At 37.7% G+C, this 72,089-nt stretch overlaps 2 protein-coding genes and 2 pseudogenes across 2 annotated transcripts; 2 read left to right on the plus strand and 2 right to left on the minus strand.

The window, feature by feature from the left end:
• Positions 1 to 1,611: 1,611 nt before the first annotated feature.
• LOC113294378 lies at positions 1,612 to 3,091 on the minus strand (annotated as a pseudogene).
• A 36,039-nt stretch (positions 3,092 to 39,130) lies between these two features.
• LOC113296729 lies at positions 39,131 to 44,073 on the plus strand. Its single transcript, XM_026545056.1, has 2 exons — positions 39,131 to 39,600; positions 42,492 to 44,073. Exons 1-2 carry the CDS (start codon positions 39,365 to 39,367, stop codon positions 43,900 to 43,902), a joined length of 1,647 nt encoding a protein of 548 aa, XP_026400841.1. The 5' UTR covers positions 39,131 to 39,364; the 3' UTR covers positions 43,903 to 44,073.
• A 1,803-nt stretch (positions 44,074 to 45,876) lies between these two features.
• On the plus strand, positions 45,877 to 49,768 carry LOC113300605 (PLASMODESMATA CALLOSE-BINDING PROTEIN 2-like). The gene is made up of 3 exons (XM_026549808.1): positions 45,877 to 46,332; positions 46,415 to 46,448; positions 49,157 to 49,768. Exons 1-3 carry the CDS (start codon positions 46,005 to 46,007, stop codon positions 49,563 to 49,565), a joined length of 771 nt encoding a protein of 256 aa, XP_026405593.1. The 5' UTR covers positions 45,877 to 46,004; the 3' UTR covers positions 49,566 to 49,768.
• Positions 49,769 to 50,089: 321 nt separating this feature from the next.
• LOC113296730 lies at positions 50,090 to 52,878 on the minus strand (annotated as a pseudogene).
• Positions 52,879 to 72,089: the final 19,211 nt, after the last annotated feature.

Raw genomic sequence — 72,089 nt, forward strand, 5'->3', positions numbered from 1 at the left:
GTCATTGTCTTGATTTAGGACGGAGTATTACAGATTGATCTCTCGAATCTAAAGCACCCCCTTTGCAGCGGTGCATCTGTGTGAGGTTTAACATTTTGCTCGGTTCGAGGAGTCTCCTCCATACGGTCGTCTCCTCAATTCCTTAAAAACCAGCAAATCGTTTTTCCCCATCCACAGTAAGGATTGTTGTGGTTCTTGAACTTGAATTTGGTTAATCTGATGATGACTTGTCTTGAGTGAATTCGATTGTTACAAGAAAGTTGGGGTTTGAGAATGCTCCAGTAAATTCTATCATTGTACTGAAGAGTATCAATCTTTATGAATTGTTTTGCATAGGAGTTAGGAGCAGCTTCTAAAGAGAGAGCATGTTTTATGTTTGTGGTATTAATTGACTCAAGAAAGTATTGGGATAGAATAATATAATTGTTAATCCAGTGCATAGTTTTAGACTAGGTAGTGATAATGTATCCAGAGTGTAGAATAACACAGATTTTGAAGTAGTTGGATAGGTTTGGGGAGTAGATATTTCTGTGTTGATTGTAATGATAGTTTTTCCAACAGAATTTGTAGATTGAACATTGTAATGAGTAGGTAATGATAATGTTCTAGAGATGATAGAGTTGCTATAGACGATTGTGATGCCTGTAGAGCTTGTGATTCTTGTGATGCTTCAGGTGCCTGTAATTTTTGGGTGATTTACGTGAGCCGTGTGATTCATGGAAAGTTTGAGGCAATTACAGGAACAACAATGGATTGATTTCATGATGATAAACAATAGAATAGAAAAGGAGGAGCATTTAGAGGGAGAAACTTAGCAGTAGCAGATTTCCGTCATGAAAATACGGCAAGCTCCGGTAGAAAATAACCGTTAGAGAAGAAGAGGACAAGAGCAACGACTAGAAAAGGTCGTAGAGAAGAAAGAACCGGCTAGAAATCAGGTAGGAAGGAGATATGAGGAGTCGTCCATTAAATTTATGTTATTTAGTTGTCATTTTTCTTTCTTTCTTTTTTCTCGTGAAAAGAAGAGGCCTAAACATACAATACATGAATAATCGACATGTACTCAGTACAATGGCCTAACCATATAGAGTCAATCTAACATACAATACATGAATAATTGACATGTACCCAGTACGATGTCTTCACAAATATAGGATCAAGAAGAAGATAATTCTTATTATGATAATCTTATCTATTCTGGTTACACAACTCATGAATATATAAAGCACAATATTATGATAAAGCAAAGATCCTATATACTCGGAAACAATATATTATCCTTAAATAAGGATATATATTAACACTCCCCCTCAAGTTGGTGCATAGATCACACATGCCCAACTTTTCCAGAAAACTCAAGTATTTTTTGCATGACACTCCATGTGTGAGAATATTTGCAAGTTGTTCTTCAGACCGAACCGGTGGCAGCTCAATAATGTTGTTGTCCAGCTTCTCTTTGATGAAGAACCTGTCAACCTCCACATGTTTAGTATGATCATGTTGAACATGATTATGAGCAATATCACGCGCAGCTTTGTTATCACAATACAGAGTAATAGGATCCTTGAGAGGAACCCCCAAATCCTTAAGGAGGAGCCTCAACCACAAAGTTTAACAAATGCCATCTGCCATACCTCTGAATTCAGCCTCTGCACTTGATCGTGTAACAATATTTTGTTTCTTACTTCTCCAAGTAACTAAGTTACCTCCCACAAAGGTAAAGTAGCCTGCAGTAGAACGTCTGCCATGTATTTGTCCTGCATAGTCAGAATCTGTATACGCCACAACCTTTCTATAATCTTCATTTTTAGAGAATAAAATTCCTTTTCCAGGAGCAGACTTCAAATACCTCAAAATACGTGAAACTGCATCCATGTGTTGTTCACCTGGATTGTGCATGAATTGACTAACAACACTGAGTGCATAAGCAAGATCTGGCCTTGTGTGAGATAGATACATCAATCTCCCCACAAGTCTTTGATATCTCCTTTTATCAGCAGGAACTTGATCAGGTTCAATGCACAGATTTACCTTTTCTTCTAAAGGTGTATGGATTGGCTGACATGCTGACATGCCCACTTCTTTTAGCAGATCAAGAACATATTTCCTTTGTGATAAGAAAATTCTTTCACTGGATCGAGAAACTTCAATCCCAAGGAAGTATTTCAATGAACCAAGATCTTTCATTTGAAATTCCTTGATAAGTATCTTTGCAAAGATCCTCTGGATCATTTCCTGTCACCACCATATCATCTACATATATGATAAGAGCAGTAATTTTATCCTTCCTTTTCTTTATGAACAAAGTATGATCAGAATTACTCTGATAATATCTGAAGTTCCTCATAGATTTGGTGAATCTGCCAAACCAAGCCCTTGGAGATTGTTTTAGTCCATACAATGACTTGTTTATCTTACATACCTTCTTACCATGAGATACTGGAACTGAAATACCAGGTGGGAGCTCCATGTAAACTTCTTCAGTTAATTCACCATGCAAGAAGGCATTCTTTACATCAAACTGTTGCAAAGGCCAATCCAAGTTTACAGCAAGCGATAACAATACTCGTACTATGTTGATTTTCGCTACTGGAGAAAAAGTTTCTGTATAGTCGATACCATAAGTTTGGATGTACCATTTAGCAACTAATCTTGCTTTATAACGTTCAATCTCACCATTTGCCTTGTATTTAATGGTGAAAATCCAAGGACACCCCACAATCTTTCTTCCTTATGGAAAATCAACATAATCCCAAGTATCATTATGAAAAAGGGACCTCATTTCTTCTTCTATAGATGCTCTCCATTTTGGATCAGCTAATGCTTCCTGCACATTGTTAGGAATAAAAAAAGTAGATAGTTGATTCACGAATGCCTTATTAGCTTTAGACAAATGATGGTGAGAGACATAATGACTCATAGGGTACTTAACCTTACTAGAGATTTCAGGTTCATATCTGGGTTTAGGAATACCTCTGTTTACACGTTGTGGAAGTTGTCTCCTAGATTCTTCAAGAACATCCGTAGCAGACGATTGGTTTGGTGTTTCATCTTCTTGAGGTAACGTAGACTCTGGAATATCTTCTATCATAACCTCATCTTGAATCTATATATCACGATCTAATACTGTACTTTCTGTTTGTTCTCGTGAAGAACTTCATCAATAGATTTTGTTTCCATATCATCAGAGTTGACAAGATGGTTATGGAGAATTCTAATGATATTGAAGCCTATCGAAAATCAATTCAGCGCATAAGGGTACATATATTCCTTGATAGATTAGATGAAAGTTTTGAACAGATCCGTGGTGAAATCTTGAGAAAGGATCCTATTCCTGAATTGGAATCATGTTATGCACTCGTTCGTCGTGAACCTGTTAGACGTACAATGATGGCAAAAGAATCATAAGAAGTTGAACCTGCTGCTATGGCAACTCGAAACCGATACAATCAAAAAGGGTCTTTTCAGAGATACTCAAAGACTGAGGTGGACAAGTCACCACTTAAGTGTACACACTGTAATCAATCTGGACATACAATTGACATGTGTTTCGAGTTGGTTGGATATCCAGATTGGTGGGATCAACATCTGGAGAGGAAGAAGGAGACAAAGAAAAATTCTGGTGCTCCAATGGCTTCAACAAAGAAAGGAAAGGATTCCATGGTAATATCTGCATCAGTAGCAAGGAAAGGTAACGATGGTAAGTTTTTAAATGTTTCTTCACTTGTTTCAATTAATTCATGGATAGTTGATTCCGGTGCCACAGACCATATGACATGTGATTCTAAACAAATCAATCCCCTTAAAACATCCTTACAAAAAACAGTCTCTACTGCAAATGGCTCACAAGCTCCAATTACTGGTGAAGGGTCAATATCTCTCACTGAAACTTTAAACTTAGATTCTGTCTTAGTAGTTCCTATATTAGATTGTAATCTCCTATCAGTTTCCCAAATAACTAATACTTTATATTGTGTAGTGATATTTTGGCCTGGCTGTTGTGTTTTTAAGGACATCATAACGAAGAAAACGATTGGTTATGGTGTTAAGCGTGGGAAGCTGTATTATCTGGATTTGGTGTCAAGTAGTTCGGGTAAGCTGCGTCAAACTCTTCTTGCTTATGGTTCTGAGGGGGAGAGACAAAAATCTCAAATTTTGTTATGGCATCGACGATTAGGACATGCGTCATTTGGTTATTTAAAAAAATTATTTCCTAGTTTGTTTGCAAAACTTGATATTTCTAGTTTTCATTGTGAAGTATGTGAACTTGCAAAAAGCCATCGTGCTTCTTTTCCATTATCATTCAATAAGAGTCCAGTTCCTTTTATGATCATACACTCTGATGTTTGGGGGCCATCTAAAACTACTACCCTGGGTGGTTCAAGATGGTTTGTTACTTATATTGATGATTGCACTAGAATGACGTGGGTGTGTCTCATGAAAAACAAAAGTGAAGTTACCGCCTTGTTTCAAAAGTTCCATAAGATGATTAACACTCAGTACAACAAACAAATTCAAGTACTTCGTAGTGATAATGGTGTTGAATATATGGATTCTGACCTTCAACATTATTTTGAGGGACACGGGATTATTCATCAAACTACTTGCTCTAATACGCCTCAGCTGAATGGAGTAGCAGAGAGAAAGAAGCGTCACTTACTGGAAGTGGTCTGTGCTTCATTGATAGAAGCACATATGCCACTGATGTATTGGGGAGAGGCACTTACTTCTGCAGCATATCTTATCAATCGAGTGCCATCCAGTACCATTGTGTTTCAAACACCCCATCAAGCTCTTGCTGAAGCAGTTGTGGCTCCAACTGTTCCTAATCTGCCGCCTCATGTGTTTGGTTGTGTAGATTATGTTCATCTGCACAAGAACCAACGTGATAAGTTGGCTCCTAGAGCTCTGAAGTGTATATTTGTGGGATATGCAACAACTAAAAAGGGATATCGTTGTTATCATCCTCCAACCAAAAGAATGTTTGTTACTTTGGATGTTGTATTTCATGAAGATACTATGTATTTTTCATGTGAGTCTGAACTTCAGGGGGGGTACCATAAGGAAATTCAGACTCTTAACTATGATGAAGATATATCGAAAATTGATGTATCTGTTATTGTCAGCTCTTGAATCATGGGTAGTGATTCATAATTATACCAAAATAAATCAAAACAAAAAGGGCAGATGGAAAACAAATTTGCTCCTATTATCGTTCAATCTGAAGGTGCAGTATTCAAGTCTGGGATTGTTCTTGATGAAACAAACTATGATTTGTGGTCACAAATCATGGAGATGCACAAAAACCTCCTTTATTATGGGAAGGACAAGAAAACCTACCGAGGAAGATCCAAGATATGAGAAGTGGCACACAGATAATCAAAAAGTCAAGAGATGGTTGTTGATGTCTATGTCACCTGAAATCATGAAGAGATATATTCGGTTACCTAATGCTAGAGAGATTTGGGATGCATTATCTAAAGCCTTTTATGATGGAGATGATGAGATGCAGGTATTTACTCTAAATCGACGAGCTTTTTCGGCAAAACAAAATGGCAGAGCACTCTTAATTTATTATGGAGAACTAACCGAATGATACCATCTTCACAGATATAGGATCAAGAAGAAGATAATTCTTATTATGATAATCTTATCTATTCTGGTTACACATCTCATGAATATATATAGAGCACAATATTATGATAAAGCAAAGATCCTATATACTCGGAAAAAATATATTATCCTTAAATAAGGATATATATTAACACGACGGCCTAACCATATAGAGGCAATCTAACGGCAACCATGACATGCATTCAGTACAAATGAGCCCTGCAGCAAGTGCAAAAATTCAAAATATTTTCCATTCACAAATTGTGTTGACCATGTAAGAAAATGAGACGGTCAAATTTTATTTGCGACATTGAAAAAATCAATACTATATAAGTAAAGAGGATTGTTATGGAGAGACCAAATTTTGCTAATCAGGGATCAATTTAATCATGTATATTTGCTCAAATTGATTGCTTAAATTTTTTTTATCTTCTTTCTTATGGAGGCCTAAAGTCCTAATTCCCGCTCACGTTCCATCTCATTTAGGAATCTCTGCGGAAAAATGTACTGGACGGAAAATGGTTGCCCATTTTAAAAGAAAAGTAGAAAATTGATATTCATTAGTTAGTTTTTAGCTTAAAAACCTTGTACCTATATTTAAGTGGGATCTATCCATTACGAGTAAAATAAGGTCTATGCTTAACAACCGTGTAATTTAGAATTGAGTGGGTCTTAAAATAGAAAGCAGATAATTATCATTAGTACAAAACAAAGATAGGATAAGTTAGTCTGTGTTAGTGATTATAATTGAGAGGTTCGAACTCATGACTCATTGTGTCATAAGAGTGGCCTTTAACCAGTGTTCCTCCTTGGTTGGACTTAATAGAAAAAACAAATCAATGGTGGTTTGTTCAACTTAGATATCATAATTGCTTTATTAATTAGTGTTTCACTAATTGCACATAATAAATAATCTATTCATTATAAAGTGTTTTATTAATATGTGTTTCACTAATTGCTCATAATAAATGACTAATCATTTTTTAATTTTAAATATTTTCTTAATTAATTATAATATGTATTTCTATTAATAAGTAATTTTGATAAATAATATCAATAGACATTTTTGGCGACAATGAGTAGTAGAAGAGGTGAAGGCCGAAAGATTGGTGGTGGTTAAGGGCGGCGCCAATCACAATTATATTTATTTTTGTTCTTTTATCACAAAATGGGATACGAAGTCCATTTTTCATATGTATCCAACTTGCCAGGAGTTTTTTCTCCCTCTTTCTTCAAAATCCTGGCTTCGCCCCTGGTTTGTGGTGGAAGAAGTAGTGACGGTGAGTGCTGGTGAGTAGTGATGGACAATATTAATTTTATGTTGTTGTTACAACATCGATAACATCGTAGTGTGGAAGATGTGATTGGTTGGTTTTAACACTTTTGATAAAGGAAGGTACCATATATTTTTGGGATGATATCATACAAGATAATATTTTCATGATCGTAGTTGAATCTCCTAAATGGTACCCCTATTATCTTTGGTACTATATCGTATAAATCATGATTTTTTAATGTTAAAATAAAATTGATTGCAATACAAAAAAGAATATATACACGGAAAAAATAATGAAACCAATCAATTGACGACATTTTGTTCAATCTAAACCTCATACATGGCATTTGTGATTGAAAATTAGAATTGCGTCCAACAACCTACATGGGGTGGGCGGCAGTGATGGTGGCAGTGGTAGAGTCAAAAATTGACATTGAGGAGACCTACTTTAAAAAAAAAACATGTAAACTTTGGTGGACTAAACCATAAATATATATGGACAAAGTACTATTTATAAAATAAACTAAAAAATTCATGTAGTTATTAAAAATTTAAGGGGTTAGAGCCAGGTTAATCAACTTTTGGCTCTGCCACTAGGTGGTGGTGGATAAAAAAAATGGATTCATATGATTTTATGGTGGTGGCGGGTATTGGTGAACAAAAACATATTATGCTAATTTTGTAATGCCACAAAATATGTAACGTTATATTATAAAATATAAAACGTGGTTGATCATTCTAATGTTAAAATAAACTCGATAAAACACATGTCCATTTTAAAAAATTGGTGCAATCAATTGCCATGTTATGTAATAACTAAACGAACGACACGAATCAAGATCAGAACATATGAAATTATTTATTATCGATTTGTCTATGTAAAGAGTGGTCAGGATTTGTCCTTGGCAAAGATAAATTTATCGCTGGAGTTTGTTTAACTCAACCATTTTTAAATACTTTATTAATTAGTGTCTCATTGATTGTTCATAATGATTAATTAAATTTCTATAATAAATGTCCCTTTAATAATCTAACATAAATACATAATTTTGTTAATAAATAATTGTACTAAAAGCTATATTAATTCTAATGGTGGTAGTGGAAGTAGGGTTAGTATAAACGGTGACGGGTGTTTGTGAATGGTGGAGGCGGTAACATTACTATTGGTGGAAGAAATAGTGGCAGTGGATGATTTTGATGGTGGTGGGTGTTGGTAATAGTAGTGGATAATAATAGTTTTTTTAGTAAGTTTTATTGACCGAGTAAAAAAAAATATTCACAAAACATGCAACATTGTATTGTGAAAGATGTAATTGGTTGTTTTTAGCACCATTGATAAGGACAAAAATCAAATATTTCGAGGATGATACCGGAACGTATAAGACAATATGATCATGACTGTTGGATCACTGAAACAGTATCCGTATTATATAAAGGCAATTGGTGTGCCCGCGTAAGAGAACATTATCGCTCTCTCAAGTACTATTACATTTTTTTTCCTGAAAGACCATCAATGTGGAGTTGTTTCGCGACAACTACCTACAAAGACAACAACTGTTTGAAAATATTTGTTTGTTCATCAAAATCATCATAAAAAACTCTAAATCATAAATCTAGATTTCGCCTCCGATGTTTATAGAATATCTTTTATATTTTACATTCTCAAATCATGCGACCTCTTGATTACAAATCAACAATATCAAATTACGGATCAATATGTATGGGTTAGAAGGTAGAGTAGATACATATGGGTAGATCACACAAAGCAGAACATGACTGAGAATACTTCAATAATTTGGTCAAGAAATAAGGTCAAAAATTTAAGATTAACTTTCTATAGGACTAATTAGATCGGCTTCGATAGGAGCCGACTAAAATATGGATTAATAATAATTTCCACGTAAGAGAATTTCAAAACATAGTTTGGCTAACTCTGCCTATGTAAAGAGTGGTCAAGATTTGTCCTTCCTCAATTGCTATGTTATGTGAGAAGAAGATGATATATAAGATTGAGGTACAATTCAAATCCATTAGATTCATACCATTTACAACTGGACGCCTTGAAAAAAATTGACGTGTTTTTATTATTATTACAGGTAAGGGATACATTGACCACGCTTGCGCAAATAACTCACTTCGCAAATGATTGGTGTTGCATGTACTGTCTAGAATGCAACGATGAATTTGAGGAAACAAGGCACCAGAAGCAGTGTCCGGAGCATTTTGGATATAGTAACTTAGACCTGATGAAATACTTATGTTCTTTTTTTTTTAGTTTTTCCACAATCTATTTATTTAATAAAAACGAACATTGCAAATACATAACATCAACAAAAATTAGACAGATTGTGTTTGATAATAATGACTACAGATGGTCCAGAAACGGCAAAAGAAAGGAATTGATATAGAAGAATTGTTGGGATATACGATGGATTACTTGATACGAATGGAAGAGGTATAACTATTTCGATTCTAAAATCACATAAAGTTCACAGTAGAAGATGACATCAAGTTTAAAGTTAGTAACAAACATAATATGGCTAACTAAAATGTTAAAAACAAACAGGATATATAAACTTAGAAAGTCGTGGGACTTGAAGAGACCAATTTTGAAACCTATAATCTTAGAAAGCAACGATCCACAATACCATAATTTTTTTTTTATAAATATTCAATGTAGAAGATGTCAACTTTTGGTAAAGGATCTATTGACAACCTATAAATTTGAAATAGGATCAGGGAGTACAATATGTATTCAAGGTTCTTTATGAGGTAATGTGTCGCCAGATTGTATTCCAAGTGAAGGTAGGAACATATGGAAGTGACAAAATGTCCAAGACTTTTGAAGTTACCAAAGCCTTCGTTAAGACGAACTGTTGGGAATAATACTTTGTTGAAGATTTAATGGCAGAGGTTTGCATATATACAATCCCTTCGAAAAGGTAATTGGTACACATTTTAAACATTGTCATCTGATGGGTGTTGAAAAATTACAGGAAAATCATGTCACATTGGAGAGTTTGTATCATTCGTTCGATGAAAAAAAATATTATTCTCTGCCTATTTGGAGGATCGACAACATGACCATGATAAAATGAGTCAGCTGGAGCGAAATAGGAGCATGGGGAGACTTTTATGGACGATATTGATTAGTTGATTTCACTGAGATGAGCGTTGCTGACGACATATTTTCAAAAAATATTTAAACTTCCATGTTCATGTAGAGCATTATCTCATTATAAGCAATGAACCTAAATAAAAAATTGTCTGGAAGTTAAGATTATATTTCTTTCATTTGAGCAAATCTCCGGTGGTAAAATATTAAAGGGAAAAAACAAGAAAAAAATAAAGGAAAATCCCGACTATTTTTATGACAAACCCATATTAAATCATAAGAAGTTGATAAGTACTCGGGACACAAATATACGATATATCAAAAATGAACCAACATCATGGCTCGTGTCGTTACGACACGGGTTAAGGGCAAGTTAAAATAGAAAACAAATAATCGTTCTTCATTTTTCTTCTTCTTAAAAACCAGATAATGTTTATCAGTCTAGCATAAAAATTAGGAACAACCACTAGACCTAAGCGCTTCCCAAGCTGACGTGAGAAGTGAATTGGGAAAAACTTGGAGAGCTCCATGTTGGAGAATTGATACTAAAACAGGGTGAAGAAAGTCTGTTGTCTCTGGGTTCAAGGCTCTAATAATAGATTCTTTTCGACAATTATTCAAACCTTACCAATTGAATTGGAGAGTACAAATAGGTCAATGAATATTGCCGTCAGGATATTTAAAGCCCTACAACAATGTTGGATTCAAAGCTTGTACAACCTTGACCCAAGCAAGAACACACAGGTTTTGATTGTGATGATGCTTGTTAGAGATAAAACAGAGAGAGTGTTTTTTTTTTTTGATGTGTTTGAATGGAAAACAAGAACGCAATTTATAGAGAGTTTAACATCTGTTGAAGATGACTCTTCATCTCCAACATGCATCTTTTCAGTGCGAATAGACATCTCTTCCAACAATGATGTCTGTTTGGGAAAGCGATGTTTCTGTTCAGTTTTTAACTGTCATTAGAAACCTTAAAACAGAAAAATTCCTACGAGACGCTGTCTCGCACTCTGCTATAGCGCCTACAAAGTAAGGGTTTGTTGAAAATATCCAACACTCCATAACACCCAATTTTAATAAGTTTATACCGATAGTAACAACGAAATAAAACGCCTTCAAAACAACTATAAGAAACTACTTAAGAAAGAAGGCGCGATTTGGGGATACCTCCAAAAATTGGGGGTGTTGATGGTGGTTTTTAGCTTAGGGTTAAAATTGTAAAACCTTGCATCTGATGTGACGTCACCCTGTAAGGAAACGGAGCCATGAGTGTTAACCTCTCCGCTGGCATATTTATTGAACCATTCAATATATTTACTTGAAATTTATCCAGACTGGCGCATGTAGCAACCATCCCATGTTCTGTAAATTTCGGCGCATTGCCTATATTCACTTAATATATGTCTCTTTGAATGCTTTCTATGCTATGTTCCCCGGCTGAACCCTTAATGTTGATATGGCATGAAAATTCGTGTTCACTCGCAGCAGAGTAGCACGAATTTCCAAATATCAAGGATAAGGTCTTTGCATAAGGTATTCAATCAGAAAGCATGCTGCTCTCTGTCTATGAACTTAAAGAACTCTGTGTCAACACATAGAATTCAATCAATTACTTTTGCGCCTTGCACAGTATACCAGACCTTGCTTGTCGAAAGTAGGCATAGGCAAACTAGGTAATTAATCCGACATGGATTAGTAGTTGCAAAAACCTGTCCAGAATCAGAAAAAAGGGAGCCATAGCAGCAAAGGGAGGCGTGGCGATTCCTTAGGCCAGCTGGCGCCACTTGCCATTGGCCACGCCCCATCCTAAACCGGCCCTATTTCCCTCGACCAATCAGGTCGCCTCAAACTCGCCACGCGCACATAAGTCATGGTTGGGCCCTTACTTGCCGGCCCCACTTCCCATTGACCAATCCGGTCACTCTAAAGCCGCCACACTCACACCAGAAGTAGAGCCACACCCATGCTTGGCCGGCCCCTCTCTTACCCACCGACCAATCAGGTCACTTTAAAATGCGCCACGAGCACTGGAGGTGTGGCCGCGCCTTATGTTTGGTCAGCCCCTTTTCTTGACCAATCAAGTCGCTCTAAATTCGTCACCATACATTAAAGGAAAAACGCACCCTGTCGCGCCACTATACTAATTGGAAAGCCAAACGCGCCCTTCCACAACAACATATTAATTGGCTTTCCAAAAAGGCGCACCAACATGCCAAACATGCCACTCCGTGGCAACATTCCATAAATAGTGCCCTACGTGCTAACCTACCTCCTGTTCGGGGCCAACGCCATGATAAGCTCAAATTAGGGTTTTCTAGTCAGAAGCATGACCCTACATTAACCAAAACCCTAATTTTAGCAACACAAATTATGCCACTTCGGCCCCACAACATACTACGAGCCGTGTGGGTCCCAGAAAGCCCTAGGAATGGCGCCACATCATAGCCACCCACGACAATCCTTACTCGTGTGGCCGTTTCCACACTACGGCCTTGCCATAGTTCCTTTGGCATAGCTATGACACCGTTTACACAAAAAAGTGTCGCCATGCCGCGGCCGCATGCCACACACACCAATTAGGATTTTGACATGCCAAACCCTAATTTAGGCAAAGTTGTTACGCCAACCAAGCCAAATAACGTTTCCAAGAGCGTTGGGATTGATGTAGGAACAGGTCCAATGTTGTCACGCCACATGTAGGTCCAACACCGAGGTTCCAAAGTATAGATGCATTGGCTATGCCAGACGCTACTTCGTGCCACTGACATGTGCTAACTATGCCAGTCACGCCGCCATGTCGCAGTTATGCCGCACATGCTAAATAGAGTTGCGATGCGCCAAACCCTAATTTGTCTAAAAGTTGCCATTCCAACTGAGTCTAGTGACTCTCTTAAGGCCTCAAGATTAACTTAGCAACAAGGCCAATGTTGCCAGAAGCCATATTTGGGTATAACATTAATATGCCAAAAACATCTGCCATGGCTATGCCACTGGCATGCCGCTATGCCATGGCTCCGCCAGGAGCCACTATGCCAATGACGCCACTTCGCTATACAACAAGATGCGTCCACAATCAATGACCATCCTTACTTATGAGATGCAATCTCAGCCATCCAAGTTCGCCGCCGAACTGATAGACTTGTGGAAAGTTTCATACGACCAGCTGCCTAAATCTAGTGTCTATGGCTACGCCAGGCGCCACTTGCATCACTGTGCCACTGGCATGCACGAGCCATGCCAGCCACGCCACATTGCCACTTGCGTACACCAAAACACCACCGCGCCATTATCAGGCGCCAACACAAGGTAGCCATAATCAACGGCTACCCTCCTTCATGAGATGCGATCTCAGCCATTGAAGTTCACCACGAACTGACAAACCTATGGCAAGTTTTAGGCGGCCAGCCAAAACGAGCCTAATAGCATTACATGTTATTTTCCTGCGGTAAGTCCCTCGACTTTGACTTGCCGCACGTAGCAAAGTGCTACATGTTTTCGACGAAAACACTCGAAACATCAAACATGTCATAAATTGGGGGATGCTCATCAGGGTATTGGTCTGGCGATTTACAGCGTGCGGCGTGCAATGCAGCTGTTACAAGAAAATGTCATGAAGCAGGACGATTAGTGGTTGTAAAAAGTAACGGTGTAAATGAATTCATTTCCTTCATCATGGAAGCATAATGACTGACGGTTACACGTTACTCTATTCTTCCACCACTCAATCGTTTCCACTTCCTACGAGACCAGGGTACATTTCAATATGACTTTTATAGATAGGCTTCACCTATTTTCACAAAAGAACAAGTTTTGGTCGGCAACAACAAAGTATCTCGAAATCACCTGGTAGCTTTCCATTATGCTAGCCAGTTCTACTTTCAGATACAAGTCATAAACAACCACACCTTCAGAATCAACTATTCTGGTCTCAACGCTCTCTTCGCTTCCCTCCCTAAGACCAACCCTTCTCCTTCACTTTGTGACCAAAGCAAGTCTGGAAATGCCATTTCTTGGTTTAGGCCAGGATTGTATAGATTGATCTCTCGAATCAAAAGTACTCTCGTGTAGTACATTGTTTAGGGTTTAGATTTGTTTCTCATCCACATACCCAAAATTACCAAAATCAGCTGAAACGGTTTTCACTCATAAACAATTGGCGACCACAGTGGGAGATTAATCTCTCGGTTGCAATATCAATTTCTAATTTCCAATTTCATTTTTCAATCCCAATATCGAGATAGTAGAACTCAGGTCCGGATCAGCGACAAACCCAGAAAACACTAGCGTTGAAAATACACTCGATATTAACGTTCCATCCAGTGGCATTAATGCGCCACCTATCAACACCAGCGGCGCGGAAAATGTTCCTTCAGGCGCTACACCTCCAGTCACTAGAGCCAGATCCTCCTCCGCCGCCCCCAACGTTTCTTCAAGTGTGATACCACCAACCGTCACCAGAACCGCTGCTACTCCACCATCAGGACGAGAAACTGAGGGAGCCAGAGGAATCCGATCCCATGTTATCATTGCTGATTTGATGGAAAGACAGGAGGTTCTCGCTAGAGCCCAGATGGACATGGCTTTAACTCAGAAAGAAGTGCTTATTTTCCTCAAGACACTGACGGAGCGCCTACCACAGGCATCACGCCAAGCAGAGCCCACGAGGAACACCTTCAATACTACTGGCGCTGATAACTCAGCAGGGCACACCTTTGTAGATGAAGAGACTTGTTCAGGAGCTCCAGTAGAGAGGAATCAAACATCCAATTTTGTCACACGAGAAGATTTGGAACGACTTCTTCGAAACCGAGACAAAAGTGATTCTGCAGACGTACATCAGCATTGATAGACGCATTTATGTGTCTAATATGTCTCTATTGTATGTATTGTTAGTGCTCAATTTTGTATTTATTGTGTTCTTTTATGTCTTTGTAGGCAACTTTGGAAAATAAACATTTTTGGCGAAATCAGCTCGAAAAGCAGTGTTTTACACCCCGGAGAAAATTACGAAAGGCACCCCAGAAATGCACCGGAAACGTCCCAGAAATGTACCAGAGGATCCCAGAAAAATTACCATTTCCACCCCCAAAATTACTATTTCCACCCAAATTACTATTCGCACCCCAGCACTCTGGATAAGGGGCACCTTCTTCAACAATTTGAATTTGTGTTTTGGCGGGAAATGAAGTTTTCAACTGGCATAATTGTGATCGTCAAAATGAATGGGTTAGAGTGCGATTCAATCGCTCAAACTTGGTAGGAAGTTATGATTTAGCCTAAGGAAGATAGTTTGGGTTTCGAATTTGATCGGAATTGGCTGGAAATATCGATTTGATTCTCGAGCTCAAAACAGAGCTACACGGACTGAACACACCCTGTACTCGCTGTTGTGTGTGTTTTGGCTATGCATGGAAGTGATTAAGGGACGTTCAACGACTTACTAGGCGTGGGAGAGCTGAATTGGAGTGTGCAGAACCAATCTAACGTGTGACAGAGTTAATTTTGGAAATTATCGTTATTATTGGCAGCGGAGAATAATCGGATTAAATGGAGAATATACGCAAGTAATGTTGGGATTTTTGGTCCTAAAACACTATAAATAGGCTCTTTGGGTCTACTAGAGAGGCTGTCGAGAGTTTGGGGAAGCTTTGGAGGCTACAGAGTGAAGAAAAATCGAGTTGCAGAGCCACTATTTCTGCTGCTGCAACTCAAGAACACGAAGAACATTAGACAACCAGAGACAGTCGTTCATACTACAGTAACAACGACTGTCACTTGAGGGTCGTCGTATTCTGTATACTACAACACTTTTCATTATCGTTCTTTGTAACGGTGTTTGCAACAATTATAAACGTTACAAACACCCAATTTTCATTATTATCTCCATTTCATCATTTGTACACCTCTTTTGAGCAATGAAAAATTCCTTTGAGCGTGTTTCCAATATGCGGAGTTAGAACCCATCACTGGGACGACGGAGGAGGCCGAGCTTCATACATGGGTAATTTTGTTAATTCTTTTTAAGACTTTTGCATTAAAAGTTAATTGAAATATGATTTAATTAAATTGGTTGTTATTTTATTAGATGGGTCATGCTTAGCTTAGGTGATTTGATGTTCCATGCTTAACATTTACAATCAATGTTTTGAGAATCTACTTTGGCAAAATAAGAGTCCATATAATTTATGTTTTGAGCGATTATTGTTGAGAATAAATCATTGAGCCCTATGTTATGAAAATTGGCCGAATCATTAGTCCCAGTACCTCTCACCATTGTTAATTATTTTTATTGTATATATTTATCTTTTTTATTAAGTCTAAAAAAAATCATCCTTCACAAGTCTGAGAGTTTGAACCTCACTACTACAACCCCGAAAAATCATTAATCATTTTGGCGCCGCCGACGGGGATTTGTGTTTAGGTACAATTTTTAGGTTTTTATTATTTTTATTATTCCATTTTTTCTTTTTACGTCTCTTTGGTATGTCTTTGTATTACAGGTTTGAAGTTGGATACTAAAGACCTTGGAATCAAAGCTTAAAGCTAAAAGAGAAGGAAAAAGACAAAGCAAAAAAAAAAGAAAAAAAGAAAAAAAAAAGAGAATTATTTTTAATTTTTTCAAGAGACTTTCCATTTTTTTTTGTAATTATTCTTATTATTTTTTTTTTATTTTTTTTCTTTTCTTTGGACTGGACAGTCGGGACATTATTTTTATTTTATTTTTTTTTAAACCCTACGAAAGGGTACCCTTAAATACAAACTGTTTGCAGGGAAGGACGACGATTACTATTTCGTCTCGGCCCCTCGGGTTCGTACACGGCATAGGATTCGTGGCCCGAGTCGACGACAACGGTTCATCGCCCGTCTGGTACGGGAGGTAAGTCCAATCGAAACACCCGCGAATCTCCTGCAAGCGGGTTATTGTCTGCCTTAAGGTGATAATTGTTTGAGGACGAACCAGACTGTTTTTAAATTCCTAGTAAAGGGCAAGGCCTGGACAATACAAGATAAGGTTTCGGATTTCATCACCGCTCCCTTCTTGCCCGCCTTAGGAAAACGAAACCTAACGCGAACCCAAGCTTAAAACTTGACTAGAACGAGACCGATAGGGTAACGCGCTTATTAGGAAAAAAATTCGAAGGATATTGGTTACTTTCTTAAGCACACCTTGAAGTTCATAATGGTTTCTGTGAGTTGAATGCGTGACTACGTCGCCTTGTGATAGCGGTGAGGCCTTGGGTATCAAAGATCCACTGAGCTTCCCTCGCCTCAATTCAACTTACTTTGACTCGGATTGATTCCAGAGGGGTTTGCTTAAATTGTAACGAATTCCCCTTCGAGAGATAGAAGCAAGTCTAGAAACAATCTAAGTGGAGCCATCATGATTTTTGTTTGCTAGAATTTATAGGTTTGATTTGGTCGAGTCAGCCTTGTTTGTGATTGTGTAGAATTCCTTTGTAGTTTCTGTTTCCTCGGTGATGAATCCTTTTCAGGAGACGCCACCTGAGATGACGTTACGAGAATATATGTCTAGAAATTATCGTTATCAAGAGACGTCTTCGGAAATGACTCTTGGTGAATATATGCGTGGGAAGCGATATATGGATACTCCAACTTTTATTGAGGAATCACCTCTAACGATTTATGAGAAATATTATAAACATAGACCATGTAGTTGGGAACAAAGCTTGAGAATTCGTGAATATCAAAAATTATATTGTGATGATGATGAGGAGGAGGATGGTGATGATGATTATAATGATATTTCTAGTTCATATCCAAATAATTTTAATAATTATTTACCTATTCAAAAGGACGAGGATTTGACTAGAAATACCCCCGTTTTAGACGATGATTACGAAACCGATGATGGTTTAGAGGAAAGAGTCTACCCTGAAAATACTGTTTTAGAGTCTAGCGACTTAGAAACAATAGTCTTGGAAGAAGAAGATAGACCCGTAGAGACCTGATAATAACTTAGAAGAATCTCTTGAATATTTTAAGGACTCTGAAGATACGGAAAGTCAAGAAATAATTAGAGGTCTATCTAGAGACACTGAAAACTCTAAGTTTGGGGGTGATTATCACTTCCCTAGTGCCTTACCTTTAACTCTCAGAAAGTCCCCACACTTAGGACTTGATATCTGTGCCTCGACCATTTTATAAGATTACCTTCATACTCGTTTTCCCGAGCCTAATGATGTCCATGAAGGAGTTCAGTCGTTAGAAACCCATCATCTGGTTGATGTGGTTTGCCCAGGCTATGATCCCCAGATTGACTTTGTTTTCCCACCAAATAGTTTTCTTCCAACTGTGGGAACGTTTATATTCCAAATGTGTCGAATATTAAGTTGTGAGACTAAACCTAAATGCTTTAGGAAATTAGAATCGACACATTTGCTTAAGAATGACCACTACTCTCATCTTGGTCAATTATGTAAGTCAAATCTTATTGACTTAGAGGATCCTCAGTTATTTAGGTTATTATTGTGCGCTTCTAAGATCATATTTGAGTTTTTCCAGACTCTAGGACCTAATGATTCGGATCCCACCTATGAAGAAACGCAGCCAATGAAATTTTTCAATTTAGACCCTTTCATAGAACCTGAACCTGAACCACAATTAGATATAAATTTCTTAATCAGGAAACTAAGTAAGGGCATGCTAGTCTTGTTCACTTTCTTGGTTCATTGCAGTTTCCTTTGGTCAGCTCTATTTAGTTTTGAAGACCCACAGTTATTTCGACTGTTATTTTATGGTTCGAGTTGACTAATCCTTTCCTAAGTCTGGCTGAAGACTTTAAACTTAGCACTTCTTGGGAGGTATCCCATGCTCATGCAACAAGGTAATATCTTTCCTTAACTCTTCCGCTTCAAATGGTAACCGTTTCTCCTTGTTCATGATTTTAGTTTCATCTTTAGAACATTGAGGACAATGTTAGATTTAAGTGTGGGGGTATGGGAGAAACTTTTTAGTTGCAATAAATAAACTCCAAAGCCTAGAAATTTATGCGTATTTAGGATGGCACTAACCAATCTAAGTGGATGGAAGCATTTTGGTTGTAGGAGTTGAGGAACCAATCTGAATAGATGGAAACATCTAAAGAGTCTATTCATAAAAGCACAGAGCTCATGTGTTAGAAATAACATGATAGTTTCACCATATCTCGTTGAGTCCTTTTCACTTCTATTTTTATTTTATTTTGTTTTTAAACCATGTTTCTCTAAGTGATAGGTGGGTCCCACGATTCAAGTTGTTACCAATGCTGGGACGAATTAGAGTGATTGAGTTACAAAAAAAAATAAAAAAAAATTGAGACCAGACCATTCGACCAAAAGGAAAATTCAACAAAGTCGACCACTGGTACCCTTGTATATGCCAGTTGTCTTGACCTAGAGTTAGGTTATCGACCACTGGTACCCTTGTATATGCCAGTGTGTTGATATTAGTCAGACTAGTATCTCAATCCATTAGGATAGGTTCATTTTGGCGGAGGCCTTCAGACAGATATGGGAAACGACGTTCACTTAGTAAACATCAAAACCATCTATGTTTTTCTATATCCATCTCTTAATCTTTCCATGTGATTAGTTTGACTCCGAATATGATGTCCATAGTGCAACTATCTGAGTAGAGCTCTGTCACTTATATATGAATTTTAGTATGCTTGAGTGCAAACTCGTGTACATCAATTGGAATTTCGCATCAGGGTACTTCCTCTTGTAGTCAATAAGTATGCCAACCAAGGAGATTCTTTAGTGCCTTCTACGGTTCGTTGTAGATAGCTAGGGTCTGGAGTATTAAGGTTTCGTTGTACACCTTTGGTAAACCCTCCGGAGACAACACTCCGCCACTAGGGCCACCTAGGGGTTCAAATGATTTTCCTTTCTAGAATAAATTTGCTCGAGGACTAGCAAATAATAAGTTTGGGGGTGTTGATAGACGCATTTATGTGTCTAATATGTCTCTATTGTATGTATTTTTAGTGCTCAATTTTGTATTTATTGTGTTCTTTTATGTCTTTGTAGGAAACTTTGGAAAATAAACATTTTTGGCGAAATCAGCTCGAAAAGCAGTGTTTTACACCCCGGAGAAAATTACGAAAGGTACCCCAGAAATGCACCGGAAACGTCCCAGAAATGTACCGGAGGATCCCAGAAAAATTACCATTTCCACCCCAAAATTACTATTTCCACCCAAATTACTATTCGCACCCCAGCACTCTGGATAAGGGGCACCTTCTTCAACAATTTGAATTTGTGTTTTGGCGGGAAATGAAGTTTTCAACTGGCAAAATTGTGATCGTCAAAATGAATGGGTTAGAGTGCGATTTAATCGCTCAAACTTGGTAGGAAGTTATGATTTAGCCTAAGGAGATAGTTTGGGTGTCGAATTTGATCGGAATTGGCTGGAAATATCGATTTGATTCTCGAGCTCAAAACAGAGCTACACGGACTGAACACACCTTGTACACGTTGTTGTGTGTGTTTTGGCTATGCATGGAAGTGATTAAGGGACGCTCGACGACTTACTAGGCGTGGGAGAGATGAATTGGAGTGTGCAGAACCAATTCTAACGTGTGACAGAGTTAATTTTGGAAATTAACGTTATTATTGGCAGCGGAGAATAATCGGATTAAATGGAGAATATACGCAAGTAATGTTGGGATTTTTGGTCCTAAAACACTATAAATAGGCTCTTTGGGTCTACTAGAGAGGCTGTCGAGAGTTTGGGGAAGCTTTGGAGGCTACAGAGTGAAGAAAAATCGAGTTGCAGAGCCACCATTTCTGCTGCTGCAACTCAAGAACACGAAGAACATTAGACAACTAGAGACAGTCGTTCATACTACAGTAACAACGACTGTCACTTGAGGGTCGTAGTATCCTGTATACTACATCACTTTTCATTTATCGTTCTTTGTAACGGTGTTTGCAATAATTATAAACGTTGCAAACACCCGATTTTCATTATTATCTCCATTTCATCATTTGTACACCTCTTTTGAGCAATGAAAAATTCCTTTGAGTGTGTTTCCAATATGCGGAGTTAGAACCCATCACTGGGACGACGGAGGAGGCCGAGCTTCATACATGGGTAATTTTGTTAATTCTTTTTAAGACTTTTGCATTAAAAATTAATTGAAATATGATTTAATTAAATTGGTTGTTATTTGATTAGATGGGTCATGCTTAGCTTAGGTGTTTTGATGTTCCATGCTTAACATTTACAATCAATGTTTTGAGAATCTACTTTGGCAAAATAAGAGTCCATATAATTTATGTTTTGAGCGATTATTGTTGAGAATAAATCATTGAGCCCTATGTTATGAAAATTGGCCGAATCATTAGTCCCAGTACCTCTCACCATTGTTAATATTTTTATTTTATATATTTATCTTTTTTATTAAGTCTAAAAAAAATCATCCTTCACAAGTCCGAGAGTTTGAACCTCACTACTACAACCCCGAAAAATCATTAATCAAGCATCAACCCTCATATCCTCCTGAAGTACAAAGAATTCCTCTTCCGAGAGGATACTCTTCTCCTCAATTCTCCTTGTATGACGGCACCGGTAATGAACGTGAACATGTATCTCGATTTTTGGAATCCTTGGGCGAGCATGAATACAATCATGTTCTTCGTTTGAAGGAGTTTTCGAAGTCTCGTACCGAAAGAGCATACACATGGTACAACAGTATTGCACCAAACATCATATCCAACTGGGATGACATGGTTACGGCTTTCTACAAGAAGTACTTTTTTGTGTCTGAGCAAATTACTTTCTCGGATTTAGGAAGGATGTTTCAACGAAACAATGAGCATCCAAATGATTATGTCAAAAGATTCAGAATTCAAGCGTTGGATTTTCACGACTGACCGAACAACAATTAGTAGATTCTTGCATCAATGGCATGGTTCCTATCTACCGTGCCTTACTGGAGAATCTGCGATTTCAGACATTCTCTGAACTTCATGAGGTTGTTAAACGGTCGGCCACAATAGCACCAGAATTGTTGGAAAGAACCAGGCCAGCCAAGATTGAAGACGCACGCGAAACTCGAGGAAACAGACGCCTCATTAACAAGAAATATAACACTGGCCCCTATGTGAGCGTGGTAAGTGAAAGAGGAAAAAGGAAGCCCCTATGTAATCAGGAATTATCACTTTTTCGTATAATAACCCTAATCTAGCAATGGAGATGAATGTAAATCGGATTGATTCCGGACTCAACCAAACAAACAATCAAATCATATGACAATATTAATAATGAATCATAAACAATAGAGTATTGAGACAAAACTAATTCATTGAATCAAATAACATATTGGAAATCAACTTTATCTCATAACCAATAATAGTATTTAGCTACTTATAGCTTTTGAGTTCATCATAATCATAATCAAAAATAAATTGAAGAAGATGAAAAATAAACGAAAGCAAACCCTAGTCGCGGCTATCTCCCCAAAGCTCCAAGAATAATACGTGATATCCAAAGTTGTAGAAACTTTCTCCTTTTGTAGCTTTTCATCTTTCCAAAACTAGGTCTTCAAAGCCCAAAGTCCAAGTGGTCCAATAGGCCCATTAGTGAGAAAAACCCATGTAGAAAATATGTCCAAAAGAATGTCGTGGGAAAGCGACCGGAAGTTGGCCGGAAAAGTCGTCGGAAAACATCTCAGGTGACCGACAAAGTCCGCCCGGTCACCGGTCAACGAGTCAACTCGGTCGAGTCAACTGAGTCAAAGCGAGTCAACCAGTCAGATTGAGTCAGCGTCTTACTGAGCTGGATAGGCTGAGTGGCCAAGGCCAAAGCCGTTGCAATCTTGCACAGGCCATAACTTGTGTTGCACAATGATTGTGCATCACAGCTCCTTGGCCAGCCATCTTGGTTGTGCATAATTTTGCAGCCATCTTGGCTCTTCCATTCTCACCAGTTCAACTGCAATCTCAAATTACCACCAGAATCACTTCAATCTGCATCTCATTTCAGTGTTCAAAACACCAACACAAAGTTCCAGCTGCAACTCTCCCTTCCCAATCCCTGTAATCTCAGCACTGCCAAAGCCATTGCAGAACCATCACACACAGCTGCAATGTCTCCATACATTCACAATTTAACAACATCCTCCAAGTCCATTGTGCAGTCACAACTATCCTTTCATTTTTTTATCTTCATCTCCTACAATGCAATCTTCCCAACTCAGCATATGCTTTGCAACTGCACCTGATTCATTTCATCTATTCCATTCAGCTAAACTCATTTCTTCTTCTGATTCTTCTCAATGGAAACATCATCAATCATAACAACAACACGTCACTATTGCCTCAAGCCATTTCAAATTGCAACTGCACTTTATGTGCTTCTTGTCTCAGCTTCAAGTTAAACCCACACAAGCCAACCACTAAGACATACATTCTCCCATCTAAGACCAACCACCAGAAGCTATAACACCAGTCCATTCAGCCATCACCCTGTAACTTCTTTGGTCCAGCTAGTGCTCAAATAAGTCATTCCATTCTTCTAGCCATCACCATCTGCAACATCTCTACTATACCCTTGGCAATCACTACCACTGCATCACAGACCATCATGGCAACCACTGCCTGCAACTTCATCTTCACCAGCAAGCTTCTCCAGCTGCACTTACAACTCAGCTGTTACCACCACATCATCAGCACCTACTTGCCTGTGTTCTCTGCTTAACGATCTCAATTCTGCAGAATTGCAGCTTCAGTCCTACAAGTTCCCTACACAATATGACCATGGCAGCAACAAATTAAGCCACCTGCAAATTTCATATAACATCCATTCTTTGCTTTGCGATCTCAGTTTAGCTCAACTGCAGCATATTAATCATTCATTCATGATGACAACATCGCCTTCATCACAGCAACAATAGTACAGCTACAATACTGCTTTTTCTTGCAGCTTCATATCAACTTTTTCTTTGCATAGTCCCTTATTTCAATTCCAGCCATGATGGTTGTTCCTTCTTCACAGCTGCAACTTTTTCTTCCATACAATTCAGTCACCTGCAGCTGCATCTTTCTTTGTCTCAAAGCCCCTGCTGTTCATATCACCACCACTATCATCTGGCATCTCTTTGGACTTGGTTGCAGCAACTCTGCCTTCCCTGCAGTTGCAACTCCAACTGCAATCATCTTGACCCATTGTATCTTCACAACCATCTCCATTCTACAACCACCAACAACTGCTACCAGTCTCAACTGCTTGCAAACTCAGTTGCAACTCTGCGGAGCCAACCCATGTCTGTGTTCATCCCTATCTCTTGTTCTCATTGCAGCTTGAGTTCAGGCTAACACAAATCGAACCCATCTCAATTTCAAACCAGCAACTATCAGATGAAATTTGCTTTTTAACATCTCAAATACACCACCAGACTTCAGTGAACTCATTTCCTTCTTGACCAGTAATAACCCCAAATAAACCCAACTTCTTAATTCCTTGTTTAAACATCAAACCCTAGATTCAATTTCAACAACAATCCACCAGGATCTCCGCCAATCTCTCGAATCTTCTTCCATGATTCAAATCTCAGTCAAACCCAGCAATACTCATCGAGTTTTTCACAATTTCTGATTCAAATCTCATTTTGAATCAGACCCAACTTCAGTTTCTCGATCTTCTTTGTCTTCTCCATTGATTTTCTACTCACTGTTAACTTTATCTGCTTCATCTCGTCACCAGAAGTGTCCCTCTACAAACCATAGGTTCATCACTGTAATCTTCTCTTCTAGTTATTCTCTTAATTCCATCTCTAACATCACTCGATTACAGATGAGAATGGTTTCAGACAACCATTTCCACCTCCCTTTCTTCACCTCTGACTCTCAGCCGGAATTGAAATGGCAAGAGAAAGACAATTCTCTTAATTTTAGGGTTTTATGTGTAAGAATGAGAATTGCTATACCCACTTAGGTGAAGTAGATAGGGGATAACCATAATGACTCTAGGCACCCATAAAAAGGATAAGGGCCAACCAAATGGCAGCCATTTATGTTGAGATGGCTCGACTCCCATATCACTCGCCTGCGAATTGACGACTCTGCTCTTTACGCTCCAAATAAACATTTTCTCCTTCTTTTGCTCAAAATGACTCTAAAGCACCTAATAACTCAAAAGTAAACATAAGATACATATTTCACAAGAAAAATAGCAAAGAAAGCATAAACATTGATAATAAATCAAGGTGTTTTAGACACCTATCAGATGCCATCAAGCTGCCTCCTATCAGGCGCCCACCAACCGGAGAGGAAATGGAAAATCCTAAGTATTGTCGTTACCACAGATTTGTCCATCACCCGACCAGTGACTGCAATAGATTAAAGCGTATCTTCAAAGAAACGGTAGAGGCAGGAGAACTTCAACTGGGCAATGAGGGAGTTCACAGGAATCCTCTTCCAGTCAGGAGTTGCATGCTCTCTGGGACTCTGTTCACAAAACCGTGCAATCCATGATGCAGCATGTATGCGATCTATTTCTCCAAGGCGCGGCGTCAAGATATATTTGCAGCCCTTAATTGCGTTATATCGGGCAAGCGACTTTTTCCTACTGAAGAAACCGCGCCAGAATCCCAAGCTCTCTCAGGAAGCAGTATTGGAAAATGCGACTGGGGACTGCTGACCAAGGTTTATCTGAGGGGCGCCGAGCTTGATAGCACATTGATAGACGCGTCCTCTGACTTCAATATCGTTACCATCAAGACTTTGAGAGTTGCAAGAATTTCAAAGCAGGAGGATACTCTTTCCCCAATTGTGGTTAAAAACTTGGAAGGAGAAGCAATAGATGCATATGGCTACATCAACCTTGAAATTAAGGTGGGAGATTCTCTAACACATGGCAAATTTCACATTGTCAAAGAACTCTCAAATTACGACATGATTCTGGGGGGCTCATGGTTACATGGCAATAAAGCGAAATTAGGAGTATCCCCTTTGCCGGTGTCGATACCCGAAAGAATTTCCAACAAGCCATCCAACCCTGAAAATCACATGTTGCCGAGTCAACAACTTACCAAGGTAGCTCAATTACCTGGAGAAAGCCCGTCGACGTTCATCCGAAGATTCCGAACACAAGTAAGTCTTATTGAACAACCCTTTCTGCACCCAGTCACTTCTCCTCTCGGTCAGGCATGGGGACTCCGTCCAGTTATCAACCCGGGCGTCATTAAGAGATGTGAATGTGATGCTGGGCCTTTCAAATGCTTTGTCAAAAATTTAGAAGCCGCCTTAGTCAAAGACAACGAGCTCAAAAATCAAGTGGTTGCACAACACCCAAACCCGTTTCAAATTGGAGATATGGTAATCAAGGCGACCGCATTTCAAGTTGGAGATGTAACAGTGAAGCTAGCCGCTCAACCTAATTCTCCTAAAGAAAGGGAAGACGAGCCATACCTGGTGGCAGATGTTATCTTGGGTGGTTACTGCAAACTCATCAATGCCTACAAATTGGAAGGCGTGACAATTCATTCACGATGGCTCAAGCCCTTCAATACCTAAAACGATGTGCTACCTTTTCCTCCAACGTTTTCCTTTTAAATATTTCCTTCAGTAATTTCCCTTTTTCCCTATAATATTTGTAATCCCTCCAAAATGATTGCACTGCTTGCATTCATAATTAGGGTTTTGATTTTAATTAAAAACATCTTTATTTCAGAAAAAATAAGTTTTCCTAAATCACCTCAAGGAAAAAGAACCCATCAAACCCACAAAGTCATTACCCATCAATTAAAAACCAGAAAAAATCAAGACCTACAAAAAATATCTTATTCAAAACAAAACAAAAAACTGAAGAAGGGAATGTACAAGAAAGAAGATCATCGAATGGCGGCACAGACATCTTCCTTCAAGAACATCTGGCTTTAACTTTTGCTCGACGAGGATTCTCTACTTCTCGCGATGTGATTCCTAGCTTGTGACGGCTCACACTTTTACATACCCAGGCGGCATGTCACAGACGTCCTGTGTAATTTACGAGGGAAAATTCAATAAAAGGTTGGTCAAAATCCTTAATCATTGCTACTGTTTTTCCCTATTTTGAGTTAATGTTGCCAACAGCATGCGAGGCGTTCCCATGGAAGTAGCTAAACAGAGAGAATGTGACACGCCTACTAGCATTATTGCGGCGTCATTTATGTGATTTGGCTTCCCATCTGATGAATCGCCTTGGAAGGGTGGAAGAACTTGTTTTTCGCAAAAGGGGTTTTAGGTCTCTTCCGGGAGATTTTATTCATTCAACCAAAGATGTGAAATTATCGAAGCAGCATAAATGAAAGAATATTACTTGGTGAAATATGGCTTCAGTCGCACGAACAAAAAGGAAAACTGAAGTATCAAAAACATCTACAAACTACGAAAATATTGTTTTCTTTAGGTAATGAAATCACAAAATGGGAAAACCAGTTGTCAATGGCGAACACCTTGGTCAGTGACGCCTCCATTAGAGCTTTTTCGAGCACTTGCCGCAGCACCTTCTCCGACAGCAAACATTCCATCCAGAAGCTATCTCAGCTGCAGCTTCAACATCCCATCCAGAAGCTGTTTCAGCTTCAACATTCCATCCAGAAGCCGTTCCAGCAGCAGCTTCAACATTCCATCCAGAAGATATCTCAGCAGCAGCTTCAACATCCCATTCGAAATCCGTTTCGACAGCAGTTCAAGCACCATAGCTTCTCCAACGGCTCCAACATATGCTTCCACCGCCTCCCTATCTACCTTGACAACATCCTAAGCTCGCTCCAACTTCCCCAACAGCAGCTACGACGCCCACTCCAGAAGCTGCCTCAGTCTCGCAAGCCATGTCAGCATCTTCCTCCGTAACTTTTCCAACAACCTCTTGAGGATGCTCCAGTTCATTCACGTCAGAATCAAGGATTACGATGCCATTATGGACAGGGTAATCAAACCGGCTCTCGCCCAGAAGTTTCTCAGGCTCAGTCCTTAGCCGTTTCAACCGAGAAGCGAATCGCTCAACTCTGATATTGGTATGTAGAGAAGCTTCGTCACGTTGATATTTCCCGACTTGCTGGGATTCTTTATCATGTCTCCACTTCTCCTCCATGTCCATCAAAGACATGAAAGCCTGAGCATCCACCCGCACGATGCGTAGATGGGTGAGAGACATGCATGGTATAATCCGGCCGGCTGCATGGAACAAAGGGTTGATTTGGTAGAAAACTTGGGTTCGCCGACTTCAAAAAAATTCTCCGAAGAGTCAGAGGTATGATCATCACCGGAAGATCCCATTGTGCACTACAAAAAAAAAACATTATGTCTGCATCGGCAATCTACATGATGAAGAACACAAAATGGAGAACTATGAGAAAAGACGCGAGACGATACTTGTGAAGAGGACGGATGCAATTCTATGATGATCTATATGAAAGAAAGGATAATTGGCTTACCTGGACTGCTGATGGAAAGAGGCTTGTCGCTACAGAGATAAAGCCAAAGATACGAAAATAAAAGGGTAGACAACGCCTTTTTATATACTTTGTATTTTGAAGTTTGAGTAGAAGAAGGTTTCTTCTTTCGGGTCGTGCACATAAGGCAACCAGACCCGCAATGCCAGTCAGGCGCTCTCCTTGCCATTCCGTGACCTAGCCAAATAAGCGCCTTCTTCACCGCTCAAAGCAGCGTAATTTTCGTGCGCTCCACCAGACAAGCAGCGCCATATCCACCCACTCCACAACCTAGCAAGCAGTTCAATGACTCCAGCACTCCGTGATCAAACCTGTGTTATCTCCGTTCATCCTGTGACCTAGCCGGCTTCATCCTCACTGTTTGGTAGCCAAAGTTCCAAGTGTTGTTCCCACCATTCCGCGGACTGAAGCCAGTTTCCATCGCTCCATGGACTGAAACCAGGCACCATCTACCTTTCCTAACCGGCCAGCGCCCGTTCTGCGGACCAAGTTGCAGTGCCATCTCTGCCGGTCAGTAGCCAAAGTTGCAGCGCTGATGCCAACACCCGATGGCCAGGCAGAATTTATGCAAAACCACCAATGCAAGGATCACGGATTCCTCATGCCTTCTGCCAAAGGTTATTAGAATTTCTTTGGCAACCTCTTCACGTCTTGCCCTTTCGATTTTTACTCTTATCTGTCACCATCTCATGCTTACCCCGCAACAATGCCACTGTTACGTGCTAAGCAGGGGACTTAATGTTGATGGTGGTTTTTAGCTTAGGGTTAAAATTATAAAACCTTTCATCTGATGTGACGTCACTCTGTAAGGAAACGGAGCCATGAGTGTTAACCTCTCCACTGGCATATTTATTGAACCATTCAATATATTTACATGAAATTTATCCAGACTGGCGCATGTAACAACCATCCCATGTTCTGTAAATTTCGGCGCCTTGCCTATATTCACTTAATATAAGTCTCTTTGAATGATTTCTATGTTATGTTCCCCGGTTAAACCCTTAATGTTGATATGGCATGACAATTCGTGTTCACTCGCAGCAGAGTAGCACGAATTTCCAAATATCAAGGATAAGGTCTTTGCATAAGGTATTCAATCAGAAAGCATGATGCTCTCTGTCTATGAACTTTGTGTCAACACATAGAATTCAATCAATTACTTTTGCGCCTTGCACAGAATACCCTACCTTGCTTGTCGAAAGTATGCCTAGGCAAACTAGGTAATTAATCCGCCATGGATTAGTAGGTGCAAAAACCTGCCCAGAATCAGAAAACAAGGAACCGTAGCAGCAAAGGGAGGCGTGGACATGCCTTAGGCCAGCTGGCGCCACTTTCCATTGGCCACGCCCCATCCTAAACCGGTTTTATTTCCCTCGACCAATCAGGTCGCCACGCGCACATAAGTCATGGCTGGTCCTTACTTGTCAGCCCCACTTCCCATTGACCAATTAGGTCACTCTAAATCCGCCACACTCACACCATAAGTGTAGCCACGCCCATGCTTGGCCGGCCCCTCTCTTTCCTACCGACCAATCAGGTCACTTTAAAATGCGCCATGAGCACTGGAGGTGTGGCCACGCCTTATGTTTGGTCGGCCCCTTTTCTTGACCAATCACGTCGCTCTAAATTCGTCACCATACATTAAAGGACAATTTCACCCTGCCGCGCCACTATACTAATTGGCAAGCCAAACGCGCCCTGCCACAACAACATATTAATTGGTTTTCCAAAAAGCCGCACCAACATGCCGAACGTGCCGTGTTGCGCCAATAAGTTGAGCGGCACGCCAACATGCCACTCCGCCGCACCAACATGCCAAGCATGCCACTCCGTGGCAACATGCCATAAATAGCGCCCTACGTGCTAACCTACCTCCTGTTCGGGGCCAACGCCATGATAATCTCAAATTAGGGTTTTCTAGTCATAAGCACGACCCTACATTAACCAAAACCCTAATTTTCGCAACACAAATTATGCCACTTCGGCCCCACAACATACCACGAGCCGTGTGGGGCCCATCAAGCCCTAGGAATGGCGCAATATCATAGCCACCCACGACAATCCTTACTCATGTGGCCGTTTCCACACTACGGCCTTGCCATAGTTCCTTTGGCATAGCTATGGCACCGTTTGCACAAAAATGTGTCGCGGCCGCATGCCACACGCACCAATTAGGGTTTCGACATGCCAAACCCTAATTTAGGCAAAGTTGCTACGCAAACCAAGTCAAGTAACGTTTCTTAGAGCGTTGGGATTGATGTAGCAACAGGGCCAATGTTGCCACGCCACATGTGGGTCCAACACCGAGGTGCCAAAGTCTAGCGTCCATGGCTATGCCAGACGCTACTTCGTGCCACTGACATGTGCTAACTATGCCATCCACGCTGCCATGCCGCAGTCATGCCGCACGTGCTAAATAGAGTTGCGATACGCCAAAACCTAATTTGGCTAAAAGTTGCCATGCCAACTGAGTCCAGTGACTATCCTAAGGCCCCAAGATTAACTTAGCAACAAGGTCAATGTTTCCAGAAGCCATATTTGGGTCTAACACCAATATGCCAAGAACAGCTGCCAACGCTATGTCATGGCTCCGCCAGGCGCCACTATGCCAATGGCGCCACTTCGCTATACAAAAAGATGCGGCCACAATCAATGGCCATCCTTCCTCATAAGATGCAATCTCAGCCATCCAAGTTCGCCGCCAAACTGACAGACTTGTGGCAAGTTTCAGACGACCAGCTGTCTAAATCTAGTGGCCATGGCTACGCTAGGCGCCACTTGCATCACTGTGCCACTGGCATGCAGGAGCTATGCCAGCCATGCCATATTGCCTCTGGCGTACACCAAAACACCACCGCGCCATTATCAGGCGCCGACACAAGGTAGCCATAATCAACGGCTACCGTCCTTCATGAGATGCGATCTCAGCCATCGAAGTTCACCACCGAACTGAAAAACCTGTGGCAAGTTTTAGGCGGCCAGCCAAAACGAGCCTAATAGCAATATAGCATTGCATGCTATTTTCCTGCGGTAAGTCCCTCGACTTTGACTTGCCGCACGTAGCAAAGTGCTACATGTTTTTCACGTAAACACTCGAGACATCAAACATGTCACAAACTGGGGGATGCTCATCAAGTTATTGGTCTAGCGGTTTACAGCGTGCGACGTGTAATGCGCCCGTTACAAGAAAGTGTCATGAAGCAGGAAAATTAATGGTGGTAAAAAGTAACGGTGTAAACGAATTCATTTCCTTCATCATGGAAGCATAATGACTGACGGTTACACGTTACTCTATTCTTCCACCACTCAATCGTTTCCACTTCCTACGAGACCAGGGTACATTTCAATATGACTTGTATAGATAGGATTCACCTATTTTCACCAAAGAACAAGTTTTGGTCGGCAACAACACAGTATCTCGAAATCACCTGGTAGCTTTCCATTCTGCTAGCCAGTTCTACTTTCTGATACAAGTCATAAACAATCACACCTTCAGAATCAACTATTCTGGTCTCAACATTCTCTTCGCTTCCCTCCCTGAGACCAACCCTTCTCCTTCACTTTGTGACCGAAGCAAGCTTGGAACGACCATTTCTTGGTTTAGGCCAGGATTGTATAGATTGATCTCTCGAATCAAAAGTACTCCCGTGCAGTACATTGTTTAGAGTTTAGATTCGTTTCTCATCCACACACCCAAAATTACCAAAATCAGCAGAAACGGTTTTCACCTAGAAACAGGGGGACACTCAAAGTTAAATGGGGCTGTATTTTGGTTAAGGAGTCATTTTTTTTAGGTGTGAAATAACCGTATTATCCTTACCCTAATAAAAATTAAAATTAAAAACTAAAAACCTATTTTTTTAGTATCCCCCTTCACTTTTTTTCTCCATCAAAAAAATCAAACAAATCATGATGAATGATTTTTGATTTAGGTTATCAAAAAAATCACTTTGAGTAGCGACGTAATCAAAATGATTTGAATCAAAACCAATTAGGTTATCAAAAAAAGTCGAAATTGTATCTAAATAAAAAAAAATCAAATTTGAATTTGAGTAGCAGGTTAACTGTCGGTATTGTTTTGTAGGATGGATACAATACTGAAAGTACTGTCGGTATTGTTTTGTCGGATGAATACAATACCGACCGCGGCTCTGTAAATGCCAAATTTGATTGACTTAATGTTTGAATTGGGATTTGGTTTGGGATTTTTTCATAAATGAAAAAGTTTGATTGTTTACAAAAGGTTGTAATTAGGAGTCACTGTTGGGGTATATATTTAAAAACATAGTTTTGTAATAATATGCCAAAGTTAGAGAGATAGTATGGTGGCATTGTTTTGAGCTCCCACACTATAGGCATGGGTTCAATTCCCACCCCACACAATTTCACTAGGGTATATACTGTTTATACTATATATTATATTACATTAGTCCGGGAGCGGGGCCTTGGGGGTCTTGGGAGGTCTGCTGATCCAGAAACAATTTTTTTTGCTGTTTTTAACTTAAATTTTCAAAACGTATTAAGATAATTATATCATGATTAATTACAGTTAATGTTGAAATTTTAATACGGCCGTTTTTTTGCTGTTACAAAGAAATTTAATTGGCATTTAATCGAAAATTAATTTTCCATTAATTCCATTGATTCTTTTTGATTATAAAAAAAAAAAAACTGGTTTCTGAAAGAAAAAATATAAACGTTATTTTTATTTCGTCAAGTTTTTCTGAGCAAGTGTTGTTGAAAGAGTTATTATTGATTCGATTTCTCAGTGCAGAGAAATCGAAAGAGATAAGCTGTTTTATCCCATAGGGTTTCGACAAAAAACTGACTGCTAGCACAATCAAGAGGCAGAGTCGCGAAACACCTTAAAGATAGCGACCTAGTACGCGACTCAGCGGTTTCTTTGTGTAATTTGATTATAGTGCTTTGTTTCCAACAATTTTAAGGTGTACGTTTCTGCTATGGAGAATGAAAAGAAGCGCGTTGATGATACCAACAAGCCTTTCAAATTTGAAGGGTTGCATTTCAGAAGATGGAAGCTGAAGATGTTCTTTTATCTCAAACTGATGAAGCTGCATATGATTGTGTCGAGTGTTCATCCTGGAACCCTGGAACCTGCTGCTGATAAGACTGCTGCTGTTGCTGCTGCTGTTGCTGCTGGCGGTGGTGCTGCTACAGATCCACCTCCTACCGGTGGTGTTGAAGAAGTTGTTTCTCAAACTCCCGAGGAAAAACAAAAGGCCATCGACAAATGGATCGATAATGACTTTGATTGCAAAAACTACATTCTTAATGCATTATCTGACGATTTATATGAGTATTATTCAACTTTTGAAACTGCTAAAGATGTATGGGATGCATTACAGAAAAAATATGACACCGAGGAAGCGGGTTCAAAGAAATATGCTGTGAGCCGGTATGTGAGATACCAAATGGTGGATGATAGATCAGTTGTTGCACAGGCTCATGAACTTCAAAAAATTTACCACGAAATTGTGGCCGAAGGTATGAAAACTGATGAACAATTTCAAGTTTCTGTAATGATTGACAAGTTACCACCTAGCTGGAAAGATTTTCGTAATACTTTGCGTCACAAGACTAAAGAATTTTCTCTTGAAAGTTTGATTGTTAAGCTCAGGGTTGAGGAAGAAGCTCGGAAACAAGATAAGAAGGAAGAGATTCTCATTGTTTCTAACAATAAGACTCATCCGAATTTAAAACCTAAGAAAAGGGATATGAAACCTAACCCGAACCAGAAGAAAGGAGGAAGGCCTAATCAAAACAAGAACCAACACCCATCGAAAAATGGACAGAATTCCAATTCTGAATTTCTTTGTTATATCTGTAATAAACCAAACCACATGGCTAGGAATTGCAGATTTAACAAGGAAAAGAATAACGCACAAGCTAATGCTGTGGGTGACGTTATAATTGCCATGGTCTCTGATCCAGAGTTCTACATGGTTGGTGGATCTGATGGGTGGTGGATAGACAGTGGTGCTTCGCGTCATTGTTGTTTTGATAGGTCCATGTTTAAGACTTATGCTGAAACCAAGGACAAGAAAGTGTTATTGGGAGACTCCCACAGCACTATGGTGAAAGGTTCTGGTACGGTAGAGTTGAAGTTTACTTCTGGGAAGACACTCATGCTGAAAGATGTCCTTCACACTCCAGAAATGAGAAAGAACCTTGTTTCCGGCTATCTTCTCAACAAGGCTGGGTTGTATCAAACTATTGGGTCTGATATTTACACTATAACTAAGAATAAGAATTTTGTAGGAAAGGGTTATGCTACTGATGGAATGTTTAAGCTTAATGTTGATGCTATGAATAAAATTGATTCTTCTGCTTATATGGTTTGCAATTTTAATGTTTGGCATGGAAGGCTTTGTCATGTGGGTAAAAAGTTAGTAAATAACATGAGTAAGTTAGGTGTCCTCCCTGAATTTTCTGAAAATGATTTTGAAAAATGTGAATACTGTAGTCAAGCAAAAAAACCAAGACTTCACATAAATCTGTTGTAAGAGAATCGAAACCACTAGACTTAATACATTCTGATTTGTGTGAATATGAAGGTATCCTAACTAGAAATGGCAAGAGGTATATCATGACGTTCATTGATGATTGTTCTAATTATACTTATGTTTATTTGTTGAGCCATAAGAACGAAGCTATTGAAAAGTTTAAGATTTTTATTGCTGAAATTGAAAATCAATTTGGTAGGAAAATTAAGAGATTTCGTAGTGATAGAGGCACTGAATATGATTCTTCTCCTTTTACTGAAATTTATCAAACTAATGGCATTATACATGAAAGAACTGCACCATATAATCCTCAAATGAATGGGAAAGCTGAAAGAAAGAATCGTACTCTTACTGAATTGACTGTTGCTTGTTTGCTTAGCTCTGGTGCTGCTTCTCATTGGTGGGGTGAATGTTTGCTGACTGTTTGCCATGTTTTGAACCGCATTCCTAATAATAAAACCATGATATCTCCTTATGAACTTTGGAGAAATAGAAAACCTAATGTCTCTTATTTTAGAGTTTGGGGTTGCTTAGCTTTTGTTAGAAAACCTGATCCTAAAAGACATAAGTTAGAAAGTAGAGCTTATGAATGTGTTTTTATTGGTTATGCTCAAAACAGTAAAGCTTATAGGTTCTTTGATATTAATAATAAGGTTATTATTGAATCTATTGATGTTGATTTCTTTGAAGAGAGATTCCTTTTAAATCTAGAAATAGTGGGGGTAATAGTGGGGGTTCTTTATCTAGTGTTTTACCTAGTGCTGATTCTGAACATAGATTAGAAGAACCTAGAAGTGCAGAAACTAGGATCACTGAAGTTGAACCTAGAAGAAGTAAAAGAGCTAGGACTGACACAAGAGATCCTGATTTTGAATTTTATGCCGTAGAGGAAGAACCTTCTAATTTACAAGAGGCGTTCAGTTCTGCAGAGTCTAGTTTCTGGCAAGAAGCTGTAGATAATGAATGGGATTCTCATATGTCTAATGGAACTTGGCGTATAGTAGATTTACCTCCTGGTTGTAAGCCTATAGGTTGTAAATGGGTTTTGAAAAGGAAACTAAAACCTGATGGAACAATAGAGAAGCACAAAGCTAGACTGGTTGCTAAAGGATTTAGGCAACGAGAGAACGTAGACTTCTTTGATACTTATTCTCCTGTTACTAGATTAACATCTATACGTGTTTTGATTGCTGTTGCCGCTGCTCATAATCTTGTTATTCACCAAATGGATGTTAAAACTGCCTTTTTGAATGGTGAACTAGAAGAGGAAATTTATATGGAACAACCTGAAGGTTTTGTAATTCCTGGACAAGAACAGAAAGTATGTAAGCTAGAAAAATCCCTTTATGGTTTAAAACAAGCTCCTAAACAGTGGCATGAGAAATTTGATAATTTAATGATTTCACATAACTTCAGAATAAACGAGGGTGACAAATGCATCTATTATAAATTTGAGAATGATGTGTGTGTGATTGTTTGCTTGTATGTGGATGATTTGCTGATATTTGGTTCCAATTTATCTGTTGTCAATGAAACTAAAGGTATGCTTAGTTCGAATTTTGACATGAAAGATTTGGGTGAAGCTAGTGTAATCTTGGGAATCAAAATAACTAGAACTAGTAGTGGTATTTGTTTGGATCAATCTCACTACATTGAAAAAATTCTGAGAAAGTATGAATATTTTGATTGTAAGCCTGCTTGTACTCCGTTTGATCCTAATGTGAAATTGTTTAAGAACACTGGAGAAAGTGTTAGACAATCTGAATATGCTAGTATAATTGGAAGTCTGCGTTATGCAACTGATTGTACAAGACCAGACATTGCATATGCAGTGGGAGTTCTGTGCAGGTTTACCAGTAATCCTAGTTTGGAACACTGGGATGCTATTGAGAGGGTTATGCGGTATCTGAAAAGAACCACAAACCTAGGATTACACTATAAGAGGCATCCCGCAGTCCTTGAAGGATTTAGCGATGCTAATTGGAATACTCTTTCAGATGATTCCAAGGCCACCAGTGGATATGTTTTTACTATTGCTGGGGGCGCTGTATCTTGGAGATCAAAGAAACAGACAATTATAGCCCAATCTACGATGGAGGCTGAATTGATGGCACTAGCAGCAGCTAGTGAAGAAGCAGGATGGCTGAAGAGTCTGTTATCAGACATTCCAGTATGGGAAAAACCGATACCAGCCACTTTGATCCACTGCGATAGTACCGCGGCTATCGGAGTAGTAGAGAACTGTTATAATAACAGTAAGAATCGACAGATACGTCGAAAGCACGACACAGTTAGAGAATTTCTCACAACTGGTGTTGTTAGAGTAGATCATGTAAGGTCTGAAGGAAATATAGCTGATACTTTGACGAAAGGATTAGCAAGAGAAAAGGTATGGAATATCTCTAAAAGTATGGGACTTTTGCCCGTGAGAAGTTGAGTCATTTGTAATGGATACCCAACCTAGAAATAGGTTCAAAGGGACTAGACGAAGTTACAAATAATATGATAGAGTCATGCATTCCCATAGCATGATATCCTGAAGTGGGAAACAGGTTGAGTGTTTAAACTCTTAATGATGTCTATAGCTCTTAAGTTAAGAGTGGGATATACAGGAGTATCCTTGATAGACTCACCTATACGAATGTGAAGGTGTGGCCGCCTTCTATGAGAACTTGGGCATTTCTCTAGATCGTTCGTTAAGAAAGGGATAAGCACATGGCCCTAATGTGCAAAATTAAGAACTTTACTCTAAGATATAGTTGTGTGTGTTGTATAATCTATTATTAGTTAGAGTTCAAGACAAGAGTCACTCTAGTTACCTGATACTTAGAAAGTTCAACACTATGTAGAGGTTCAAGTCGAAAGGCACCTTTGCTTATGCACAACTGTATAACACTTGCTCAATGTTTTAAAATATAAGTGGGGGATTGTTGGGGTATATATTTAAAAACATAGTTTTGTAATAATATGCCAAAGTTAGAGAGATAGTATGGTGGCATTGTTTTGAGCTCCCACACTATAGGCATGGGTTCAATTACCACCCCACACAATTTCACTAGGGTATATACTATTTATACTATATATTATATTACATTAGTCCGGGAGCGGGACCTTGGGGGTCTTGGGAGGTCTGCTGATCCAGAAACAATTTTTTTTGCTGTTTTTAACTTAAATTTTCAAAACGTATTAAGATAATTATATCATGATTAATTACAGTTAATGTTGAAATTTTAATACGGCCGTTTTTTTGCTGTTACAAAGAAATTTAATTGGCATTTAATCGAAAATTAATTTTCCATTAATTCCATTGATTCTTTTTGATTATATAAAAAAAAAAAACTGGTTTCTGAAGAAAAAAAAAGATATAGAACGTTATTTTTATTTCGTCAAGTTTTTCTGAGCAAGTGTTGTTGAAAGAGTTATTATTGATTCGATTTCTCAGTGCAGAGAAATCGAAAGAGATAAGCTGTTTTATCCCATAGGGTTTCGACAAAAAACTGACTGCTAGCACAATCAAGAGGCAGAGTCGCGAAACACCTTAAAGATAGCGACCTAGTACGCGACTCAGCGGTTTCTTTGTGTAATTTGATTATAGTGCTTTGTTCCCAACAGTCACTAAAATCAATTTACGCACCTTCTCATATCACACAAATCTTCCAAAATCCTTCTTATTTTTCATCTAATCAAAATATATTATTTGAAGCATCCCCGAACACACAGTTGAATAAGGAGTACTTATGAGTATCCCCCAATTTATGGAGGTATCCCCAATTATGACTTCTTAAGAAACGGCTTTGCAAATTAATGTTGATTGAAATCAAATCCGTCAAGGTTACATACTTGATTTTTTTTTGTTTGAAGCATGGTTACATACTTGATGTACAGTGTCCAAAAGAACAATAAAAATCATTTTTTTCACCTTTTTTGATTCAATAATTCATTGCAAAAAAAAAAGACATATCTTGAACACTTTGAACATATCTTCCTTCAAAAACCAAAAAGTCGAAACGTCCCCTCAAAACATAAAACAGACGGTGAATAGCACAACCCCCATCCTCTCTCTCACTTCACAGTTCACACTGTCGGCGTTATTTCTCTCCAAATAAATGCTTTTTAAAACTTTAAAAATTTCATATTTTTTTCTCTTTACAGTCTACACCTTCATCTCATTAGTCATTACTCATGACTCATTACTACATTTCTTCTTCTCTCTAGAAAAATTCTCAAAACGTTACACACCCCATTGACATTTTCTTCTTCTTCCCACACTTAATTTTTCCTAAAACCGTTTCTGTTTTGAATGTGTAATGTTAGGGTTTCTTAAATAAAGGGACAATATTATTTTTTTTTGAGTTGAAAACACACACAAACCCAGAAATTGAAAAGGGGGGAAAATGGGGGTAGAATCATGGTGTTTTTGTAATGGAGGTGGAAAATCTGAGAGAATGAAAGGTAGTATTTTTACTAGTAAAGGTCCAGCTATGGCTAAAGTATGTGGTGGTACTGGATTTTTAATCCATAGAAATCTACTGCTAACTACTCATATTAATCTTCCTTCTGTAACTGCTGCTGAAGAAGCTGAAGAGATTCGATTACAGCATAATGTTGCTGCTAGACTTGTTCCTCACAGGTTAGTAGTGCACTCCGTTCCCTTTTTTTCAAAAATATATATTAGATCTAACTGGAATGGTGTTGTTGTGTGTCATTACTGGTTGTTTTTAGGGATCTTGTTTTTGTGCAATGTGGTATAGAATTTTGATCTGATTGAAGTTACTGATGGTTTAGGTCTATTTTTCCATTTTTAATGTTGTTTTTTGAAATGAAAATTTGCTTTTTTTATGGAAATTTCAGCTTTGGTGTGTGGATGTATTGTAATTGCATTGCTTGTTAAGGGTTTGCTTTTTATCTGTCTAAATGCATATCAAAATGGGGTATTTTATGAGCGTAGGCAAAACAACTTAAAGTTGGGGCATTTGATATTTGTGAATTGTATGTGGGAAAACCAATATGCACACAATTAAGTTGATTTCGATTTGAGTATTTGTAGATTTGGGTTTGGGCTAAATATGACAGGATTACATAATGTAATTCAACAGCTATTTTGGTTTTGAAGCTGTTTGTGATGTAAGGATATGAATTGGTATAAGTTTTATCTGTTATTCAAATGAGTTAGTCGAAGGATTATAGTTTCGAACTGTATGTTACTGAGAAACTTCATAGTGACGGAGTTAGCGGTTAAAGCAGTTTTACTAGTTATCCCAAGTCACTCGAAGAATTGAAGTTGCAAAAACTTAAGGGAGTTGGAAGCTACATAGGGGTAAAAAAAAAGAACAGGTTTCATTGTTATTTAGGTAAGCTCCTTATCAGAATGCGGATGTTGCATAAAGTAAGACTTCCACAAAATATGGTTACTACTTGTTGTCGAATTTTAAACGCTGCCCGAAATTTAAGTTAGAATCTAAGATAATTAGTCACATGTAACTATCAGTGACTTAATAACTGCCTAAATTTATATGTGGAGGGTTCCGTTGACATCTTTAAATTGGTATTGTGATTACAAACACAATCTATCGTGGAGCTCACTTGGTAATGAACTAAAGTGTGACTTTTGGGGTAGATGCTTTTCTCATCCGAGTCCAATGGTAAAATGAACAACTCATCTACAGTTGAATTTCAAACTGTTAGATGTTTCCGAAGGCACTACACTTTTGTCAGCATGTTTTACACAATGTAAGATCAGTTTCTGCAGCAGAAAAAAAAAAAAGACAGCTTCTAGTTAATTGCCATGTGGGGCCCACTAGACTAAATCAAATTTGTCAATACAGTATCATTTTAAGCATGGCAGTGGAACCTCCACATCTATGTTTGGTCAGTGCTATCTCGTGCGGCAGCGCAGGGAAGCTTTATAAGCTAGCCAGTTTCTAGCTAACTTATACCGTGCAGGACAGCACAGCCTTTATGTTTAGGAAAAGTTTATTAAGTCCCTAGTTTGGTTCACTCATCTTAATGAAGAGAAATAAAGTAGTTGGCTCAACCCAGGCTTCATTTCTTAATAGGCAGAGAATCAGGAACCTGTGCAAGCAAGAGTCTAGGATCTGTAGCTTGGATCAGCATTGAATAAGAGAAGCAGTCCTTAAGAAATGGCTTAGCTAGAAATACTTATTGGCTTAAGCTGACAATTTGTGAGCAGATGTGATCTGCCCTACATCAAACATTTTTAAAAGAGATCTACTACAATTATTTGCAGTGCGTAGGATTAAGTGAGTTAAAGAAGAGTCAGTGTGTATGATAGCTGATATGCATGATAGCTGCTCCATTGTTAGTGACTTAATAACTGCCTAAATTTATATGGGGAGGGTTCCGTTGACATGCTTAAATTATATTGTGATTACAATCTATTGTGGAGCTCACATGGTCATGAACTAACGTGTGCCTTTTGGTTTTGGTGTAGATGCTATTCTCATCTTAGATTACCTACAGAGTAGAAATTTGAATTATATGATCCGAGTCGAGCAGTAAAATGAACAACTCATCTACCGTTGAATTTCAAACCATTAGTCATTAGATGGTATGTCACATGTTTCTGAAAAAACAGCTCCAGTTAATCGTCATCTGGGACCCAGTAGCCTGACAAGGTCAAATTTGTCAACACTCAACATGATATCATTTTAAGCATGTCAATGGAACCTCCGTCAGTTATATTTAGGAAACTTATTAAGAATCCCTAGTTTGGTTCACTCATCTTACTGAAGAGAAATAAAGTAATTGGGGTCAACTTATGCTTCTTTTCTTAATAGATAGATGATCAGGAACCGGTACAAGCAAGAGTCTGCGTTCTGTAGCTTGCAGTAACATAGAACAAGAGAAGCAGTCAGTTTAAGAAATGGCTTAACTAGAAAGACTTATTGGCTTAGGCTAACAATTCATGAGCAGATGTGATATTCCGGACATCGAACTTCTCTAAAATAGATCTACTAAAATAATTTGCAATATGTAGGACTAAGTAAAAGAACAGTCAGCGTGTATAACAGCTGATATGCATGATAACCTGTTAATGTTTATTCACTTTCTTGAGAGTAAGTAGTTGAGCGACTATATGGTTTTGGTTGTATATATATACATTCACTTCTTACAAGTTAATGAATGGGAGAAACTTGCATACAAGTGTTAAATGCTACTGCCAATAAAAAATATTATTGTTTTTAGAAAAGTTACCACTTCCAATTAGAGCTTCTCCATTATAGACATGTTTCTGACTTGAAAGCTAAAACCACTTGTCATAGAAAGATCTTAGTTAGAAGAAAAAAGAAAGCAAAGAAAAGTGAAAGCACGGCTGAGGATTAGAAGTAGAATTGAAAATATATCTAACATCAAATCCAAGGGTAACCGAAAATTACATTTTATTATGTCATATAATGAAGAAGTCTTTCCTTTGGAAGGTAGTTATTAGTTGTTTAGTTCATAGTCTGTGGAACTGGGAAATTTGATATTGGTTTCCTGCACATTTTTGTCTGGTCACAGGTTTTTCATCACCAGCTCGGTTCTTGATCTTACAATAGTGGGATTGGATGCCATTGATGGGGATTCAGTATCACAAAACCAGCAGCCTCATTACATAAAGACCTGCTCAAATCCATCTCTGGATCTGGGATGTGTAGTTTACCTTTTGGGTCACACAGAAAAGAAAGAATTGACAATCGGTGAAGGAAAAGTGGTAATTGCCACTGATAACCTTATAAAACTATCAACAGATGGAATAACATGGAGCCCAGGATCTGCAGGTTTTGATGTTCAAGGTAACCTAGCTTTCATGGTCTGTGATCCCATGAAGCTAGCTTCTTCTCCAACTGCCAAATCTTCATCCACTTCAACATCATCGTCGCCATCCTCGTGGAAAAAAGACCATCCAATGCAATTCGGAATCCCAATTCCCATCATCTGTGATTGGTTAAACCAGCACTGGGAAGGAAGCTTAGACGATCTTAACAAACCCAAACTTCCACTCATTCGACTAATGTCCTCGGGACAAAAGAGTGACCATTCTTGTGCTTCTTTCACTCTTCGTCAGGTTTTCAAACCAACTGAGGGTGAAAATGATGAAACACCATCATCATCAAATATCGTTTCAAAACCCAGAAATCAACCTGGACCTAGCTGTGCTGCCTCCGGAAATATATGCCAAGAGGAAATCTTTGTTTCTCATGAACAAGGAATTCCAACTCCAGAGATCTATGAATCACCAAGATTGACTTCAGTTCCATTTCATAGGAAAGAAAATAGCAACACACACATCCAACTTTTGGATATAAATTTCCCCCCCAGAAGTGTTCCAAAGTCTATAGTTCTTCCTGTTCCGGTTAAACGCCTGCCTCCTAGTTCAGATGAGAAGCTGCTAGCCCCATTGAACAACATTCTCTCAAGACAAGAACAAGATGCTCTAGGGCAACCATGTCCTGCCACAGATGCTGATATTATCTCTACTGGTTCAGTCAATGAAGATCGAAGTGAAGTCCAGTCTAGTTCATCTCCTGTACATGCTTCACATTTCCCGTATGAGATGGAAGCTTTCCAGGGCGATTACAGTAGTGATGGGGAAACAACAATGTACTCAGCCGAAACTATGGAGAGCAGAAATTACACTAGTCCTAGAGAGGGAAAGTTCCAGCAAGTGGGTAGAAGCCAAAGTTGTGTGAGCTACAACAGAAGAAGTTCCTCTGCTGAAAGAAATCCAATAACACGAAATTCAGCCACGGAAAAGCAGCAGAGTTTCATCCCAGGAAGAAAAACTTATTCACATGGGGCATCATCTCAGAGAAGCCATGATTTCCACAGTCCTACTGTTTCCTCGATCATAAAAAGAAGGAATAATAAGGAACCTATAATTAGACCCCGACAAAACACGGTTCAAACCTCTCCAAGATGGAACTTTTAATTGATTCTTGGGGAGTAGAATTCATCGAAATCTGTTTGAAGGCCTGCTAATTTATGGCGACCTGTTGTAATGATCGTCTTTTGTGTAACCATTTTTTGTTTCCTTATTGTGATTTGTATGTGCAGAATGATCTGAAGTTGAATAAAGAAAATTCAGACAGATTGTGTAATACAACTGCTCAGGGGAAAAAAGGTATTTATCTCAATGCCCTGCTTCCAGCAACTGGTTTCCTTGTTGGAAATAGTTTGCTCTTTTGAAATTATATTGGAAAGATTAGTGACGCTTTTGTTACAATCAGTTCATATCTTTAATGGCAATAGAAATTTAGAAAGTGTCTAAACTCTAAACCCTTGTAGATATTTTTAATTTTATCAATATCTTGTGGATATCTTTGCTTGTCATAAATTTACATGCCCGCAGGTTAAAAAAAATGTTTCTTTTTGTGTTGCTGGTGTTTGAGAAGCATGTCTAGGTTCTTGGTCGCTAATCCATCACCCCTTATCCTTATCTTGTAGAACAAGACTCGTCATTGCTTTATGGTGAGAAATCTTATAACTAATAATCGATACTTTTGCTTTAGAAATCTTACCTTCAGCTCGATAGATCCATGATGTACTGCTGTTCCTTGTCTCTGGACTCGACCTTATTTTTGTCTTCTAGCAACACTGCAACTAAAGAACTGGATATCGTTAATTAGCACATGTGTATGACTAGATGAGCATAGTATGAACCATAAATTCATAGCAAGACAGTGAAATAAATGGAGCATGTTGTTGTTTTGTTGTAGGAGATCATTCTGTTTGATGAACTCATAGGTGTCGGTCATGTGTATGTAGATGGAGTTTATTTTGTAGCGGAAACAAATGCATCAATTTCCTAGTCGCTCAAATTTGTGTTCCAGTATGTTGAACTAATGATACTTTGTATTCATTCAAGTAAGTAGGGCACATAGGTCCTACAATGCAAAGGTCAGGACTTGGGATCTTTTGTGTTAGTTTGGCTAGGTCCTCCATTACAAAGTAGAATGAAACTATCTGTGCTATGTTGTGCAGTACAGTACGAAACAGTATTGAACAAGAGCGCATATAGTAGAAAACTACAAGCCTCCGGATTCCGGCAAGTTGACGTCCGATCCGAGCAATCCTTAGATATCCAACTCGATAGATATATTTTGGGTACTTCCTCCAGTTGAATTTTCTTTGTCATGCCAGCCAGACTACAGGATACCAGAGCCTAAAAACACTTATACCCAGGCCGTATATTTTGGCATCTGTGTTGATCTCGATATCTGCCACTACAGCCAATATTGCTTGTACTCTACAGTGGTCAACAGTCGGTCAAGATTCAATTTTCAAAGGACAGCATGCATGGAGGAAAAAAATCATTTGTTTTTGTCTTCCAAAAAATGTTGGTACAACTGCAAGTCCATGGCTCTACGCTGTCCAAAGGGAAGTTTTATGGTGCTGTAACCATTCTCCTTCAATGATCTCGAAACACATGCGATGCTGCTAGGGTTGAGTGTGATCATCATGAACCATGAAAAGCTTGTACTACAAATCAAAATCCAATCCACCGTTAAATAACTTTGACAATTCAAAGCTTTCAACCCGTGTGCAAACAATTTTCATCCCTGGTACACTGGCTTATTAAAATATGTTATTTTGGTCCTCAAAAGTAATTAAGATAACTATGAGCTTGTACCATGCACTCCCATCGCGGCTCCCAGTCCTGATGGGATGGAGTGTGGAACAAAGTGTGGGGCTTGAGCCTGACATGTGTTGTCCTACCATTATGTTGACGAATGCATAGTGATACATCAGTCATCACTTCCTAAAGACATATAGGCAGACACTAGTTTCACCACCATGAGATCCAATTTGATCCTAGAGAGGATAAATATAAAACTTCAAAGACAAAAGAAAGAATATATATATAAAAGGGACCAAACCAAAGCAGGAAAAAGAGCAAAAGAGATAAAAAAACACTCTTGCTTCTCTTTATTCTCTTCTCACTCTTTCTTCCTTCTTCTTCTACTACTAGCTAGCTTTATCAACTTCATCATACTTAGAAACAACACTCACTAGTGTTCTTTCATACAAACCATGGCAAGAAAAGTGAGATGGAGACAAGTGGTGGAGGTGATGGTAATGATAATAGCAATGGTTTTGATCATGGTTGAAGGAGCTGGTACTCCAACTTGGTGTGTTGCAAGAAGTAATGCAAGTGAACAACAATTACAAGCAGCTTTAGATTATGCATGTTGGGCTGGTGCAGATTGTACACCAATTCAACCAAATGGTCTTTGTTATTTACCTAATAATCTACTTGCTCATGCTTCTTATGCTTTCAATAGCTTCTTTCAAAAAAGATCTTCTGCTCCTGGTGCTTGTGAATTTGCTGGTTCTGCTACCATTTCCATGACCGATCCAAGTAATCTTTTTCACTTCTCTCCTGTGGGTTTTTATTTTACTTCATCTGATCAATGTTTGATCTTAGTTTTCTTATTGTTTAGGTTATGGATCTTGTGTGTACCCATCATCTTCAAGGTATGCATGCCTTTACTTCCATCATTTTACTATTTTGAGGCATTATTTACATTTATTTATGCAACCCCTTCATTAAATTTTGCTTGAATTCTTTCTTGGTGTCATTGAGTTTGAGAGTCTAGACCACTTTCTTTACTCCCACTAAATCCTAGTTCAACTTGAAAATCATGCATCTAAATTAGCCCCAAAAAAGAAAAGGAGTTTATTCTTCATTCTCATGCATCTCTATCAGTCTATCACACTATGCACTTTTGACCTGGAAAACAAAATCAAAGTATTATTCTATTGAAAAAAGTTCTTTTTGACACTTGCATATTATTCTCTTTGAGCAATTGCTATTCCATTATTTTTTTCCATCAGATAAACAAAAATAAAAATTAGTTTCTTAATGGTTTTTTTCTTCTAATATGAACAGAAAATGAATCTCTTTGACCATAAATAAAAGGTTATTTGGGGTGTGTGTGTTTGTTTTCATCTGCAGTTTGTGTCCAAATGTCTATTTGCATGCAAAAAGTTGCTTGATCTTTTCTTCTTAGTATTAGTACCATAATCCCTAGATGCCACACTAATCTCCATGGCTTGAGATTTGTGCTGTCTGTAGTGTATACTTGAGATTACAATATTGATTCATGATCTCCATACTACTGTGTCACTAGATACTGATGACACAAATCTAGGGAGAAGTAGTAGTCTTGTTATCCTCCCGAGGGAGGAGACAAGAGAGAGGATAGTTTATAAGCAAAGTATTGTGGAATTTATATGTGTAATAAGAACGTGCTTACCATTCTGGATTAATCCAGCTTTGCGGACTCGTGGCTCGTATCAACCTTGCGGTTTGTTGCATGAGTTCTAGATTCTGTTTGCTGCCTGAGCTTTAGTTTCATTCATATCAACTTTGCAGTTTGTTGCATGAGTTCTAGTTTCTGTTTGCTGCCTGAGCTTTAGTTTCATTATGTTAAGTCTATCGGGAGATAGAGAGGGTGGTATATCCCAATGATAGAAAGGCTCCGCAAATCATCATTGGATTTCCTCTCGGGATTTTTTTCCGGGAGAAACCTTATCAATGGAGAATTATTCTTTTCATTTTGAATTATTCCGGACTGATCATGGGTTATCCCATGGAAAATTCCGTGAGAAAATCTAATGGTGGTTTAGGAAGCAATTCTATCATTAGGATTGCTAATAATCCTCGAGAGAAATTCATGTTTAATTTAGCATTTAGTTAAGATAAAGTGTGCACCCACTTGTATAAATTTTCTTGATTTTTTATATATGGATTTTCTAGGAAAACTCTTAAATTTAGGTTGTGAATATCATTGTCTGATGAGTGCCATATAATTAAATTCAGGCTCTAAAATAGCCTGGTATTATATGGGATTATACATGGAATAGATCTTATGTGGTTTAGACTTTAAAACAAATTTTGTATGAAGAATATAATGTATCGTTTATATAAAATTTATATCGGTCAATATTGGTCAATGCCATTCACAGTCTAGATTCAAGATTGTTCTAAAAAAAACTTGCATAAAAATTTCGTTAAAATCACATAAAAATTCCAATTTCTATGTGATAACATAATTTGTTTTATCCATTTAATAAAATATACGATTTTTGTGAAAGATCTCTCAAAATTTTCTGCTTCTGTTTGAGGGTCTTTCTTTTGTGGTGTCTAGCTAAAATATACTATAATGGAAATTGGTCAGAGAAAGAAATTCTTTGAGAACTGTTTATGGTGATTTCCTCCGTTGATAACTCTTTGACACAATATAGTAACTTACAATATAGTAACTTGTTTTGGTCAGACCTTTCGAGAAAGTAACCGGTCTTTCTATCTTTTTCTTTGTCTAAAAGATATTTAGCATTCATCAATATTTCTCTCCATCTTTCTTCAAAATTATAGTGATAATATTGTGTCGTTTGCCTGGGTGGTCTAGACTTATATCTTAGTTCGTAGATAGCTGAGAGCATCTGAGGGCTTATACATGATATTTGAGAGCATCTAAAGGCTAAGATTCTATATACGTAAATGTGTAAATAAAACCTCTTGGTTCTACGTGTTAGGGGCGAAGTTAGGGGCAAAGTTAACATCAAAAATAAGAGGGGGCAGCAAAAGGAAATGAATAAAATGTCTAATTTAGGAGTGTTATGTAAAGCATATATAAATAATCCTCAACATCTAATTGACAAGTTCGCGCACTTGTTTTTAGCTGTTTTTGCCCTTGGGATCACGTTCTATTTTACGTATTTAGGATCTCAGTCCTTAGATGATCATCAGATCCTTTGTTAAGCGACACTCACTATCACTTCATACATGTATAAGTTTTGTTACATGTAATCGTGTTAGATGGTTCTCAAATTAGTACAAGCGGCTTAATCTGCAGAATATTTGATATTTGATAAGTTTTAGTGCTTGCACTGGGCCGCCAAGTTTAAGATGTTCTCTCTGGGTGTATATTCCAGATAGCTTGACAGAGGATCTCATAGTTTACATTTTATAGGTTTTCTTGGTCCTGTATTCCTTGGAGCAAAAGAAATGGAAAATTAGTAACCTTTTTGTATAATTGTTTTTAGTCTTCTTTTCCTTGGTACGAATTTTTTGAACATAATCATCGTTTGGAATTTTGCTTGTCAAAAACCTCTGTGTAGTTGTTGCTAGTTTTAGTTTCATCTGTAATGACTTCTTATTTTACCGTGATCATTAACAGTACCGCAGGAGGTGGTGTTGGAGGCATTGGAGGTGGTGTTGGAGGCATCGGAGGTGGTATTGGTGGTGGTGTTGGAGGCACTGGCGGAGGTGTTGGTGGTGGTGGCGGTGGTGGTGTTGGAGGCACTGGTGGAGGTGTTGGGGATACAGGTGGAGGTTTTGGGGGTGGTGGTGGAACAGTTACACCAGGAACAGGAACACCAATAATAAATCCCAATACGCCACCAATGACTCCGTCAACACCAATTTATGGAGGTGGAATTGGAGGGTTCACACCAGGGCTGGGTCCTACAACGGCAGGGACGACATATGGATCTGATTCAAAGATGCTTAGGCCTTCAGTTTCTACACTAATCATGGTTTCTTTAATTGTGGTACTAGTGTATTCAGTCCTGCTTAAACCATATTAACTTTTTCAAGGTAGAAAGCACTTCATTTTTAACTTTTTCAATTGGGGTTGTAGAGGGTAGAATTTTAGTCTACAAATTTTGAGTTTTTCTTGGGCTTCAGATCTGGAGTAGTTTGTAAGTTAGTTACTAGGAACTTCGATCTCCTACACGGCTACATCTACAACTTACATATATGAATATAGTACTATCACTATTTTTGGTCTCGGGGCTCACAATTTTGTCTTGAATCTTGAGTACATCTTATTGCGTTCATTTTTGGTTTTGGTAAAGATGATATTCTTGCAAGTTGCAACGAACCAATCTGATTAAACTTGGCATAATGAAAGCACTAGGAAATTTTGTAAGACTTTTACTCTCTGCATGCTATGGGTTGAACAGCAGCTGCCAAAGCTATTCAATGGTTTTTAAGCGTATGAGCTGATTCACCAGCTTATAGACGGAAAGAAGAACAGGCTATGCTACTCTTGCAACCTTTATCAAAGCTTTATACTTGGAACCTGTCACACCAAGTAGACATCTCAAAAACTCAACAGCAAAGCCTTATAAGCTTCTGCTATGTGAATCATACAGAAACAGAAATCCTTGTTACTTCTCAAAACTAAACATGGGTTTTTTTCAGAATGGTTTGCCAAGTGTAACTAACTGATTCTCAACCACAAGAAAATTTTACAGTAACAACTAACAATTCTGGAACAAGAATAAGCAAAGTAACAAAAGGCCTAGAAGTGTTAACTCGCTATAACAAATTACGGAACAAAACCTGGTCCCTGCAAATCAAAAATACTCTTTAAAATGTCTTCCGCCCCTTGCACCACTGATTCTAATCCCTTACCCTCCCGCAACTTGATGAGTCAGGATTTTAGACGGAAAGGTGATACGTTTTTTCTAACCTCTCCTTCTTCTCTTGCGTCGTCTTCTCTTCTCCCTTTCACTCTCTGAACTTGACGACTCAGATTCTGATTCTGATTCAGAACTCGAACTATCTCCACTGGAACTTGAGCTCCCAGATTCTCCTTCCGATTCAGAAACTTGTTTCTGTTGCTGCATAATGAGCCTAGGCATGTTCTTCAGATATTCACGCAAGTTCTCTGTGATTCCACCAAGCCCTATTGACGTAAAGAAGTTGATGGAAAATCTAGTGTTTTTAGGACTATCCCTAGGGAAGATAGATTCAAATGAGTCCTGCATATTGGGTTCAGTAAGCCGCTCATTCAGCAACCCGATACCAAGGTGTTCAGAGAGTTCCTGGAACAGAATTTTTATGAAAATACGTGAAGATGACGTAGTATCCTCCTCTGTCAAGCGTATATAAGCCAAAACATGCCAAGGTAGAGCATCTGTGCCAAGTAAGTGGGCAAAGAATTTGGCGACGTTACGAAGCTTATTGGTTTCCAGCCTGTGAATCATAGAATACTGCTGGACAAAACACTTCTCAAAATTCTCCTGATGGATTCTGTTGATCATGCAGAAGCGCTGCCCTAAGAGACCATAATACTGAAGATAGGTTCTCTCCTGACTACAACACTCCAACAGCATTATGCACAGTTCCATCTCTTGCCCTGGCTCAAGCTTAATTTGTAGCAGTTTGTGACCAGCTTCCTCAAAGTCCACACTAGACATGATAGTGAGGTATATGGTCCTTCTTAAGTTCACAAGATTTGTCTCCGATTCATCCTGTATCTTCATTTGCTCCTCGTCCTCATCCTCCTCGTCAGAGTCATCATCATCCTGACCACACGAGGTGGCATCAGAGCCTTCTTTTTCATCAGATGACTCATCATCACCAAGTATGTTGCGTTTCAGATCTTCATAACGCTTCTCATTCTCCAGAAAGTGTGGATCCACCTTGAAAATATCTAAAGAAGTCTCTGGATCTATCACATCATCATCAAGGGATAATTCATGAGTAAGCTGGTCTTCTTGTTCCACAAGATCTAACTCAGGCCTGACAGCGGGGTGTCCCTGAAATTTTGCTTTTCTGATGGCAAAGAGGCCTTCAATTAAAAACTGCACCCTTCTGTCTATCTCCCCTTCATGAAGTATTCCACGAAACCGCTCAAAGATACCATGGAGACCCTTGGGCGTAAGATCCTGAAGAAGTGAACCACACTCTTTAACGAAAGCGACCGCAACCTCTATACTGTCATCTGTGGGTTTCTCTAGTAATCCCGTCAGAAGCTCCAAAGCAATAATCTCATGAGCAACTTGCTGGTTAACAAGATGAGCTATAAACTTGGTGGCAGCAAGTAACTTTGGCTTATCATTCCTTACATAAGCTCTTGAAAACTGTAACACAATCCTCCTCAAAAGCAACTCACCCACTTCTGGAAACTTGGTATTAACCACAGCAGACAATGCTGCGAAAACATCAGTAAAACCGGGAGAAGCCATCTGAGACTTGATACATGATCTACAAAACAAACCTCTTCCTCTTATAAGATTCTCAGCAAACAATTCAGGTATTAAGTTTTTAATATTCATGGCATTCACTTTATTCACAAGTCCATTAATAGATTTACGCAATGCGTCCCATGTTAACCTCTGGTATTCAGGACTACTCTTATCTTCCACATCTCTCATCATTCTATCTAACTTAAACGGCGGAATGTATACTCCTCCACTCCTCCCCATATCCTTCCCTGCATCAGCAGCAGGTTTCTTCGTTTTTCTAATTGCTTCCAATGCTTTTTCGTATTTCCTAATTCCTTCCTCATCATAATTAGATTTTCGATCCTTGTCTCTTCTCCTGCTACTTCTATCCCGTTTCCTGCTACCTCTATCATCATCATCCTCATCCCTTCGCCGACTACTTCGATGTCTATCGCCATATTCATCATCGTCACTGCCATGTTTTCTGTGAGATCTCCTCCTATCATCATAATCATCCCTACTCCTCTTCTTACCATGTCTCAATTTAGAAACCCTAACTTCACCTTCCTCGTCATCACCACTATCATGTTTTCTGTGAGATCTCCTCCTATGATCATCATATTCATCCCTACTCCTCTTCTTATCATGTCTCACTTTAGAAACCCTAAATTCACCTTCTTCTTCTCTAGCATACTTAGAACTCCCCATACCAGCTCCTAATTTATTATTATCTAGCTTGAGATTTTTTTTTCAGATTATATGTTATTAGACCTAATTTTGTTAATCAGATTTAAAGAAGATGATAGAGAATCAGATTACTGTACTAACTGACCTGGTGAATCAATGGATTGGATTTGCGTTCAGAATCGGAGTTCTCATGCAATCGGGGTTCGATCGCCACTCTCAGGCAGCGCTGGAAAAAGAAAGAGAAAATCTGGAGGAGACGTAGGGAAATAAAGCGTTGTTTAAGTGGGGGCTGTCTGTGGGTTTTAAAGGGAGCTCTGCTGAACGAGGGGGTTTATTTTTAGAAATAACCGTGTCCCTTCTTAATTAGAGTTAACTTCTTTTTTTTTTTTTTTTTTTTTTTTTTTGTTGAATATTTTTCTAAAACTTTTAATTTTCTTTGTTATAATTTTAATTTTCTTTGTTATAGAAAACCAAAATTTATTTGAATAGAAAAGAAAATTTTTAAACTAGATGGGGGAGCCTAGCAACAAGTTGGGCTCCAAGACATTTTTGAATAGCTAAACTTATTATGATGAAAAGAAAAGAGAGTACGAAAAAAGAGTAACAATCCACGATAAAGCTAGATACAACTCGGTGTTAAAATTCTGGAAAATAATTACACCTAATTTATACAGATGACTGAAACCTACCTCTAACATCATCTTCATCTCACTCTTCTATGTTTTTAGAAGTCAGGGTTTCGTTTTCATCGATCCAGTGATTTCACATACATGATAGATATATAATAAAACAGGGAATCAATTGATCAATCACGTAATTAGTCACCTAATGATTGATCAATCACGTAGCATCAAATTTCCTATATCCATTGTAAAGGAAAACAAACCTCGGGGTAATGAACCATTGTTGTTGTGACTGATCTGATAATTAACTATTGGAAATTCGAATGTTTCTACTTTTCGGAAGACTATTGCATATTCAACCTACGGCGTGTTTGGCTATCGTTCTTCGTAGGAAACTACCGATTGATGCTCTGTTTTTTTAAGAGAAAGTACACAGTGAAGGAGGGTTTCGGTTACCCAGATAAACTAAGTTAAAAAAATATTTAGAATCTTAATGTTGGGTTGCATTTAACTATATTTTGGATTGTATTTAGTCATTGCCACCAACATTAATATTTGCATCATGCCTAGCTATGTAGTTCTTCAATTTTTTGAAAAACTCAATAGTTTCACTATCAAGTTCACCCAAGGTAGTAAAGGCTGAGGTACAAAAGCTATATCCATTGATTCTACATACATCAAGATACTTAACCCTCTTGCGCTCAACGACTTTAGCGAAGGCGAGACCTGGTGTAAATGCTTGCATACCACCCCCAGCAAAAGGGAAAATCCCAGTCACATCAAAACAAGTATCGCGACCCTCTTCCCAATTGTAAACCAAGATATCAGTTGGCCAAGCATCACCACCATCATGAGATAGAAATCCCAAAGCTGCCTCAACTCTAGAAGGTACACTTGCATGGTAACAAATATCCGCAAAAGTATCTCTAACAAGATCATGTCGAAACTTAAAGACCAACTTCACTAGCACAATGAAGTGCATGATCACCATACACATCCATATCCTTGTTGCAGCATAGACAAGAATTATTTTCAGCAAACAAATGAATACCAAGTTTATATCCAAGCACAGCAGAAAATTGTCGTGGCCCAATTTTCTGTCCAAGCCCATCGGGTGGAAAGCAAGAAGGTAATCATGTGCATATGGAGTTGTATTCACTGCCATGAAGCTAAGTCTCGCCTTGACATATTGAAAAGAGACGGCATTTCCTTAGTCACACCTGCAAAGTACTGAACTTCCAATGCGTGCATAGGGTGGGGGCAGTTATAAGATTGCAACACTGTAACGAATCAATACACAAACTTTAAGAAAACTGTCAAAGGTATAGGTTACATTATTCTTCAGCTTCACAAAATCATAATACCCATATTATCAATATCCGTATTTTATTTAGTTTGAGACATCATACAAAAAATTGTCACACCAAACCCCGCTTCTTTGGTCTCTGTTGACCACCTCATGGTCAACATTAAATTTCCCTCCAAAAATCCCAATCAATATATATATATATATATATATATATATATATATATATATATATATATATATATATTTCGAGTGATACATTTATTATACTTGGAAGATATCACTGAAAGATTATATCATATGGGTTATTGATAGACGCATTTATGTGTCTATTTTGTTCTCAATGTTCTGTATTGTTAGACTCGATTAAATACTTACTGTGTTATTTTATGTTTTTGTAGATGTTTTTGGAAAAATAAGCTCTTGCGGCGAAATTGGCTCGAAAAGTGGTGTTTTACACCCTAGGATAGAGTACTAAAGATACCCCAGAAATGCACCGGAGGAACCCAGAAAAAGTGTTGGAAACACCCCAGAAAAATTACTAAAGGCACCCCAAGAGACATGTGTTATTCGGACTCCAGCAACGGATAAGGGGGCGACCACTGGATAAGGGGTGACCTTCTTCACAAATTCAAAAAAATATTTTGGCGGGAAAATATTTGCTCTTCACTGGCAAAGAATATATGAATGAACCTTGTGTAGTGAATTCAGCCAAATCCTTAGTCCCAGTACCTCTCACCCATTGTTAATATTTTTGTGTAGATATTTTTATTAAATCTAAAAATTCCATTTCCTTCACAAGTCTGAAACGAATCCTATTTACTACAACCCCATCAAAAATCTGTAATCAGTTACACTCCAAGCCTTATAATTACTCAACTACTTCTTATGACTCAACAAAGTGGCCCGTGACCTGTAATTCTGTTGATAGATATAAGGATGATGTCCTCCATCCTCACTCGATGAACTATCTCCAAAAGATTCTCTTATGTAATGAGCTAACTGAGAATAGTTTGTGTGCAGACAAATTTAGCAACATGGTCAGTCAGACCAACAAGATTTACCTGTATCCTCTACATCTTCATGACAACTAAAAAAAATTACCATTTTCCTCCAACCTTTTGTGAAAAAGCGGGGGTATAACAACCACACCCAATAATTCGTTCGGCAATCTGTATGGACTAAACTCCAACGTAATTCCGAGAGCACCAACTTAATCAAGAATTATATCAAAGAGTTTTTATCTCTTTCTCAATACAATCAACAAATCAAACATATAGAAATCTGCGAGCCTGATTGATATGAGAAATAACTTGGACGGTACCAAAGACCAATGCCCAAGTGTCAATCAAGTTCTATCTAACAAAACAGGTCGGATTTATCAACTGATTGAACTACGCACAACCTGTGATATTTCAATTATATAAAAATATAATGCAAAAAAGAAATAACACAGACACCAGAAATTTTGTTAACGAGGAAACCGCAAATGCAGAAAAACCCCGGGACCTAGTCTATATTTGAACACCACACTGTATTAAGCCGCTACAGACTCTAGCCTACTACAAGTTAACTTCGGACTGGAATGTAGTTGAGCCCTAACCAAGTCTCACACCGATTAAGGGACAGTCGTGTTCCTTACGCCTCTAGAAACACGCCGGATTCTAAGCATTTGATTCCCTTAGCTTATCTCACCCACAACTAAGAGTTGCTACGACCCAAAGTCGAAGATTTATAAACAAATTTATCTCCCACAGATATGTATATTCCTTATTCGGTTTTTGTTTCGTCTTTTGATACGAAAATCAAGGTGAACAAGAACCAGGTAATAATCCGGTCTTATACTCCCGAAGAGCAGCCTAGAAATATTAGTCACCTCATAATAACCCAACTGATTAATAGGAAAAGTTATTGCGGAATCACAAGAGTCTGAGACGAAGAACTGTTGTGATTACTTTTTATATCTTACCTATCGGAAATAAATCTCGAGTAAATCTTAGAGAAGATAAAACTCAATATGATAGAACAAGTAAGATCAGAATAGGAAACCACGGAGAAAATAATTGGATTTGGCTTCACGAATACCAAATGAAGTCCTCAAGTCGTTAACCTAATAATGGTCTTGGAAAAACCTAGGTTAAAGGAGAATTGACTCTAGTTTGCAACTAGGATACAGGAAAGTGTCGGGATTAGGTTTTCCAGTTGTTAGAGTTCTCCCTTATATAGTCTTTAAAATCAGGATTACTTATAGTCAAATCTAAGATAGCTTAGTAACAAAGCATTCAATATTTACCGATAGATGAAAACCCGATTTAAGATTCAAACAAAGTCTGCTTAGAAATAAAGCAATCAATCTCCATTGTTAGATGGTCTTAGCTTGTTACACACAAATAAAATATACTTATATTTATATATGGGTTAGCGTACCTAAACGTGTATATTGAGTTGGCTCAATAACAGGTAACCGAAGTTAGCCATATTAACACTTTTGTTTTAGCCGTATTCATTTAACACTTCTAGATCAAATATGAAGATCAATCAATCATGAAATATAATCAAATGAATCTAATTGTGTTTCAGATAGAGTTTTTCAATTGTTCACTATCTCATATAAATATATATGAACAAATTGAATCGAAATAAGTTTGATTCGCAATCGTACAAAATACTTATATAAGAATCAATTCATCAACATTAAGCCACGGTTTGCAAAGATTGCATTCCTTAAATCAAAAATGTTTTAGTTAATGAGTATAAGAATCATACATAGCCGATTTTAGAACTTCACCACTGTGTTCGCCAACCAGGTACGCGAACAGCAGCTCTGAATCTTGACCTAGTCAAGTCGTTCGCAGACACGGTTCGTGAACAACCGTTCCGGACCCAATTCAGGTAAACCCGTTCGCATACTAGGTACGCAAACAATAGTTCCGGACCGTCTCAGGTAAATCCATTCACATACTAGGTATGCAAACAAGAGTTTGTGACCTGAATCATCACAATACAATTCGCATACTAGGTATGCTTACCGTGTTGTATCCAGACATGGGTAATTGTTCTAAACTATCATTTCAATAATTGAAACATCCTTGGAAGACGAAAATGTTAGTCTCACACGTACCATTAGCTTCAAGTACTTTTCAAGTGATTGAATGATCAATACGAAACTTTTCGAGCTAACATCAAATGATTGTCTCACACAAATCATATAAGATGTTCAAGGTAATTTTCACATGATTATTTTTTGACTTAATATTTAGTTTCCAACAAATAGATTGTTTCCAACTAAACTCGTCAAGAATATGATGAATATAGCTAAAGCAAAAATCTTCCAACACACAATCTTAGTCTCATTAGAAGATAGAATAGAATAGATTTCTGAGTGATAGATAAGTTTTAGTCTCCACATACCTTTAGTTAATAAAGTTCCTCCAAGCTCCTCATTAGATCTTCTTCTTCAATTGGTGAACGCCGTGAAGTCTAAAGCTCAACTACACATTCTATCCTAGGTATAAGTAGACTATAAATCAAGTATATAGTTTTGATCAACTAAACTTGACAAACAAGCTTGAGATAGCAATGCTTGCGAGTTCGACCGAGCAGTGCTATAACAATCTCCCCCTTTGTCAATTTTAGTGACAAAACTATCAATACATATGGATTACAAAATAAATTTTGTAGCTTCTCATCCATCATGCTTTATTTCCTTGGCTCTTCAACATTACTTGAATTCTTCGCTACTCCAAGTACTTTGGCGATTCTGAACGTGTTCAACTCAGCATCATTGTTGTTGAAGATCCGTAGCCATAACAATAAGAAAATAGATGTTCTCAATCATTGTTATTCAATGTCATAGTATTATTATAAATAATCAAACTCCAGTTGTATCACAACTTTGAAATAATATTATGGTAATATGTATCTCTCGCCCTTAGTCAATACTTCATCTTACAATGAAAACCACTCCCCCTTACATATATAATGATACGTAAACCATATGTATGTAGTTTGAAGTACCAAATAATTCTCCCCCTTTTTGTCAATATAAATTGGCAAAGGTACGAAAATTACGGGATCATAATGAAATTTTCAAAAAGATACGTCATGCCTAAAATAGAACATATCAACTTTGTTTCGATGATTTCACATAGTCGAAACTTAGTGTATTCATCAAGGAGTTTATAAATATACAAGATTACTCCTACAATATTCCATAGCCGCACTCCCCAAAAGATATGGCAATTAAGCACAAGTTCAATTAAGAACTCTTCCCCATTTGATGTCATTCCCAAGAGAATAACATGAGTGACCTTACTTTTACAAGAAAAGAAGGATTTCTTTGGATATTAACAAATCACATGGATTTGTATCCAGTAAAATCGAATAAATTAACCACAAGGAGACCTTATTGATTAATTTAATCAGAAACACTCAACATAAGAAAACTTACGGAGCCATACAGTACTTTCACAAAAAAGTGGATCAGGGGAAGATCAATACTGAGGAATTTTTCAAAAGTTCATTCTATCTTTCATCAATATATGCATAAAGACATAATAGACTTAAGTTTTGAGCATATATGAAATAAGCACAGTTCACGAACGTAAACACGTATATATCTCATAAGCAATTGTAATATATGAAATCAAAAATATTAAATACTGCAAAAAAAATCATCCTCCAAATAACTTTAGAATTTAAATAAATAAATGTAAAAACATTGCCAGATGAAAATCGTTGAAATAACTATGTGTAATCACAATAATTGTTATTCCAAACCCTAGTTCTCCTTTTTAAACATAAGAATAAATTCTCAAAAAGAAGTTTCCTAGACATTAAGATTCTTGAAAATAAATTTATCGTCCTCGAACTCCTTGTCGTCAACAGACATTAGAACATAAGGTTCGTGAAGAAAGGAGTCAATTCCAACAAACCTTCTTGACTGTTGCCGAATCATGGCCTTCTGAATTTCAATAGATCTTAGAACAATAACCTTTATTTGCTAAATCTTCATCCTTGTTTCTTTCAATTCTTCAAGAACAACAGAAAACTTCTGAAGATTTGAGGTGTTAGCCCTTGTTTCTTCATATTCTTCCTTTTTCTCTTCAAAGTTGTAGAGGAATGGGATTTGTGTTTTTTCTTCATGCCTGATGGCTTAAAACTTAACATTTTTTCGATCAGAAGGATGTTTGGAGTCTCCATAAAATTAAAATATGGGATTTGTGAAAAGGAACACAAAGACAATAGCTCCACAAGCAATCTTTTGATGAAAAGAGTTTTAGAGAAGGGAAAGAATGTAGGGTTACGAAACCTATATACAAAACAATAGGGTTCGCGTACGATCAACACAAACAGCGCTAAAAAGAGTAGGAATGTCGATTTTGACCCCCTTTTTTATATTCAAATACTGAGAAATCTTTTCAATACCATTATTTGATGGTATGAAAAGAATAAACAGAAATTCAGACTACTAAATTCAAAAATCAAACTAGAATAGTTTCTGGTCCTATAGCCCCACTATGCACAATTCTTGTCTCTTATCGAAATACGGGCACATGAGACAAGATGCATTTTCAACACAATTAGACTGTGTTGGGGTGAACAATAATTTGTCCACCACATGGTTCCTGCACGAAATTTTCAACACCCCTTTTCATAGGTCGTTTAGACCTTGTTATTTTCTGTTGTGATCTAACTTTTTCCTTAGAAATCAACTTCTTAGGAGATGAGTTAAAAGAACATACCTCGGATGGATTTTACTTTAGAACAAGTTTGAGCTTGTTTTCTAATCGATTAGCTCTCCATTGCAGTTTGTTGACATATCTTAATTTGTGTTTGTACTTGAAACAATTAGAGAGTACATGACCCTTAATAGTACAATAAGAACATGTCAAAGTGGAGGATGGTTCAGGCACCATAGCTGAACATGCTGCTAAACAAAGTGAAGTACCTGAAACATGTGAGGTAGAGTTTTCATTAGTCATAGAAAAATCCATTTCATCCTCCAATGTGGTCGATGAGATTTCTCCAGGAAAAATATCAAGGTTGATGTGAGTATTGCTAAAATTATCAAAATTAATATTTTCACCAAGGAGTGTTATACTTGATTTTTCATCTTCAGTCGAATTATAGTGATTGGATGTTTCATCAAAAGTTGCAGCAAGACCTTTGTTCTCGGTATAGTTTCTCCGATTTGGACATTCATTGGAAAAATGACCAAAACCCTTACACTTGAAGCACTGTGGCATATCCTCATCATCAGTGTCAACAATATCCGTGTTTTTAGGAGGGGCATGATCGTGGGGTTTAACTGATGATCTAGGTTTATCTCTGGCGAATCGTTTACTTCTCTTCAAAATAAGATCTCTAAAATGTCTTGTGATCAAAGAAACTGAGTTGTCAATATCTTCATCTGATGATTTAGTCTCAATAGGATCATCCACATAGTTGCCAACACTTTTACTTTTATCAAGTAGTTTAGTGTTCTTTTGTGCTTTGAAAGCAATATCCTTTCCAGCTTTGAATGAATGCTCGTGATTAAAGGTCTTTAACTTTCCAACAAGTGTATTTCTGCAAAGTGTTTGAAGGTTATTTCCCTCAAAGATTGAATGTTTCTTAGAATCATATCTAGCTGGTAGAGATCTGAGAATTTTCATCACAGTGTCCTTTTCAGGAATAGTCTTACCCAATGCAATAAATGCATTAACAATTTCAGACACTTTGTGATTAAACTCATCAAATGACTCTTCATCAGCCATAAGAAGGTTTTCCCAGTTAGAATTTAGGTTTTGAAGCCTATCTTCTTTCTCAGATGTATTCCCTTCAAATACGGTTTCTAAGATATCCCAAGCATCTTTAGACCGAGTGTGCGTAGTCGCATGGTGCTGAAGATCTGGGGTAATGGCATGGATGATAGCATTTAATCTTTCTGAATTTTTCTTTGTAGCGAGAATCTCGATAGGATCATACTCACCAATATCCTTTGCAACAGTTACACTGTCTACTGTAATTAATGGAGGATCATAGTCATTAACAACACGAACCCGTGATTGAAAATCACGCGCTTGAAGAAAGGCGCGTATAGAAATTTTCCACCATAAGTAATTCGAGCCATCAAAGACTGGTGGTACGTTTATAGAGATAACATTATTGTCCATGGAGTCAGATTGCTACAAACACGGACTTATGAGGTCTTAGCGTATTGCCTGCTCTAATACCAATTGAAAAAACGGGGGTATAACAACCACACCCAATAATTTGTTCGGCAATCTGTATGGACTAAAATCTAATGCAATTCCGAGAGCACCAACTTAAAAGCGAGACTCAATCAAGAATTATATCAAAGAGTTTTTATCTCTTTCTTAATGCGATCAGCAAATCAAACAAATAGAAATCTGTGAGCCTGATTGATTTAAGAAATAACTTGGACGGTACCAAAGACCAATGCCCAAGTGTCAATCAAGTTCTATCCAACAAACTAGGTCGGATTTATCAACTGGTTTAACTACACACAACCTGTGATATTTCAATTATATAAAAATATAATGCGGAAAAGAAATAACACAGACACCATAAATTTTGTTAACGAGGAAACCGCAAATGCAGAAAAACCCCGAGTCCTAGTCCAGATTTGAACACTACACTATATTAAGCCGCTACAGACTCTAGCCTACTACAAGTTAGCTTCGGACTAGAATGTAGTTGAGTCATACCCAAGTCTCACACAAATTAAGGTACAGTCGTGTTTTTTATGCCTCTGGAACCACGCCTGATTCTGCGCACTTGATTCCCTTAGCTGATCTCACCCACAACTAAGAGTTGATACGACCCAAAGTGGAAGACTTATAAACAAATTAATTTGTCTTCCACACATATGTTTATTCTTTATTCGGTTTTTGTTCCGTCTTTTGATACAAAAATCAAGGTGAACAAGAACCAACTAATAATCCGGTCTTATACTCCTAAAGAGTAGCCTAGAAATATTAGTCACCTCACAATAACCCAACTGATTAACAGGAAAAGTTATTGCGAAATCACTAGAGTCTGAGACGAAGAACTGTTGTGATTACTTTTTATATCTTACTTATCGGAGATAAATCTCGAGTAAATCTTAAAGAAGATATAACTCAATATGATAGAACAAGTAAGATCAGAATACGCAACTATAGAGAAAATAGTTGGATCTGGCTTCACAAATCCCAAATAAAGTCTTCAAATCGTTAAACTAATAATGGTTTTGGAAAAACCTAGGTTAAAGGAGAATCGACTCTAGTTTGCAACTATAACACAGGAAAGTGTTGGGATTAGGTTTTCCAGTTACTAGAGTTCTCCCTTATATAGTCTTTAAAATCAGAGTTGCTTACAATCAAAGCTAAGATAACTTAGTAACAAAGCATTCAATATTCACCGTTAGATGAAGACCTGATTTGAGATTCAAGCTAAGTCTGCTTAGAAATAAAGCAATCAATATCCACCGTTAGATGGTCTTAGCTTGTTACACACAAATGAAATATACTTATATTTAGATATGGGTTACCGTACCTTAAACGTGTGTATTGAGTTGGCTCAATAACAGTTAACTGAAGTTAGCCATATGAACACTTTTGTCTTAGTCGTATTCATTTAACACTTCTAGATCAAATATGAAGATCAATCAATCATGAAATATAATCAAATTAATCTAATTGTGTTTCAAATAGAGTTGTTCAATTGTTCACTATCTCATGGAAACATATATGAAAAAATTCAATTGAAATCGGTTTGATTCATAATCGTACAAAGTACTTATACAAGAATCAATTCATGAACATTAAGCCACGGTTTGCAAAGATTTCATTCCTTAAATCATAAATATTTCAGTTTATGAGTATGAGAATCATACATAAACGATTTTATAACTTCACCATTGTGTTCGCCAACCAGGTACGCGAACAGCAGCTCCGGATCTTGGCCTAGTCAAGCCGTTCGAAATCCCGGTTCGTGAACAATCGTTCCGGACCCAACTCAGGTAAACCCGTTCGCATACTAGGTACGCAAACAAGAGTTCCGGACCTTCTCAGGTAAATCCGTTCGCATACTAGGTACGCAAACAAGAGTTCCGGACCTGAATCATCATAATACAGTTCGCATACTAGGTATGCATACCGTGTTGTATCCATACATGGGTAATTGTTCTAAACTCTCATTTTAATCATTGAAACATCCTTGTAATAAGAAAATGGTAGTCTCACACGTACCATTAGCTTCAAGTACTTTTCAAGTGATCGATTGATCAATACGAAACTTCCCGAGCTAACATCAAATGAATGTCTCATACAAATCATATAAGATATTCAAGGTAATTTTCACATGATCATCTTTTGACTTAATATTTAGTTTTCAACAAATAGATTGTTTCTAACTAAACTCGTCAAGAATATGATGAACATAACTTTAGAAAAAAGCTTCCAACACATATTTCGATAAATAGATAAGCGATATAAACTCGGCTCGAAATATCTAATGTGTATAATGTAAAAGTCTATATAGCTATACGACTTAGTCTCATTAGAAGATATAATAGAATCGACTTCTGAGTGACAGATAAGTTTTTTGTTGATGGAGTTCCTCCAAGCTCCTCAATAAATCTTCTTATTCAATTGGTGAACGCCGTGAAGTATAAAGCTCAATTACACATTTTATCCTAATACGAGACATAACTATAAGTAGACTAGAAATGAAGTATATAGTTTTGATCAACTAAACTTGACAAATAATCTTGAGATAGCAACTCTTGCGAGTTCGACCGAGCAGTGCTCTAACATTTTGAAACTGGATGGTTTTCAAACTTTAGACAATTATAATTTTTAAGGCTATGGCATATTGGTCTTCTCTTCACAGGATTAAGATCAACTTTCATATGCAATACCATTTTCTTCTCACATGTGATACCAAGATATGGTCTTGTATTATTCATATGGATTTTTATACGACCATCCTAACCACTAATTTAGCTAAATATTTCCACTCATCAACCAGTTCTATATCTTGTGTTACTAATATATTTGTTCTACTTCTATGGAGCAACAACATACCCCAGAAACATCCAACTCTCCATAGAAAGATATACATGAATTATCATCTCAAATGGATGAAAAGTTAACCCTACCAACAAGTCTTCTTTCTACTCTTACAGTGCCTGACTTTATTGTTAGAGCACTGCTCGGTCGAACTCGCAAGCGTTGCTATCTCAAGCTTGTTTTTCAAGTTTAGTTTCCAAAACTATAAGTCTTGATTTCTAGTCTACTTATAGCTAAATCTCGAATTAGGATAGTAAGTATAGTTGAGCTTTAGACTCCACGGCGTTCATCGAATGAAGACGGAGAACTACTCAAGGGAACTTGTGGAACTTCATCTACAAAAGGTATGTGGAGACTTGAACTTATCTATCACTCAAACGTCTATCTATTTTATATCCTATTTGAGAAAAAAGTCGTATTGCTATATAGACTTTAATTATACACATTTGTTATTTCGAGCTGAGTTTAACTCACTTATCTATTTCTCGAAATATGTGTTCGTAAGCTTTCGCTTTAACCAATTTCATCTTTACTCTTGACGAAAGTCATATTAATTATTTCAATAACATGAAAATCGCTTTGATGTCAATAGTTTGTGGATAACAACTATTGTCATCCTCCAAGAAAGTTTCAGTGATTGAAATAAGAGTTTAGAACAAGTAACTATGTTTGGATATAAACATAGTGTGTATTCACATTTGTGTAAAATCCAAAACCGGGAACCTAAGTATGCGAACCCGTACGTGTACTGGTTGGTTGTTGGAAGTCCGGAACTAAGGTATGCATACCCGTACGCGTACTGGCGGAAGTTTGGGTTCCGTGAATTTCTGCTGGAGTTTGGAAGTGTGAATTAGTATGTGTACCCGTACGCGTACTAGCGTATACAAACTCGGTCCGGCAACTTAGGTATGCGTACCCGTTTGAATACTTAAGTAGGTTCTAAAATCGGGTTGTTCATGAACTAAAACATTTATATAATAAGGAATGCAATATTTTGCAAAACGTGGCTATGATGTTCATGAATTCATTCGAGTGAATCAAAATCGATTTTGCTTCAATTGTGTCTTGTATACTCTATGATATCTAAGCAATTGAAAAACTCTCTAACTAGTTTCATTTGAGTCATTTGAACTAGTTATGGTAAAGATGAATAAGGTTGATATGAAAGTGTTCATATGGCTAACCATTGGTTAAACTATTGTTGAACCGACTAAGTGTACACGTTTAGGTACAGTTACTCATACCTGGATGAAGGTACATTTCATTTGTGTATAACAAGCTAAGTTCGATCTAACGGTTGAAAGATATTGGCTTGAATCTAATCAGGTTTTCATCTAACGGTGAATATTGAATGCTTTGTTACCAATGTAACTTATATTGCAAACCCTGATTTGAAATCTATATAAAGGAGAACTCTAGCAACTGGGAAACCTAATCCCCACACCTCCTGTGTGATACTAGTTGCATAAGATAGAGTCAATTCTCCTTTAACCTTAGGTTTTTCACGAAACCTTGTAGGTTAACGACTTAAATACTTCATTGGGATTATGAAGCCAGACCCAACTATTTTCTTTGTAGTTGCGTATTTTGATCTTGCCCTGTTTTATCGTATTGAGTATTATCTTCTCTAAGATTTGCTCGAGATTGATTCTCCGATAGGCAAGATAAAAAGTAGTCACAAACATCTTCGTCTCATCGTTTGCGATTCCACAATATCTTGTTTCGCTACCATACAATTAAGATTATTGTGAGGTGATTGATAATACTAAGTTGTTCTTCGGGAATATAAGTCTGGTTTATCAATTGGTTCATGTGCACCTTGATTTATCGAAAGACGGAACAAAACTCATAGGTATTTCTTTGGGAGACAAATTTATCTATTCCAATAGACTTTTCTGTGTGACACAGATTTGTTTATCAAGTCTTCGACTTTGGATCGTAGCAACTCTTGGTTGTGGGTGAGATCAGCTAAGGGAATCAAGTGCATAGTATCCTACTGGGATCAGAGACGTAAGGAGCGCAACTGTACCTTGAATCAGTGTGAGATTGATTAGGGTTCAACTACAGTCCGGTCTGAAGTTCATTGGTAGGAGGCTAGTGTCTGTAGCGTCTTAATACAGTGTGGTGTTCAAAATTAGACTCGGTCCCGGGGTTTTTATGCATTTGCGATTTTCCTCGTTAACAAAATTCTGGTGTTTGTGTTATTTCTTTTTCGCATTATATTTTGTTATATAATTGAAATATCACAGGTTTTGCGTTGAATCGATCAATTGGTAAATCCAACCTTTGGTTGTTGATTGAAATTGATTGATCCTTGAACATTGTTCTTTGGTACCATTCAAGTTATTTCTCTTGTATTCAATCAGGCTCGCAAATTCCTATTTGTTTGATTGCGGATTGAATTGATAAATTGAGATATAACTCTTTGATATACTTTTTCTTAAGAATGAGTCTGACTATCTAGTTGATTCTCTTAAAAGTATATTGGAGTTAGTCCATACAGATTGCTAAGAGAAATATTGGGTGAGGTTGTTAGACCCCCCGCTTTTTCAATTGGTATCAGAGCCGGAAAACACGTTTAAGACCTCATAAGTCTGTGTTTGTAGCTATATGACTCTATGGATAGTTGTATTATCTCTGACAACGCAACACCAGTTCAGGGGCACTCTGATTTGGTTCAAAGTTCTGAGCCGTCTAAGAATTCTCTCATACTTTGTCCTTTGACTGAAACTGTGATCGACTAGGAAAAAATGCCTAGATGAACAGTTGGATGATCTTTCAGATGAAAGCGATTCAGAAGAGAGAGAAGGTATTGATGAGGAAGTCTCCTAATATATCACGCTCTTTGACCACATCTTAAAAAGAAAAAAGGTCAACAACTTGTCTGGCTAAATATCTGACACCTCTCTGTCAAGAGAACAGGAAATTGAGAAAACTCTTTAAAGGTTATGATTGTGGCTATAAACTATGCAATCTACTGTTAAAGATCGTGACGAAGATGTACATTCAAAAAGGTCTGAACGTGATAATCTTCGTCGAAACCTCTTCGTGTTGAAAGAAAGACTTGCAAAATCTGAAGCAAGATATGACTCTCAACAAATATATTTTAACGACAGGGAAATCAGCTTCCTCGCCAGGGAAAAACAATTGGAGGTTTATCTAGCTGCGGCTCTTGATAAGGTCTATTCACTGCAAGAGAATCTGAAAAGATTCAATGTTAGATCTACCCAATTATCCTATATGCTTGGAGCATGTAAAGAACATCGTGATACACGTGTTCTGGGTTATAAAAGAATAGACGCTCCAAGTACTAGTAAGATCAACTTTGTCCATGCTAATGACAAGCTTCTAAGTGAAAATCACCCTGATATCAAAAGCGAAAAACTTCCTTCAGCAGCTGATGTTCCTGGGAACAAGAATTGTTCTCCTTCGAAAACAACTCAGATGAGAAAAGTCAAGAACATTCCCTACAACTGTTATTATTGCGGAAACAAAGGTCACCTTGAAAGGAGATGTCGTTTCCTACCGCGGAATGAAAAACTTCATACCATTCTTGTATGGATCTCTAAATAAGTAATTAAGCCTGCTTCTCATGTTGTTGGAGTAAAAGGTCTTGTCTGCAATCAAGAAAAGTGTTGTGATGAGCCAATTCTTGATTATAAGTATGACACAGATCCTGTCTACATTGGTAAATGGAAGAATGTCATATGGACAAGTGAATCTTCAAAGTACTCTGTGAAGAAAAAAAATCATCGAAGGAAGAAGAAATGTCTAATCACCTTTCCTCTCACTGAAGAAAGTCTTGAATCTAAAATATCTACTCCAGACTTCATTCACATCAATAATCGAGTCACAGAGCTCAAGACAAGTATAAACAGCTCAAACGTAGCATTAAAAAGGCAAGGAAGGCAACATTCTCAGGTTTCTCTTGTCCTCCTAGTGATAATTCTCTTTTGACTAACCCCAGTGTTTCCTCTGAAGATCTTCAAGGAAGAAAAAGGGAAGATGTCAATATTCCTGATGAGCAAAATGCTCATCGAAATACAACTTGACTGCTCAAAGTAGCATCCTCCTTAAAACCTTGTGAGGATGCTCATAATTCTCAAAAAGTTTTTCTGTCTTGAGAAAGTAGTCTTTGTTGTAATGTCATAATGATCATACCACTATTGAGCCCTTCTCCAGTATTTTATTACTTATTGTAATATTCTTTCAATAACTCTTGAGATTTTTTGTTGCTTACCTTGAAAAACTTTTGTTTTCTTCCCATTGACGAGTGAGTTGTTGCTTATCAACAATTATCTTATGTTCTTGGAACTAAGACTATCTGTCAATTTGTTTAGAATTTGTCTTTGATTTTTTTTATCAAAAACTATTTCTAAATGAGGCTCCATTACTCTCTTGGTTTCGAACCTGGTTCGTAATCATAAGTACACGTGCATCGGACTCCTACCGAACATATACAAGTAACCATAGGGTTTCCCTGTGAAGCAATCTTATATATATGTATCATGTCTTTTACCTTCTCCTGATACATACAAGTTCTGTAAAGCCAAAAGTTCTTCTGAATTTTTGTGGTGTACACAATGGATGGATGCAACAAGGAAGACAAAGTTGAGAAAGGCAAAGTTATGGAGTTTCACGAGAACCCTGTTTTCATAACTTGCTAGCATGTTGTTGATCATGAAACAAACTTACAGTTCAGAAGTCATCTCAACTGGTAGGAAATCTTCTTCGAGATTTTTGTGTTGTTCGTGAACAACTTGGAATTGCAACAAAGAATCTTGAATTTCTGAAAAACGAACTGAAGAAAGCAACTGATGAGCTTGTCTATGTTCGATCTCTGGTTGCTGGTCATGTCTGATGAGTTTCAGTTGCGTCTTTTCTAAGAGTTATTTTATTTTGTCTAGGAAACTTCTTATGAGAATTTATTCTTGCGTTTTAAGAAGGATAACTAGGGTTTGGAATAGCAATTATTGTGAGTACACATAGCTATTTCCAACGATTTTCATCTTGCAATGTTTTTAGATTTATTTATTTAAATTCTAAAGTTTATTTGGAAGATGATTTTGTAGTATTAATCTTATGGTTTTATATATTGCAACTTGTTAAGGGATATGTGTGTTTGCGTCCGTGAACTATGATTGTCCCATACAAGATCAAAAGTTAAGTCTTTCATATGTCTTTATGCAAATATTGATAAAAGATTGAATGAACTTTTGACAAACAAAAGTTAAGCCTATTATGTCATTATGCAAATATTGATGGAAGATAGGATGAAATTTTGTTTACAAATATTAAGTCTATTATATGTAATTGTGCAAATAGTGATGAAAAATAGAATGAACGTCTTTCCCTGATCCACATCTTTGTGTAAATACTGTGCGGCTCCGTAAGTTTTCTTATGTGAGCATTTCCGATTAAATTAATCATGGGTTCTCTTGTGGTTAATTTAATTGAATATTTTGGATACAAGATTCATGCTTCATGAGATTTATTAATTTCCAAAGAAATTCTTCTTTTCTTGTAAAAGCAAGGTCGCTCTTGTTGTTCCTTTTGGAATGACATTTTATGGGGGAGAGTTCTTAACTGAACTTGTGCTAAATTGCCAAATCTTTGTGGGGAGTGAAGCTGTGAAATATTATAGGGGTTATCTTGTATCTTTATAAACTCCTTGATGAATGCATTTAGTTTCGGCTATATGATTGCATCTAAACAAGTTGATATGTGCTTCTCTTTTGGTCATGAAGTGTCTCTATGGAAATTTCATTAGAATCCCACTAATTTTCGTACCTTTGCCAATTTTTATTGACAAAAAGCGGGAGAATTAATGTGTAGTTCACACTAAAAATACATATGGTTTACAGATCATTATGTAAGGGAGAGTGGTTTTCATGTGAGATGAAGTATTGACTAAGGGGGAGTGATACATATCACCATAGTATTGTTGTCGAAGTTGTGATACAATTGAACTTTGATGTTGTGTAATAATACTATGACAATGTATAACAATGACTGAGAGCTACTGTTTTCTCATTGTTATTGCTACGGATCTTCAACAACGATGATGCTGAGTTGAACACATTTTGAATCATTGGAGTACTTGGAAGTGACGAAGATTTCGAGTAATGTTGAAGAACCAAGGAGATCAAGCATTTGGATGAGAAGCTACAAAGATTATTTATTTTGTATTCCAAATGTATTGATAGTTTTGTCACTAAAATTGACAAAGGGGGAGATTGTTAGAGCAATGCTCGGTCGAACTTGCAAGCGTTGCTATCTCAAGCTTGTTTGTCAAGTTTAGTAGCCAAACTATAAGTCTTGATTTCTTGTCTACTTATAGCTAAGTCTCGGATTAGGATAGTAAGTATAGTTGAGCTTTAGACTCCACGGCGTTCATCGAATGAAGACGAATAACTACTCAAGGGAACTTGTGAAACTTCAACTACAAAAGGTATGTGGAGACTTGAACTTATCTATCACTCGAAGTCTATCTATTCTATCCCCTATTTGAGACAAAAGTCGTATTCCTATATAGACTTCAATTATACACATTTGTTATTTCGAGCTGAGTTTATCTCACTTATCTATTTCTCGAAATATGTGTTGATAAGCTTTCGCTTTAACCAAGTCCATATTTACTCTTGACGAAAGTCATATTGATTATTTCAATAACTTGAAAATCGCTTTGATGTCCATAGTTTGTGGATAACAACTATTGTCATCCTCTAAGAAAGTTTCAATGATTGAAATAAGAGTTTAGAACAAGTAACCATGTTTGGATATAAACATAGTGTGTATTCACATTTGTGTAAAATCCGAAACCGAGAACCTAAGTATGCGTACTCGTACGTGTACTGGTTGGTTGTTGGAAGTCCGGAACTAAGGTATGCGTACCCGTACGCGTACTGGCGGAAGTTTGGGTTCAGTGAATTTCTGCTGGATTTTGGAAGTGTCAATTAGTATGCGTACCCGTACGCGTACTAGCGTAACCAAACTCGATCCGGCTACTTAGGTACGCGTACCCGTTTGAATACTTAAGTAGGTTACTTTCTAAATCGGTTTGTTCATGAACTAAAACATTTATATAATAAGGAATGCAATCTTTTGAAAAACGTGGCAATGATGTTCATGAATTGATTCGAGTGAATCAAAATCGATTTTGCTTCAATTGTGTCTTGTATACTCTATGAGATCTAAGCAATTGAACAACTCTCTAACTAGTTTCATTTGAGTCATTTGAACTAGTTATGGTAAAGATGAATAAGGTTGATATGAAAGTGTTCATATGGCTAACCATTTGTTAACTATTGTTGAACCGACTAAGTGTACACGTTTAGGTACAGTTACTCATACCTGGATGAAGGTACATTTCATTTGTGTATAACAAGCTAAGTTCGATCTAACGGTTGAAAGATATTAGCTTGAATCTAATCAGGTTTTCATCTAACGGTGAATATTGAATGCTTTGTTACCAAGGTAA

The sequence above is a fragment of the Papaver somniferum genome, chromosome 7 (genome assembly GCF_003573695.1).
Source record: "Papaver somniferum cultivar HN1 chromosome 7, ASM357369v1, whole genome shotgun sequence".
Classification (NCBI taxonomy): Eukaryota; Viridiplantae; Streptophyta; class Magnoliopsida; order Ranunculales; family Papaveraceae; genus Papaver; species Papaver somniferum.

Excerpts from the sequence above, each read along its gene's own strand:
- LOC113296729 (XM_026545056.1), top strand. The coding sequence starts at position 39,365 with ATGGGGGTAGAATCATGGTGTTTTTGTAATGGAGGTGGAAAATCTGAG. Across the intron at positions 39,601-42,491 it reads GCTAGACTTGTTCCTCACAG|GTTTTTCATCACCAGCTCGG; the intron begins GTTAGTAGTGCA and ends GTCTGGTCACAG.
- LOC113300605 (XM_026549808.1), top strand. The coding sequence starts at position 46,005 with ATGGCAAGAAAAGTGAGATGGAGACAAGTGGTGGAGGTGATGGTAATG. Across the intron at positions 46,333-46,414 it reads CATTTCCATGACCGATCCAA|GTTATGGATCTTGTGTGTAC; the intron begins GTAATCTTTTTC and ends CTTATTGTTTAG. Across the intron at positions 46,449-49,156 it reads GTGTACCCATCATCTTCAAG|TACCGCAGGAGGTGGTGTTG; the intron begins GTATGCATGCCT and ends GATCATTAACAG.